Here is a 72,089-nt window from a genome sequence, read left to right on the forward strand (position 1 = left end):
ACCATAGCAACATACCCTGAAACCTTTCAAGCAGAACAGAACTGACAATCACACTAACAGCACAAATACCTGAGCTGAGAAAAGAGAGGGGTGGCCCAAGGAGGTAGCTGTTGAAATTAAAAGCTAATGACAAGAAAACAGCTGGAAACAAGCACCAGCTCACACTGCTGCCTCCTTCCAGCGTACGAATGGTATGTAGAGCCTGATTTGATTTGTGTTTTATTAGTGATGCTGCCATCGGTGAATACTTCATTAGGCATCATCTCAACAAACAAGCGGAGTGGAAACTTCAGAAAAATAAGTTGTTTGGAGGAAAATTCAAGGGCTGCATCTGTTCGCCAAGGATGTACGCGACGCGTGGTTCCTGCTCGTCCCTATAGCGAGAGACAGAAGAGTGAGCCTCTCCCACAGAACCCTTTCGAAATGTACACACGTGTCTGTAAACTGCAAAGAACTGTCTGCTATTGAGGAAAGACTCCCATTAGCCAATTAGAGTAATTACATGGATTAAGATTTCTTGTGTTTGGTAATTTCTTTTTTTTTCTTTTAATCCCTAATTCTCTCTTGCCCAGGAAGGAAAGGGATAAACAGCTGATTCAGGCAGCGAAGTAAATGGGGGCAAACTAGGGCATTCTCATTTTCAGATCCCAAAATGTAATTGAAATTTTATGCTTACTTCAACACAATAACATGTGATGATTTCTGTGCAAGAGAAGGCATAAAGGGTCACGTTTCCCCAAGACTTCAATTACAGTAGCTTCTGTCTTCCCTAAAACAGCATTTGGTCTCAGAAAATTGCCTTTAATGGTGCAGGTGTTTGTTGAAAGTATCCATCACATCGAGCCCCGAGCACTCCATATTAATTCACCAGTTTCATTAGCAGAAGCCTTCTCTTCTAGGTAACAATGTAAAGTAAATATAATTTCAAACAGATGTGCTGTTGTTCTGTGAATCAGAAAGAGGAAAAAGAAGCTGGCACTAGCTAGAGGTGGGGAACATGAGACTCCAGCATCTTCTGAACTGGACCCACATGCAAGCCCCCCCCCCCCGCAGCATTACAAGGAAGCCTGTCCCTGCCAAGCAGCCACTTCCAAGCACCGCCAATACCTTCCGTGCAGACAATGTCCCCAACCCCATGCAAATGACAGGCATTATTACTACTGAGAAAGGGGACCTGAAATGCCACCGAAACAACTTAGCCAGGTTCAATTCACACTATTTCAGCTGGCAATACTTCCCTAGACCTTCCAAAAATCACAATAACGAATCGCCAACCGTATTCGCGCATGTGTGCACATGCATGATACCACATCCGGAGGTCACCTCTCTGGTAGCCTTACTCACCCATGATATCACCAAAAAGTAGAGAGTTGGAAAATAAAGGCCTTTCTGCTCACAAGGATTCCTCATACAATTTCAACAAGCATTCAACAAATATCCAAGTTGGACTCTCGACCCATACTTATTGGGGCAGGGAAGGGTCTGGACCTCTTTTCCCACAGCTGCCAGTCTGCGCCCAGAGCAAGGAAAGACCTTTATGTAAGCTCTGGGCTGCAAGGTTTTTGTCTGCTAATTAGCAGGCCCTCCATTAGGGTTAGTTCCTCGGTGATATAGAAGCTGATTATTAGCGGTCATCCCCTCTAAAAATCCCTTCGAAGAGGGCGCCTGGGTGGCTCAGTGGGTTAAGCCGCTGCCTTCGGCTCAGGTCATGATCTCAGGGTCCTGGGATCGAGTCCCCCGTCGGGCTCTCTGCTCAGCAGGGGGCCTGCTTCCCTTCCCCTCTCTCTGCCTGCCTCTCTGCCTACTGTGATCTCTCTCTGTCAAATAAATAAAATCTTTAAAAAAAATCCCTTCGAAGAACCTGCCTTCTAGAAGAATTACTATGTTCTGCATAAGCCTGCACTGTGGGGAGACAGAGCCTGCGCTTAGGGGAGGCATTGGTCTGGGCACTTCTAGGTTAGGAATGATGATTCTGCCAATAATTTGCTGTTAGATGACAAAGGTCATTTAAGGTCTTTTACTCCACGGTGCCTGGGTGGCTCAGTCGGTTAAGCATCTGCCTTCAGCGTGGGTCACGATCCCAGGGTCCTGGGATTGAGTCCTGTGTTGGGCTCCTTGCCCCACAGGAAACCTGCTTCTCCCTCACCCTCTGCCTGCTGTTTCCCCTGATTGTGCTCTCTCTCTCTCATTCTCTCTCTGTCAAATAAATAAATAAAAATCTTTTAAAAAACGAAGTCGGGGCACCTGGGTGGCTCAGTGGGTTAAGCCTCTGCCTTCGGCTCAGGTCATGATCCCAGGGTCCTGGGATCGAGCTCTGCTTCGGGCTCTCTGCTCAGCGGGGAGCCTGCTTCCCCCACTCTCTCTCTGCCTGCCTCTCTGCCTCCTTGCGATCTCTCTCTCTCTGTCAAATAAATGCATAAAATCTTTAAAAATAAATAAATAAATAAATAAATAAAACAAAAAAGGAAGTCATTTACTCCACTCCATTTTATAGATAATTAAAAGAAAACCCAGAGAAATGAAAAAACCTGATTCCTTAAACAGCAAACTGGTCACATTACTTCCCAGTTAAAACCCCTTCTTGGCTCCCAGGGCCTCCAGGACAGGGGCCAAACTCCACGGCATGGATTATCAGCTGAGCCTTGCCAACATTTCCGGTCTCTCCTCCTTGCCACCACCCTTAGCCCTCACCCTCTGTGCTCTAGCCACGTTGAGCTTATGGAGCAGTGGTTCTCACCTCCGAGTACACATTACAGTGAGCTGGCGTACTTGGAAACATCCTGACTCCCAGGCTGTACCTCAGACCAAGATGTTTTGATTGAATTGATCTCATTTGGGACCTGGGCTTTGGCATTTTCTACCAACTTCCTTGAGCAATTCTAACATGTTGCCAAGGCTGAGAACCACTGAGTCAGGTGATCTCTGAGCTCCTTTGTGAAACTGAGATCCCTTCCCGTGGTGGTGGTGGGGAGGGGAGGCTGCTGATGACAACACATTTAAGTGTGACTTTAAAAGACGGAATTTCAGTAGGTAGAAATGAGTACGAAGAGGCATAAAGAGTCAGTCCCCATGGCCCAGCTGAGCAGGGAGTGACATGGGGATGCAAATGTTCTTCTGTACTCTCTTTCATGGGATGGTTTGGATCGATGGTAAGCATATGATTTGAAGTCTCTATTTTTATCCACTTCCATTAACATTTTGTCCAACAAATATCACACCAGCCCCCAATATGCACAAGCATAGATACAGCAAGTGGCAACTGAATGAACAGATATTCCTTTAGACGTGGAAACAAGTTCTAGGCATCTTCGTTCTAGAAAGCGAGGAAGACTCAGCTTCAAGGCAACAAAACCAGTAACAAATAAATCCTCGTCTTCAAATGGATACAAGACCTCTACATTCACCAGAGAGTATGTACAATGGTCAAGTGAAGAATTTAATAACGTTCGTATCCATTGTTTCCGCAGAGAAGGAGACGTTTATTCATGACAGCTGAGTAGCCAGTCCCCATGGTTTCCCTTGGCAAATTAGTTGGGAGTCTCGACTGTATGTACAACCATTTAGTATCACAGCAGTTTAACCCAGGGAAAGATTTTGGTTCTGAAGTAGAAAGGAACAGAAAGATCTAAATGTTTGTACTACACGTTCACTGGGAGGTAATTAGGGTATAACGTCCCCCCAAAAACCAGGATTCTAGAGGTGTGGTTTGAAAAGACCCAGGGGTGCCTGGGTGGCTCAGTGGGTTAAGGGTCTGTCCTTTGGTTTCCGCTCAGGTTGTGGTGTCAGGGTCACGAGCTGGAGCCCCGCAGCACACCCCAAGGTGGGCCGCATGCTGAGCTTCAGACTCTCTCTCCCTCTGCCCGTTCTCCTCTCTCTCAAATAAATCAATCTTTAATAAAAATAAAAATAAAACATAAATAAGACTGAGTTAAACACATTTGGGTGATACTGTAACAAAAACTATGATATTTGCTGAGGTTACATATGAAATGGCAGAATAAATATTTAAAAGTAAATTACCCAGCCTATCGATTCAACTGTGGCCCATTGTGCTAGGCACTGGTGGCCCTCTAGTTGGGTAGACAACACCCTGACTTTCAAAGTGCTTTCAAATCTAATGGAAGAGACGGCACAATGACAACAATATGGTAAATGCTAAGTTCAGGGAAAGGACAGGGTACCGTGGGGCACAGAGCAGAATCAGTTAACCAGGTTCATGGGAGAGAAAACTTCTGGGGTGACACTTAAGTTGAAACTTAAATACATTATCTGTGGGGGGGGGGTGTATGTGTGCCTTCACCTCAGGTTGTTTCGAGAACACAACTCATTCTAGAAATCAAAAGTTCAGTCCCGTGAGGGACTGTGCGGGCGTGGGACATGGCAACAGGGCAAGTTCAATGGGCAGAAGAAGGCAGCTGAGTCCTGACGCTGCGACAAGCAGCCCGTCACGGCACCCTACTTACTGACTGGAAGCAGCTTTAGGCAGAAACAAAAACCCAAACCTGAATTCAGTCTCCTACGGTGCACCTGGGAATGCACTGGTTTGGAACTAGTGTGTTCTGAGAGAGGTTCTCGCACAGCGACTATTATTTCATTGCCCTGTGGGAACCTGTGTGGATAACAACGTACGAAAGGGGTCTTCGTGGGCTGAGTTAGGAAGGTGGACCAGTGTATTTCCCTGGAGGGCACGCAAACCTTGCCCCACTTTTCTTTTCTTTTTTCTTTTTGGTCTGGGAAAAGCCAAATTAAGGGGCAACTCCTCTTGACCATGGCAGACAGAAGAGGTAAACAGAAATGCCATCAAATAGATTCCTAATGTACAAGACGCTTTGCCCGAGACCTCATGGAAATACAAATAACATCAAGGAGTGTGGGCAACAGAAAGATAAAGGTCCCCGGGACATGATCTTCTGGGGCTAGCAGAGTAAAGTGACTGAGGGCTGACATGGCGCTTTGCCTTCACTGCAGAGAAATACCTCAGAGATAGGACGAGAGTTCATAACGTCGCCAAGTACTTTGAGTTGCTTAGACTCAAGGTGTTATAACAATGCAGGGGAGTTCTGTAACAAGCACTCAAATGCTTCTGAGAATACCACAGGGTTAACAAGTTCAAAGAAATTTCAAGCAGTAATGGCAAAATGCTTGATCTTTCCCTTTTTTTTTTTTTCCCAATTTTCAGCGTCTTTGCTAGGGGGAAAAAAGCATAACTGAATAAACCCTAGAATTAAGATCTCTTTTGAGTGACAATCTCTTTAGTTCTACACAGTTAAGAGAACCCCTATGGGGTTAATAGAAGACTTTGCCTCCTCAGCAGTTACATATTCCATTTAAAACTCTGGGTAACAAATCATTACGAGGCCTTTTGGGACATCATTTTTGCCACCTTTGGAAACTCTTTCTGGAAGCAGAGCATTATCCTGATACGGCACAGGAAGTGAGTGGGGCACTCCCAGACCCTGCGGGACATCCAGGGTGACTGTCATACCCAGGAGCTCACATATCATGCCAAGAAATGAGCCAACTGCAGAGTGTCGACACTGAAAAGGAAAATGGAAGTCATCTAGTTCAACTGCCATTATTGTAGGTGCCGGCAGCTTATTTGAAACAGTGGGCTAGTCTTAAAGTGGGGATTAGAAGCACATATCATTTTTATTTGCATGTTTTCTTAAGCAGGCAGGGCCACAGAATGACGATTCAGAATGATATTTACTGAATACCAACTATGCCTTGGGCACAGTGACAAACCATTTACAGACATCAGCCCATTCAGGTCTCAAGATGTCCTTGAGAATCAGGGACAATTATGCCAATTTTACAGATTCAGGAACTAACAGACAAAGTAACTTGCTCAGGGTTACACAACTAGCAAGAATCAAGCCAGAATTCTAATTTGAACTTACGTGACTGAAAACCCCTTGCCATCCTGCTTCGAGAATAAGGTAAAGAAGAAAGCACTGAGTCAGAGTATGTTTTTAGGTATCCTATATTTTAAGCTTTGACTAACAGAGGGCCTTGCTGAACCTGGAGTCTGGTTAGGACCAAAAAACCTCCCCAAATGTAGTAAACAAAATCAGATTTTTGGTGGATAATACTGCATCAATAAGCAGGCTAGTGGCATGAACTTGATCACTTTGTTAATCCAGAAATTTCTGTTGCAAAGACACGTGCTGCAAAAAAAAAACAAAAAAACAAAATGCTTTGACCCACAACTGTCTAAAATTGGTAAGGGTCAAAGGAACTAAAGGAAAAGAGAAGAATTTGAGCCAAAACAGCCTTGGGTTATTTGTTAGTTATTCCTTGTGGCACTCAGTTTTTCAGTCTGTCCTTCTATTTGAGTCCCAGTGTAATTTTTTGGCTCATGAATCTTTCCTCTCACACAGAATACAGTCTCCCTAAAGAGTGAGGACCTTGTATTTTCTGGTTTCAAGCACAGAGTGGAAATTTATGAAAAGGTTCCCAGAACCGAGTATCTGTTTGCTGAATGAACGCACTGTAGCTAAATTGGTAGGATTCTGCGGTTCACCCTAGATACCAAACCAAGTGAGACTTTTGGTAGGACACAAAAGACTATGAAAGTTCTAGTCTCTGGGGCTGTTTGCTACTTTAAACAACTTATGGAAATGAATGGGGACATCCAGTTCAATTTCTGGAAGTCTCTTAGTCTACTCCAACTGAAGAGCCTGAAGGTGAACCTGGTTTGTTCAGTTTGGAATCCTAGGCTTGGCTGTTGGGAGTCAGGGGGAGCCCGTGGAGAGGGAAGGAGCACCATGTGATCAGAGGGTCTATTATGTACACTAGATGTACTTGAATCAGGGGCTGGGTGGCAGGTAGGGGGGAAAGCAGGGAGTTTTTTTTTTTTTTCTAAAACTGGGTATCACAGCAATGCAGAGTCATCAGTGAGTTCCAACAGTTAAAACAACAATACCTAGCTCAGATGAGACAGGGACACGGGAAGCCACCTATCAGGTCCAGCAAAGGAAATGAGGGCAACTTGCACTTTGCTTTGTCTCACGTTTGTTGATGGTTTCAAGGGCCACAGAGTCAAGGGACACATCAAGGGGTAGGTGAGTTGTTCTCTCTCCATCACCAATCGTCTCCTGTTTTTCATCTCTACCCTCCAAAAGCCCCCTCTAAAATAGAATCTGAAATCCAGTCTTCCCGTTTCAAAGGCTAGGGTGGAGTGTGGTCGGGTTGGGGGGACCAACACCACCACTGAGGCAGCGCGGAACTAGCTCAGTGTGTCACCTGCAGTCTCTCCCTGCAGCCTCAGAGAGCTCATTTGAGAGAGAGGAGAGCCGCGTATTATTTATGAGCACATAATGTCACAGCATATAAAGTCTCAGTCAAAAACATTCGCCAACACGGGAAGGAGAACATGCTATTCTTGAGAAGATGATTCTATGATTTAGAAAAAAAAAAAACAGTTCAAATAAATGGCTAGTTTTCCCATTACAAGATTTTTCAACTATATCCAGATGGAAGAAAGAAAGAAAGAAAGAGAGAGAGAGAAAGAAAGAAAGAAAATTAACTGGGATCACAGGGCTTCTTCCGTCTTGGGTGCTAATGTTCTATTGACAAGTTATAATGAGGGCTTCTCTGTCCCACAGGGAGGGATAGGCTCATTAAAACTCGAGGAACAGGAGAGCAAGCTTTCAACTCCCTTGTTTTTTAAACTTCACTGGTTTTTAGAAATACTAAATGAATTGCCTGACAAAACGATGTTATTGATTTCAAAGTGTGTCTGCATTCTTGTGCTTGCATTTGCATTTGAATCTGAGCTACTTAGAGTGTCAGTTGTTGGAGAAAGAATGGAAATGAGAGTTCTGTGGTGGGCTCGGCAAGACTGATGTGTTGACTCTTTCACTTAGTCACTGTGGAAATAAGCCTCATATGAACCTTGGTTTCTTCTTGATCAAAACACATCAATTAACATGGTTCGAACACTGCTTTCTTCTGGATTAGAGAAAGGAGGATCCCAAATTTTAAACCATTCAAGAAGATGGCTGTTCCACAATGTAACCCTATTAGGACGCCGGCCCGTAAATTCGAAAGGCACTGTTAACGCACGCTCTCAATGATCCAGTAAATAACCCAAAAATCACTCAGATTTGGTTTGAGAAGGCACTCTGTGATTTGTGTGTATGTGTGGCAGGTGTGGCCTCCTAATTACTTTTTCTTATGCTAATATTAGCGTGGATTTCTATGCCTCCAGCACATAATTGGTGGCGGAAAGAGGGAGAAGTCAAAGGCAACTCTGGAGTTCGGAGCCATTCTCAGAAAGAGAAGGAGCTTTAAGGGAGGGCAATGCTTCAGAGATGTTGACTTGGAGTTGATACCAGAGGATCGACTCGGTGAAGATGTCCAGTCTTGAGGACTGGGATTCTAGATCTTCTGCGGAAGTCAAGGCATCTTCTGCACCTTCATCAATCCCAGGGGATGACCAGTTGAGGGTAGCTGAGAACAGGGGGATGACAGCAAAGGAACTGCAGGGGGCGCTACCACTGAGACAGGGTGGAGAACCAGCCTTCTTCTAAGTCCCAGATGTGGAAGGAAGGAGGAATTTTGAAGAACGAGAGGGCAACCAGCGTTATGGGAGGCTGGTGAGAAGCTAGGTGGGGTAAGTAAGGACTGCAGCTGGGCCAGGAGACCGCGGTTTGGAGGCTATGGAAGCTCTAAAAGTATGAGTAGAGTAGAGTAGAAGGCTCAGGAATCGGGGTGCGAGGGGGCTGAGGGAGAGGGGCAGAGACACAGCATAGGCAGAGGGGGTTGAAAGAAAATGAGAAAAGTAAACCAAAATTAACCCGCAACTAAGCTGGGGAGTGGCATCAAGTAAAAATGTGGTTGCTTGTCTGTTTCAAGAGACAGGGGACGTACACGTTTTAGAATTTACTTTGTAGGAGCCACTGAAGAGAGCTGACAAAGGAGGTAAGAGGAGAAGCACAGTCTCGAAGGCTGCGAGAGGATGGCGTTAGGAACATCAGAGGCGCCGGGAGCCTCGGAAGAAGCACATTCTCCTCCGAGACTAGTGGGGACGTAAGGAGGTAACAGGGATGTGGAGAGACCCGCTGGGGGCATGGAAAGGGGAACTCCTAGCCTCAACCATAGTAGGAGGTGAGCAGTGGGACTGGGCTTGTGAAGTGAGCAGGGGCTGACCAGCAACAGGAGTGTTCTAGGAAATCCAGATTAACCAGATAAAAAGATGATCATGCCGCAGTGGGAGCCCTGGTGGAATACAGTGATCACATTTGTTTTTGACCGAGTCTGCCCAAGCCAGGCAAGGTTTTTAGGGCAAGAACAGAAGCAAGTCCAGGATCAGGGAGAAACATTCTAGAAAGGCAAGGAATTGGGCATGATCCAGCCAGAGAGGAGCTGCATGGAATAATCCCCACGTGCCTTTCTCTTTAGGGACCAGATGTGGCAGCAGGAGATTGGTCTCAGGAAAACCTCCGTTTACCTCTGCACGCACGGAGAAGCTTAGAGGACTGTCAAACGAAGTGGGGTTTTCTGAAAGAAAATATGGGGCTTTAACTAAAGACAGATACAAAATGTGAGGAGGCAATCCATGCAAAGAAAAGAAGACTGGGCGGGACTTGGTATAAAGCCACTGATGATTGGATTTGCTCATAATCTCCCTGCGAATAAAAAAAAAAATCTAAAACGTCCTATGGAAAATATACACAGAGTGTGAGTGCACGTTCTCACCCCGTTACTAGTATCTCATAACTGAAAGAAATCGTATACCGTAGGGGTACGAGGCAAGGGCTGTTGAGGCCAAGTGGATGGGTTTAAATCTAGGTCGTTGAGACCTTAGACAAATGACTTATACTTTCCGTGCCTTATCCTTTTCCATGTGACAGACAAGCTCAATTAAGTGGCTATGTCTCATAGGCCTGTTGTGAGGAGTAAATACATGAGACTTTATTCATTTAGTATATAAAACAGGGTGCACTGGTGGAAAGTTAGCCATTGGTATTATTCATTGCTTCTGCCCAGTATTTTTGTGGAATGTGGCTTATACAACTATTAACTTGCATATCTAATTCTTTTATTTTTGCACTTGTCTATTTTTCACATATTCCTCCTTGAAGGCAAAGACCATACCTTATACACTGTCATATTTAATCCTGTTCTGATTATCAATGGTTGTGTCGCAACAACCCCATGACTTAGTGGCATAAAACAGCCACTTACTTGTGCTCACGGATTTTATGGGTTAAGAATCTGGAAAGCAGACACCAGGCTTAGCGCTTCTTTATCTCACAATGGCTCGAGGCTGGGTTCCATGACTCAAATGATAGATGGAGCAACATGGACAGCGAAGGGCCGCAGTTGCCAGGGCTGGAGGACCCGCCTCCAAGATGGCGGCATCATTTACATGACAAGCGCCTGGACGGGAATGGCGGAAAGATGAGCTCGGCTGTGACTACCCATAGGAAAAGCCACCTTCAACATGCCAGTCTCAGGAAAGTTTGCCTTCTGACATGGCAGCTCAGAGTTCCGAAAGTAAGTGTTCTTGAGAACAAGACGGGGTGGTTTGGCCTTTTATGACTAAACCTCAGAAATTAAGTAGGATTCCTCTGTCCTGCTACACTGGTCAAACAGCCCCAAGCCCATCTAGATTTATTTAAGGGGCTAGAGACTTCACTTATTGATCAATGAGAGGAGTATCAAAGAATTGTGGCGATCTTGTGGGACTTCCACCACCCCGTTCCATGGCATCACCTCAACGTCTCACCACTGCCCCCTCTGCTATTTCTCTAGTTCAGGCCCTTGCTCTTTCTCACCAGGAGCACTGCAATTATTTTCTCAATGGTCTCTGCTTCCATTTCTGTGCCCTCTTATCCATTTTCCATAGAGAACCCAGAGGGAGTTTGTAAAATCATAAATCAGACCCCATCATTTCTTTCCTTAAAACCCACTAATCCCTTCCCACTGCCCTAAGGATAAAGTCTAAACTCCCTAGGGCTGCTGCCCACCTCTCCTCTCTCATCACCCTCAGCTTCCTGGTTACACGCTCGTCACTCTTTCTCTAGATTTTCCTCTCCAAGTGTGCCCCTATCTCAGCAAATGGAACTGAAGTGCTCACTTCTCTCCATCTCCAGCACCCTAGTCCAGATGCCCATCATCTCTCTCCTTGACCAGAGCAGTGACTCCCAGCTAGCCTCCTTCCTTCTGTCCTTGCCCTCTCACAAGTCCTGCTCACCCTGTCCCTAAAGAGCTCTGTCTAAAATGTGTACCTCTATCCCATAAGTACTTCACACTCAATGGTTCAAAACCGGTCACAAACCTGTCCCCAAACCTGCTCCTTTTCTAAATTCTCTCTTTCAGTGAATGGCCCTCAGTTCTCCAATCCAAAACTTTGGGCTTCGTCTTTGACCTCTGCCTTCACAACTCACAGTTAGGGCCCAGGACCTTGGAAGCATACAATGTGAAGTACAGAACTCAAAAAGAAGACAGCCCTGGGTCCACGTACAGGTTCTGCTATTTACTCGCCACGTAATTTGAGGAAAGCAACCTTTCTGAGTACTGATATTTATGTGTATAAAATTGAAAAACTAATAATATATATTTCTTTTAAAATAATATATATTTCTTAGACAAGATAAGGGTTTTCAAGGAAGTAACTCTTCAAAATTATTTGTATCATAATTCCTAATGAGATCAATAAAATCTCCTTAAAGGCAATTCTTATTCAATTAGATCCTTAGCCTGGTTTGAATAAACAAGACTAGAAAAAGCATTTGTGGAAACAACTGAAAATTTATAAACTGATGGGTTTTTAAGTATTAGGAAATTAACTTTGTTAGGTGTGTCAAGTACAGTACAGTTATTTGAGAAAATGTTCTTTTTTTAGAGATTCATACGGATATATTTATGGTTTAAATATCTAATTTATATCACTTCAGGGAAAAATAGCTCAGTGGGGAACCTGCTGCTCTCTCTCCCTCTGCCCCTGCTCGCTCTCACTCACTCTCTCCCTTTCTCTCTGTCAAATAAATAAAATCTTCTTTTAAAAAGATGGAAATCCTACCACTTGTGACAACGTGGATGTGCCTGGAGGACATTACGCTAAGTGAATTAAGCCAGACACAGGAAGACCAATACCACGTGATCTCAACTTACACGTGAAATCTAAAAATGTCAAAGTCATAGAAGCAGAGAATAGAAGGGTGGTTGCCAGGGGGCGGGGGTGTGGGGAAAACCGGGAGGTGTTAGCAAAGAGCACAAAATTTCAGTTATGCAGGATGAATAGGTTCTGGGGATCCCATGTACAGCGTGGTGATTTTATTTATTTGGTGATTATATTTAATAACACTGTATTGTACGCTTGAGATTTGCTGAGACTAGATCTTATGTGTCTTCACCACAAGAAAGAAAGGAAACTATGTGAGGAAACGAATGTCACCTAAGTTGATGCTGGTAATCATTTCACAACGTATACTCACTTAAATATATACAATTTTATTTGTCTATTATTACCAATAAAGCTGGGAGACATTCTTTTAAATAAAGTATCCAGAATTGCACCCCAAAAAGGCACTCAGGGTGAAGAAACGTATTGTCAGTGGGAGTGCGTGAACCGAGTCGGAGGGAGCGAGATTAAAGGGGCGAGAGGCCCAGACCCGAGAAATGTCCTGAGAGAAACTATGGTATGAAGCGCTATGATACCCTCAAGAAGTTTTTCTGAGTTCAGAAGAGGGAAAGACCACGTTTGGCTGGGATCTCGAGGGACAGCTGAGGCTGGACATGAGCCTTGAAGGATGGATACGGTTTTACCCATGGAGACTGCAACCCTTCTGAGTAGGAGGAACAGCGGAGGCGAAGGTGTAGAGCGGGGGAGGTGGGGGCACGGGTGCCCAGGGCCAGGCAGTGACCGTGCTGGGAGGCAAGGCTGTAGTGTGGCGCACAACAGGAGATGGTCAGGGGAGGGAAGTCGGCCTCACCCTTGACCTCCAGGTGATGATTTCCATCAGACACTGTTCTAGGCACTGCCACTGTCTCATTTCCATTTCAGGTGAGTTTCGCATCAGAAGGAAACATGTTTGCGGCACCAGACCCCACATATCTTTCAAGGTTTGTTCCACCTGACATGAAGTTCTATCGATGTTGATGTCAAAACAGAGAGATGCTGGGAAGGGGTGGTTTGGAGCAGACCCCAGGGCCAGACCATCTGGGTTTAACTTGTAGCTCAGCACTGACTGGCTGGTTGTGTCGGACCCGCTGCCCAGTGTTCTAGGTTGGACTGTCCCGCACTCCCCGCCCGCCCCCGTCCCATGCATGTTTAAATTGTAACCCTCAGAGCGTGACCTTATTTGGAGAGAGGATCTTCATAGAGATAAGTTCAAGTTACACTGGGCCCTGACCCAATGTAACCAGCGTGCTTACAAAAAAGGGGAAATTTGGACACAGAAAAGATATGCAGAGAAAATGTGGAGAGATGCAGGGGGAAGACGAGCAGGAGAGAAGCACGGAACAGGTTCCCCCTCCTGGCTTCAGAAGGAACCAACCCTGCCCGCATCCTGATCTCGGACTTCTAGAGGGCAGAAGCCAGCCGCTACAGTTCTGTCGCTGGAGCCAGCCACCCCCCCCCCCCCCGGGTGCACGGCAGTCTGTTTCAGCCGCCCCGGGAAGCTCCTACCCCACATCTCTCGGGCTTCAGCTTACCCCCTCGGAAAAGGAATCGTAACTGCCTTACAGGGGGTGGAGACGAATAAAAGACTTAAACACAGAAAGGGCTCTGAGTGATGCCAAAAATTGAAGTATGTGCCGTTTCTGTTCTGGGTGTCATTTGTTTTCTGTCAAACCATTTCTCGTCCACATCCAGGTAGCTTCCTTGTAGATCTCTGTGTCAAACAGGCTTAAGGGCACCTGGGGGGCTCTGCTGGTTGAGCATCCGACTTTTGATTTCAGATCAGGTCATGATCTCAGGATCTTGAGATCCAGCGCCACATGGGGCTCTGCGCTCAGCAGGGAGTTGGCTTCTCCCTCTGCCTCCCACTCTGTCCCTCCCCCCCCCCCCCGCACACGCACTCTCTCTCATAAATAAATAGAATCTTTTTTTAAAAGGAAGGCTTAAAATGTTTGCCCTTTACTTTCAACAAGCTGCTCTAAGCTTCTACACCCTGTCTCACTTTGAGCTTTCCTCCTATGTAAATTTTTATCTTTTGCCTTCCGCTCAAACTGCTTCTCAATGCAAACATATACTTTCATTACACATATCTTCTTTCACTGGTGCCTGAACTCCCGTGACCCTAATCAAATAGATTTCCCCACAAATTCTTTATCCCGGTGTCTCTTTTAAGGATGCGCTCTCAAGAACATACCTGCTTTCCATCTCTACCTGCAAACAGCAAAACAATATCAACTGGCAGAGATAATTACCCACTTGTGAAAAAGGTGCTATTTCTTTCGATTGCTGCGCAGTGCAATAGAAATGTCACTCTGAGTCAGGCTGTATTAAGTAGCTTTATGTCACATGACACGGTGTGAACTGGCACACGCTGGGCTTCTGGATTAGATCTGGGATCACAAATCGAAAAGAATCACATTTGTAACTGAGGCAAGTACTAGTGGCTGTTAAGTCACAAACCTGTGAATCACATTGTTTTCCTTACCTGCTTTTTTTTTTTCTTAAACTTTGTTGGGGCAGGAAGGGTGAAGTTCATTGTGCAATTTAACCACATTTCTAATGTTAATTTTAAGCCGTATTGAGTACCTTGGTTCCTGTCTTTGCCACTGACTAGCATATGACCTGAGGTGAGTTCCCGTCTCTCTCTGGGCCTCAGTTTCTCCATTTTCAAAATTAGAGTGCCGGGCTAAAACCCAGCTCTAAAATGCTAAGATATTCTTGAGCTCTGATATGGGACAATGGAAGACTCGGTAAGGTCTGAAGGCCTGCTAATCTGGCTTTCCCCAGTGGCGTTTTGGCTTTCTATCTGAACACTGTTGCTTGTGTTTTAAAATTCTGCCGTAGCTCCGTGAGGCTTTACTGACAGCATCAGAATTAGAGAGCTAAGTGTCTTCTACTGGTCCCAATGATTACATAATGAATACAAATATATTACCAGAAAGTTCTTTCACTAGGTAAGTGACATTCACATTCAGCGAAAGGCTTCAGCAAGGCACTGATGGGAGGACCAAAGACAAATTACAAATAATTGATTGAGGTTTTCATGTGCATGATGAACAACCCCATTTTCAATTATACGTGAAATGTAATCATCCTCCTTTTTTTGCAGTAGACAAAAGTTATCTTATGGATGGTATATGTAAATGTGGGCACTTGAAAATATTCATGCGTAATGAGACAGAATTTGACTGGCAGGAAAGAGAACAAAGGGGAAGAAGAGATCTGAGGGTCGGAAAGAGGGCTCTGGGATAGAAGCACGAACTCCTTCCTCTGCCCTGCTGCCCCCCCATGCTCACCCCAAGGGGGCTGCGCAGATACCGTGGCAAGAGACGCTGCAGGCACAAGAAGCATTGTTTAAGGTATCCGATTAGGAAGGAGTGTGTGGAAGGATTCGATTCAGCCTAGAAAGTCAGGAGAAAAACGGTGATGGAATCTGTCCTGGGCTGCACATTCGTCAGAGTCTGGGATTTAGGAGAGAAAGTGGCTGGCGTGGGAGGGTATGGTGGGCTGGGGCTGGGGAGCAGGCAGGGCAGGCAGATGATTATGGACAAGGACATTACAAAAGACCTGACTTTTTCTTTCTGTGAGTAGCTGAGCTAAAGCAGGAACTGAAACAACTAGGTTTGCTTGAACCCAGCCATTGCAGATGAACTCTGCTGTCGGGAGCGGTAAACTGCACTAAGCTGAGAATGTCATCCTGCCCTGAAGAACAGTGCGCTCTCTATAAACGCCTGGAGGGGGCGGCGATTACGGAAACAAAAGGGCAGCAGAGCCTCCAGGTTTTCTGACTAAAGAGGAAAACTATTATTCACATACGCGCGTCACAATTTCCCAGCACTTCTTGTTTTTCCGGTAATTGTTTATGCCCTTGTATTTCATAACACGGAGGTCCATCTTTACATAAAGACACTCAGGAGTCCTCTTGTATTTAGCTGTTTTGTACCTTATCAATCACCAAATCTTGTGGCATTATCTAATATTTTTAGAAAGGGATCTTCATCCTGGAAGAGTCTGGGACCTCTCCTTTAATGTCTCGGATGGCCGCAACTGGCGAATCTAGCAGAAAATGTCCTGACAAAGGACTGCCTTAGTGCACTGGCTACAGCATCCTTGACAGAATCAGAAAAGTTTAGGGATACTGGTGGAGAGAATGTCTTAAAGAATGTGGCGTTTCTGCTTCTGGGGTGATGGGACGTGGTGAGCTTTAGAGTACCTGGTATCCCCAGAACCAGGCAGAGAAGGCAAGAAGGAACCAGAGACTTGGAAGCTCTCTGCCTTGCCGTGGGCAACAGACTTGCAAGGAGAGAGGAGCGAGTGTCAGAAAGTTGTCCCTCCTCTTTAGAGGGCATCAAGTACACCGAAGAGTTAGGACCCACCAGCTTCTACCTTTTGGCATTCATGGGGATGAGTGTCAGTCTGTGAGGACTGCTCTAACAAAATACCATAGAGTGGGGGCCTGAAAAATAATAGAAATGTATTTGGGGCGCCTGGGTGGCTCAGTGGGTTAAAGCCTCTGCCTCCGGCTCAGGTCATGATCCCAGGGTCCTGGGATTGAGCCCTGCGTCGGGCTTTCTGCTCACAGGCAGCCTGCTTCCTTCTCTCGTTCTCTGCCTGCTTATGATCTCTGTCTGTCAAATAAATAAATAAAATCTTTAAAAAAATAGAAATGTATTTCTCATGGTTCTTGTAGCTGGAAGTCCAAGATCAGGATGCCTACCTAGTCAGGTTCTCATGAGAGCCTGCTTCCAGGTTCAGAAATGAGTGTCTTTTCACTGTGTCCTTACGTGGTGGAGGGAAGAGAGGGCTCTCTGGGGTCTCTTTTGTAAGGGCCTAATCCCATTCACCGGGACTTCGCCTTTATGAACTAAACACCTCCCAAAGGTCCTACCTCCTAATACCATCACGCTAGGGATTACATCTCAACATACGAATTTTGGAGGGACACAAACATTCAGTTCTTAACAGCGATCTCATCACAGAATCCTGGCCTTTCTCTCCTTCGGAAATTTTGCAAAGTGCCCGTGCTTTCTGGAGAAAAGTCATTATGCATAGACTTTTAAATACCGCCCCCCAAAGTGCACACACATAAAGGACTTGGGGTCTCAAACACGAGTGGGGTCACTTGCAATACTTTCTATAAATGCTCCCCTTTCTTTCACTCCCCCCACCTCCACTCTTCCTCTTCACAAGGGGATGAAGGGCTTCTTTGTGTAAGTTCTTTGTGTAAGTTCCTAACCGGGAAGTAGTGTACTGAATGATTACTGCTATGGTTAAATTTTGGAGTCTTCATGGAAATGTAGTCGTGGGTGAGCTGGGAACATAGACATCGGGGAAAATGCTGACCAGTTTACTAAAGGTAAAAGAGCCCAGCCACTTCCTAATAATGAAACATGAGTTTGTTACTGCTTCACATCAAAAGACTGGCGTGTTCTCAGAGTAATGCAAAGGAATAGTGATTTTCTTTTTGCAAAGATTGATTTTCAAGAATAAAGGGAAAGCTAGACTCTTTGGTAATATAACTCCACTGAGGTGCAGCGAAGAGAAATTCCAATGATCCAAGAATGACTTGGCTGGGTAGGCAACGGTATAGCTTGAAGAACATGCTCATTGAAAAGAAATATGGAAGGAAGGAAAAAATCTTGCCTCCCAGCCCACAGCAGATCAGACATTATATAAAGAACCACAGAAAGGGAAAAAAAAAACTAGGTTGCAAGAAATTCTCTTTGATACCTAAATCCTTCTGGAGGGTGCTGGACAGATCTTAACTATACGACCTGCTCAGCTTCTCCAACTGCCTGGTCACTTTCTGCCATTTCCATCAGTCTCTCTACAATTACTAAATATTATTACTGCATTTGCCACAGATGCCTTGCTTTTAAGGATTTCATTTTAAAAGCTGAAGTACCCAAGTGTTTATTTTTGTGTGTGATAATGCTGCAGCTACCTCATGCCCTATTTCCATTATGGATCATTATCTAAAGACGTGTAAGTTGGCTACAGAAAATGTCTCCACAAAGACATCTGAACAGCAAGTTCTCATCTGAGCAAGGAAATTTCAAGATGATGAAATGCTAAAAAAAAAAAAAAAGTACAATAAATAGTCTTTAATAGCTTAGACTGTATTTCCGAGCTCTTAAAAGTTGAAAATGAGTTGTTGAAGTTTTGCTGTTGGTTTTTCTCTTTCTTTTTTGCGTTTTGGAAATAAAAGTCAACCTATTAGGCCTCCATCTAGAGCAGACTCCTTTCTAACTTCTTTGCCCCTGTAAATCAGGCTATAAAGAGGTGAGAATCAGCTCCAGATTTGTGGCACCTTTCTTCCCTAGGGTCAAGAATATTGCTATTTTCATTGGCTTTAGAAAAAAAAAATACAGTGCTGTTTGTAGTCATTAACATAGCCATTGTTTCAGGAAGGTCTCATTAATGTTCACTTTAAAAAATTCTGCCCTTGGGCATTAAGTGGCCAAAAGAGCATGAGCTTTGGAGTGAAACAACACAAAACTTAAATCCGTTTTCTCAGGCCCAAAATAGAGTCTATAGATCGTAAGGATTACACGAGATAAGGCACACAATGTCAGCTAACACAGTGATCGGAGGTCTAACAGGCACACAAGAAACAGTAGCCGACGTGATGGTGATGAGGGTGACCACGACTTCTTTTCTTGGGAACAAAAGCAGGATCTCATCTGGGCCAAAGAGACTGGCAGGATGTGTAAATCCATGTAAGGCAACACTCTTATTAAGCTTATTAATCTCATTCCATGCACCTCAGTTAATTGTTGGGTAGCGCGCGCACGCGCGTGTGTGTGCACGCGCACACTCACACACTTAACCTTCCATCTTTCTGAGTCCCGGAGAATGTGCGGTCCCAGAGAATATCCCAGAGAATAAGGGTAGAAGGGAAGTGGTAAAAGGGAAGTGCTAATGCCAACTCAAAGTAAATGTATACATTGCCTAAAGAAAAGCTCCCAAGTAAGTATCAGGAAACTTCTAGCAGCTTTAAGATAGTATGAGAATTGAATTTCACAGGATAAAGCTATTGAGAATGCCCCACAGCCCTTAAAATATCATTCTAATCCCTATCACCAGAAACAAGAGGGATCTTCCAAGGTATTTGCCCCGGGCTTAAGCGATAGCGGGGATAAAGTTGCAGATACCCCTATTGTGCTCCGAGACCCTGGCACGAAAGAGCGCGCTAATGATATGTTCCTGAGCTGATCCGACCAAGTGTCTGGGAGTTAAGTCATATTTTTGTCATCTCAGGCATGTGTGTTGATACAGCTCACTATGTATTCCTCGTACGCACTTAACACAATCCATCTCATTTAGCCAGCAACACTAAAATAATGGATTCTTGACAGTGACTCGGATTGGGGTTTTGCATTTGCAAGCAAAACACACTCTCCTTCCTCAATATTGGCTGCTTTAGTGGAGGCTCTTACAGCTGACAACACAACAGAGAACTTCATAAAGAAAGTCTCATGATAGCTGTTATTTATTATGCAAATGCCGCCTGCCATGGCAACATTGCATCCAGGAGTTTGCTTTATTTGCACTAGGACATGGCCTGCATATTCAAATGAAGGCAGCGGTACATTATGCCTACACATTACAAAGATTTTGTTTTCCTTGACACTTACAGGAGAACAAACTGCAATTAATATAGCCTGTTTAAGCAGACAGCACCCAATTAGTTATCATCCATTTTCAGATTGGGATGCTAGACAAAAAACACGGAGCTGGGCTCCTTATTCAAAAGGAAAATACATCCAAACTACAGGTTTTCAAAGACACATTTAACTCACAATGGCAAGGATACTCACTTAGCCTTTAATGTGAAATGGAGTGTTAATTTTTCTCTGTCACCTCTTAATTGCTTCCTTATTATACTGTTCAAGCAGTTAATTGCTAGACTGAGTGAAAGAGTGTTTTCAGGGAAAAGGAAATGCCACAGCATGAAAGGAAAAAAAAAAAAGAAGCAGTTCACTAGCGTAATTGGGTCTGATATAACATTAGCTATGGTATTCCTTTTAGTGGTATCTACAAAAATTAATAGGCAAAGCCAAATTGTTTGTGATTGGGAAAGTAGAGAAAGATTAAGTCAATTGGTAGGACTACATGTGACCCGCATCACTGTCATTTACCAAGCAGGCAAGTGGACTCTTCCAGGCCATCCGCGCTTGGCCCAGATGTAGGCTGCTTTCCCCATGTGTGGTGCAGATGAGGACATCTCCAGAACCCAGATCTTCCTCATGCAGAAGCTGGTTCCAGGGAGCTGTGTGGACACGTTGCCTGCTGCCTTCCCTGTGTTAACTCTTCAAAATACAGTTGAGAAAGAAGAGAAGGCAAAAAAGCGGCCGTGTCCTATGCTTCTCAATGCTTTGGAGCTCCCCCTACAATTCCATTTGTCCCTTAGGGAAATGGACCCTTCCTTTCAGTACCATCAAAAATGGGAGTTGACACTGTCAGAGCTTGATTGCACTTCTTGCAGCAAAGAAATGGATAGTCAGAATAAAAGGCAAGAATTACAGACATTTATCTAAACAACAAAACAGAGATCACTGGCTTTAATAAGGATGTTTTGCATGCCAGTGTTAGTGAATTCATAATAAGTATTATTTTCCACATCCTCTAATTTTATTAGGGCACAGCAATTATTAATGAAGAAAGACGGTAAAGAAAACACTTGCTATTAACAGTGAGGTTAGAAGAGAGATTTTTATTTGTATTGCACTTTAATGATGGTCCAGAGAAATAACTTTGTTGTATCTTAAATTTAACTTCCCAATGAAATATCAGAAAAATGTCAACCATTTACTGAATTATGTTCATTAGTATTAACTCAATGATTAACTTATTAGCCTCACCCTATCGGCTGTTCCTGTTTGTTTATTGGTTATTGAAATCTGCTGATCTTCCCCCGATCTTGCATCTAGAAAAGCAGGGGTGGGAGACAGAGAAAGCGATTGGGAGTGGATTCCCTCAATAAGTGGACCAATCCATCGTGTGCAACTGTACCAATGGCCTACCTCCAAAGATGCAGAAGTAGAGAAAATTCAATCCTGAAGTTTAGTGGCAATATGTGGCACAGTAATTACAAGGTTCTGAGCTATTAAGTACATAGAATATTCAATATAAAACATCAGAAAGAAAATCTTCCAGGCTTTGCATTCTCCTGCAAACAAGCGAGAACAGTGATTCTTAACCTAGGAACCATGCATGGGAATCTGGGATCTATAAACAACCCAAAATATTGCATAAGAATTCTATGTGTATATGAGTCTCCCTCTGTTTTTCTCAAAGAGGATCCATAGCTTTTGTATTCATTTTCCATGCTGTGTAACAAATTGCCGTAAATTCAGTGACCTAAAACTATACATACCTCTATTTCACAGTTCCTGATGGTCAGGAGTGTGCATGACTTACCCAGGATCCGCGGCAAGGCTGCCATCAAGACTTCCAAGTTCACTCGGGTTCTTGGCAGAATTCATTTTCTTGTGGCTGTAGGACTCACGGCAGCTTGCTTTGAGAAAATCAACCAAAAGAGCAAGATTCTAGATCAGTCTGATGGCAAGAGGGAGTCTCCTATAGGGTCATCTAATTAGTGGAGGGACAGCTCATCGGTTTTGCCGTATTCTGTTGTTAACAAGCTAGCCGTACTTCCTGCCCACACATGAGATGGGGCTGTGAAGACCAGGAGGCAGGGAAAATGGAGGCCACCTTTGCTTTTCAGATTTTCAAACAGATCTAAGATTTCTGTAGAAGTTATAAACCACTGGTCTGGTCTCCAGAGTACGTGTGTATTATTCATTATCTATTACTGTGCCACATATTGCCACTAAACATAGTTTCCGTGGGCCGGGAACTCAGAGCGAGCACGGGGTGGATGGCCTGTATGTGCTCCAGCACGCCTCAGCTCGCAGGCAGTAGACTCAATGGCTGGGAGCTGGAATCACCTGGAATCTCATTCGCTCATGTGCCTACTGGTTCATGCTTGCCGTCCGTTAGGAGTCTCGGTTCCTCCCCAGTGTTTCTCTGTGTGGTCCCTTTATGGGCAACTTTGGGCTTCCTTATGGCATGGGGGCTGCGTTCCACAGGGGATCCCTCCAAGGACCCAGAACCAGGGCCAGAGAGAGAGGAAGAAGAGAAAAAGAAAGAGAGAGGGCAGAAACCGTATCCTTTCTTCTGACCTTGCCAGAATTCCCACAGCTTCGCTTCCAACGGATTCAGTTAGTGAGAGTGGTTCCGAAGACTCTCTCGGTCTCAAGACCGAGAACCCAGACTCCACCACTCATCAGTAAAGGAGACAGGGTGTCTGTGTGGGTAGGGCCATGCTGGAAAACACGATCTGCCACAACAAATGAATGTAGGCCTTTGATAAATATTTACTGGGCTCTCACACTTGGCATACATAACTGATCTCGTCCTCCAGCAAATATTTACTGGGCTGTAACCCTGAGACTTAGAGCATCCTGGAAAAATCCCAACACTAAACAGAAACTCTCAATGTGTGAGCTCCCAGCACCTCAGAGACCTCCCCTCTGGCAGGGCTTTTCTTCACCTGTTGCATACACAGACCCCCACTCCTCCCCTCCCCACCCCATCCCACCCCACCCCACCAATCTCACAAATGAATTCTCTGCCGCTTTCTAATGGCGCACAGGAGAAGCACAAGGCACGAACAAGTCAGCTTCAAGAGAACGGAAGCAGGGGCTGGTAGTAGAGAAGACTGCCCGCCCAGAACAACCCCCGGTCCCCGTATTTATTAGATACAAGGTAACAATCAACAAAGGAGTCGAAGGAGATTATAGATCAACAAGATATGTCTGATCAAGCAGTATAGGATTTGTGGTTGAGCAAACACACTTAAAGGAATCATCTAATGACAGGTGATCTCTGGAGAAGGGGAGATAACAGAAAAAACATTCGGCGTTCCACCCTGAGCGGGCCAGCGTTCCCAGCTGCTTGGCTTCAAGAATGTGTATCATCCTTTCCCCCAGAGGCCTGTCGCTAGTACATGTTCCAGCATGTATGGTCAGTACATTGGTCTGAGGGACGGTTACATTTCTCTCCGTCTTACAGGAGAAATGCTCCATAAATGGTTTCGCAGCCATTTGTGATATAGAGAGATATATAATCAAGATTGAAACCATTCTTTCCAATATCAGTTCATTTATTTGACACACATTGGACTTCTGCACTGGATGAATTATTGTGCTAAAAGCAGAGACATAGTTTCCTAAGACAAAGTTCAAAGACAAAGACAACTTCCTAAGACAAAGTTTCCTATTTTGTAGATATAGCAGACTAACAATCATGTGATTCATTTACTCATTTATTTTTTTGTTTATTCACCACACATGTTTATTGAATACCTACTACATGCCAAGGTTCAAGGCACTGGGATTATGATGATAAAGTAGACATCTTTCGTACCCTCACTGAGCTCAGTCCAGTGAAGGAAACCAAAAACGAAATAAGCGATTATAACACACAATGATGAATTCTGTAATGAGGGGAATATGGAGTGGCATGGACTTGGGTGAGGAAACACTTCCTCAAGGAAATGACAGTTGCTGGCAAATCCAAAGTGTGGGTTCTCTGAAGGCGAACACTCCCTATGGTACAATACAGGCACTTAATGAGAGCTTAGTAAGCCTTGTAGGTTGAATCCTATTACTCTCTTCTAAAACTTTCAATGGTGTACCTCTTAGCAGAACGTGTAGAGTCTTATTAACTTGGCCTTGCCCTTCCAACCCCTGGCACTTTTACACTGTTAAACCTTTGTCTGCGATGTTACCACAGCCTTAAATGATCTTCTTAATCTCTCTGTGTTTGTGTGTGTCTGTATGCGTGTGCATGCGTTGCCTCTTATCTTACTTAATCCAAGAGTATTAATCCAAATGTTGGGTTCTACCAAAGCCTTTCATGACCAACCTTACCCAAGCTGGAGTTAACCGTCTTTCTCTCGGTGCCCACAGCACTGAGCTTGTCCCATCTGTTCTACTCTGTCTGGCACGAGAATCACTTCTGTGTGCCTGTCACCTCCCTTATTCATTTATTTGTCCCCTTGTCAACAAGCACCTATTAAGGATATGCTTTATCTTCTATGTATTATGCTAGATGCTGGGGACACAGTGTAGGAAAAATAGGCAAGATTCTTGCCCTTAGGAAACTATGTCTCTGCTTTTAGCACAATAATTCATCCAGTGCAGAAGTCCAATGTGTGTCAAATAAATGAACCGAATTGGAAAGAATGGTTTCAATCTTGATTATATATCTCTCTATATCACAGAAAGCCCATGATTTGGAACTAAGAATATATGTTACTTCTAAGATGGCTCAGTTGACCCAGATACAAATGAACCCAAGACGGGTTGTTTCAAAGGTTCTGGTGATTACCATTTTAATGAAATATCTACATTGCCCCCATGTGAGCTGAAAGACTGTATCATTCATATGAATAGTTTCATTCTCTCTAGGCTAGACTACAATTTTGCTAAACAAGTATCACTGTTTGCATATATGTATTTTTTTCTAGTTTTACTGAGAAATAATTGACTTGTATCACTATGTAAGTTTAAGGTATACGGCATGATAGTCTGATTTACATATATTGTGAAATGATTACCGCAATAAGTTTAGTTAATATCCATCATCTCATACAGATACAAAATTTTTTTTTAAAAAAAAAAGGAAAAATTTCTCCTTGTGATAAAAAGGATCACACATCTTGAAAACATACCAATGCAGGATGAGATTCCTAGATGGACTTCCCATTGATTTTCTTCCCTTCAGATAATAAATCCAAGGACCATCTGTCTTATTATACATTTCATACTGCCTTCATTTTCACAACGAATTGTTCCTGAGTTCCTACTGTGTGACGTGCACTGTGTCAGGCACAACCTCAATTAAACTGCCTCCAGAGACTGACTAGGAAAACCAACAAAAGTTACTCCCATCAAACTACCGAGAGACAACAGAAACAGAGACCATGCTTTTCTCATTCCCTCTTGAAAATAACAAAAAATCGACCCTTCTATCTTGATGAATAGCAAAATGTGTCTCCCAGTCCTCCCTGCTTCTGTACTGGTTTTGGTGCATGCGTGTGGTGTTCCTGCCCAACGGGTCAAACAGGGTAGGAAAGTTAATAAGCAAGCATATGCAGGACAAGATCACTCAGTGGGGGGGTGGGCAGGAGGCTTCCTTCACTATGCTTCACTATAGGTGTGTCCTGCCACCCCCATTTGTCCCTACAAACCCCTGAATTTAACACCCTGGAAAGACTACCTGTGTTTCCACTGACAAATTGGATCCTTCCAGTTTTCATAGATTGAGGTCACTCTGTACTTCTGACACCAAAGGAAGCAGGACAATGGCTGCTAATGGATATCCCATTGTGTTAGGCAAGCACATTGCCCCAAAGTACACTGTCATTACAGATCTCTTCCAAGTCTCATCCTGACCCCTAATCAGGGATTTTTAAATTAACAATCCTTTTAACTACTTCATTTCTGATTATCATATCCAAACCAACTAGCTATTAGGGCCTGACACCCCACTCATTAGGAAAGGTGTTCTCTGAGCGGCTATGCAAAGCTTTGATAATGCAGCCCGTCGCCCATTCTGTCATTTGTCCTTTCAGTTAGTTGGTTGATTGAGCTGTTAATACTGCTCTTAAGAAAGAGAATAATCAGTGATATTTACAGTGTCATTAGTGGACAGGTTGAAATCCTACATTGCATTCTTTAAGTTTTCAAAGCTTGCAGGAGTTTCTGGGTCCTAGAAAATGTGTCCCTAAAGTCATATGGGTTTAATAAGCTAACAAAGACCACCTGAACCTCTTTGTGACTTACTTCTGGCTACAACATAAAGATGGTAAGACAAGGTGAACACAAAACCAAAGGAAAGATAAATGCTTGTAGAAGTTAGTATTTAGGAAGAAAATTCTGGCTATCGGCTATTAACCAGACACTTGGAATGGAGAAAGGAAAAGATAGGACTTCCCAATACATATCCGTTGTTTCAGAGAGGATCTTTATTATGATATACTCCCAACCAACCGCCAATTGTGTTTGTCTAGTTTGTCAAAGGGACTTGTCTATCAGTAGTACTGAGAAGCCTCTGACTATGTTATCTCTTCATAGTGTTGTACCAATTAATACGAAGGGGTTGGGGGTTCTAACAATAATGGTACCAATGCTTCAAGAACATCACACCATCAGTAGATCATTTTGGGTGTTGGAGAGCTAGAATTCCACAATAAACTGATATTCACAACCTTCCCCTTTCTTCTGTCCTCCTCCTCAAACTCAGTCCACTCTACCTGTAGTTGTAGACTCCTATGAAAGGAGATGCCTTATTCATCCTAGTATCCTCTCCCTGTGTAGCAGCATCTGGTATGGTGCTTTGAATATAATAACTGCTCAATAAATTGGCTTATTTGTTTTTAAAATTAACAAAAGGCAGAATGAACTAGCTGGGATAATAGAGGCATAAGCATAAGCCAAGACCCTGGGGACTGTGGAGGAGGGAATAATGCTCAATGACTCAATAATGAAAGATGGGAGAAAAAAATCCCTCTTAGGGAGTTGGGAACAATAAAGTAATACAGATTTGGTGATTTCTAAAGGATCAGTGAGATATTATGCCTTTAAGATGAATCAGTTGATTGGGTTGGAATCTCTGTGGGGCTCATGGTGGTACATCATAATCACTGCTCATGATGGAGCTATTCTTTCCATCAGGACATGAACTTGGGCCATGTTTTCTAATGTTGGTCATTGGTCTCTGCTGAGACAAATGAGTTCTTTATGAGGAACTCTCTCCATTTGGCAAATGGCAAGCTGAGAGGTTTGTGTTAGTTATAAAATCTGTCACCAGGAGCAACAGCTTATCTTCAGTCTTCAGTGCAAAAGATTACTCTCACATTCCAAAATGCTTCAACACTAGAACCCATTCTGGGGTTCTATTTGCAAATGAAAAGAGAGAATACAAAAAAATAATGCACCTCTCTCCAGAAAGCTGATGATAGAGAGAAGGAAGAAGGAGAACAATTTGAAAATAAGCAACCAGACTTTAGGTAAGCTGATATTCACTGTCTTTAGAAACCTTATTAGCAACTCCCTAAAACTAATCACCGTTCTTTTTAATCCATGTTGTCACTTCTCTTCAAATAAGACCTCTGACAAGTTTTTAAATGACCCTCCTCCGTCAGCATAGTCTTAATAATTCTAATAATACAGGCTTGATTTACATATGTAGGACTCTCAAATCAGTATATATATCCTGATTAACAATGAATTTGCTGTGAATTCTTTCCCATAGTATAGACTGTACGAGGCTCTCTCCCACTGTTCCACATCTGAAATAAAGAATGCTATTTTATACAGCTGGTGCAATTTGAAAGTAAAAAAATATATATGCTAAGGATGGTAGATAATTAAATTGAACAATCTGATATCTGGCTTCTATACAAATCCATTTTTACTAAGTAAGCTATGCATCTATTCCCAGGTCTCTGCATTAAGCTCTTTACATAAATCTTTCTCCTTTTTATGTTAACTTCCCATTCTCTTTTGTTTAAACATACAGACAATGTCCCCTATAGCTTGAAATCAATTTAGCAGAGAGTCCTTTAACACAATTTTATAATCTGCAACATTTACATTTCTATACATTCCTTTAATTCACAAAGAACCATACATCTCCTGGAGGAGACTGAAAAACGGAGCTCCAGAAATACTAAAGTCTTCTGTAACTTGGAAAAATGATTTAAAACATCCATTCCTAAAAATATAAATGATCCCTTTTTGTTCCTAGCTTCTAAAGGCTTCATTTAAAAAATATGTAGAAGGTCCTCATTATACCACAAAAGAGTCAAGGGAGACAATTTTCCTTGCCAGCCCAGGAATTTATGCACTTTCCCATAGAGTTGGAAATTGCTGTTAATATAATCTTTCTCTGAGATTCCATCTCTGTATATTTTATTTGACGTCTGCTGTTACCAACTCAACTCTAGGTTGTTGTAAGAAACAAATAAGAGCAAGGACAGGTCATCGAAAAGTGGGGCTCTTTAATCGTTTCCCTCCTACGAGCCCAAAGTTACTTTGTCCTGATAAATAACTGAAACAACATAACAGTAAGCATATTTCAAAAAGTTCCTTTTAATGGGTGATTTGTAATAATCCTTAGTAAGTTATTAGAGGAAAGGACATCTGCTGAGTAAATGCAAATTACCAATGATGATAAGAAATTTTTAGAAGGCCAAGGAGTAAGAAAAAATAGTGGAGAAGAATAAATGGTAGAAGTTCGGGATCGACACTAAGACTTTGTTGAACCTTTCTGTAAATAATTAGGTAAGCATGTGTAATCAAATGCCCACAAGTATTGATGATATGGATCTTTCATTTGTTTCCCAAAACATACCCAGTGCCTACCATATACGTTCTATAGATATATGGAAATCACAGACTCAGCCCCTGCCCTCAAGGAGGTCAAGTCAAGGAGGGGAGGGCAGAATCACAGATGATCAGTGCAATGACTAGCGTGATAAAGGGATGTGGGGGTGGTTGGCACGGGAGCACAGAGATGGAGCACCAGCTCCTGCCCTGGGAGTAAGGAAGGGCTCAAAGAAAGGTGACGTATGTGTGTGTCAAGAATGAGGAAAGAGTGTATGCAGAGACTCAGAAACATAAGAATATGCAATATGTATGGACCTTACAGCCATTCTTGAGCTAAATATTGCCCTCAACTCTACAGTGTTTCCAAGAATGACATGGGAAACTGTTTTTCAAATAGATTATAATATGGTTCCAGGACTTTGAATAAATTGAATAAAGCAAAGTTTGAGAAATTTAGATTGAACAGATGCATCCATAACACACTTCTAGGTTGATTTGCTTCCATATCCTTGAGTTCAACTGTCTGACCAATACAAGGGGTGGTATTTTTCAGGACTCAGAGTGAGATGTGCCAGAACGAAAGAATTTCATTGGGTTCACCAAATGAGTTGAATCAAATCAACCAAAAGGAGCAACAGATATTTATTGTATACTGTCAGGTACTATGTGAGACATAGTGGGCGGGGTGGGGGGGCAACGCTGGGAGTAATGAAAAGAAGATGAGTAAGATAGGTCTTGCCCTCAAGAAGCTCAAGGAGAATGGGGAGGTAACTCCTGTAACCAGCTCACTTGTAATGGTCAGTGTCCAATAAGAGACAGAAACCACACTAGTTATTTGAGCAGAATTTCATGTAAAGGATTGGTGACTAGGCCTAGTGTTATTGCCAAGATGACTGAAAAGAAAAAATGAGAACTTTAAGGTATCACAGAAGTAGGACCTCAAGACTGCAAGAACAGAGTTTTGGAAAAAGTTGGAACCGTTGAAACTTAGAAGTCTGGAAGAGGTACCCCACTGAGCTGAAACTGCAACATCTGGGGAGGGAGAGCCACTCAACCCTGTGCCACTGGGAACAAACAAAAGAGCAGGTCCCTTCTTCCTTCTCCAGCCTTGCAGTCTCCCCCTGGGAACCCTTAATGGCCAAGCCAAACCTCAACGGAGAGCTAGCTAGTGAAGCAGAAACACAGAACACAGAAGGCTCTATATTTAGAGCCTGTAACTTAAAGCAGAATGCAATAAATATTATTCTAGAATTCTGTGAAAGCCCAGAAGAAGGAGAGATGAACTCCAAGTGGAAAGATCAGGAAGATGACAAAGTTTGGAGGCAGTGGATCTCAGAAAGTTGAAGAAATAGGGAAAAGGGGGGAGGGTAGTGGTAGAAAATGTGCTAAGTCAGTGAGTGGGAATACCTGGGAAGGGGCATGACATTTACCTAGCGCTCACAGGCACTTACTAATACATAATCTCATTTAATCCCCACAACAACCCTTGAGAGTAGGTATAATTATCCCCCATTTACAGACAAGGAAAGACTCTCAGGGAGCCCTCCGTTCACTCATCAATAATTCATCAACTGCACACTTCAAGCCAGACAGCTGAGACTGCAGCACTGAACAAACACCATGGGTAACATGAACATGGGCTTGTTCGTCAAAACTACGAGTTGGAGTGTCCAAGAGCTATGGAGGACACTTTAAAAATTGGAGAAAGAAAAGGCAGCAAGTTTAGAATGCAAAGCCATGTGTTACTTTACAAAATAAGCAATATTCTAGAAACTACTACCTCAAGAACATGTTATGGGTATAAAATAAAAGTGGTTTTGTTGATAAATCTACATAAATGCAACTAAGAGAGGGTCCATCCCCAGGCCCCTACTTCACAGAGGTGAAAGCTAAGGCCTGGAGAGAAGTGACTTTCCCAAGGTCACACAACCAGTTAGTGTTGATTAGTCGGTCTACCATAGTCAGGATGACCAAATGTCCTGGTTTGCTTCCCAGGAGGCAGGACATTCAGTTCTAAATACAGGATGATCCAAGGCAAACCAGGATTAGTGATCAGCCTAATACTAGCACAGGAGAATTCCATTACACAATGTTTCCTTTTGGAATGCCTGTTGACACACCTTTTTGATTAATTTTTAAAAAATACATCACACTAGTTCTGCTCAGAGTTATTCAGGGAGAGTGATCAATTACAAATATTTGAGAACACAAAGCAACTGAAGATTTTTGTCTCTTGCCTCAGAATGAAGAAGTACCATGTAAAGAACAAGAATTACCTCTTCTGGTTGCTCATCCAGAGCTCTACTGGCAGAGCATACCGCAACTGTTGCTCAAGGAACCTTCCTTCTACTGGAGATAAATGGAGCCAAATCTCACTCAGCCTCCCAGACCCAGGTGGGTGTGGTGGTGAAGGACGTGTGCCTTTCTCACCAACTGGCCGTTGGCATCTGCAACCCATTCTCCGGTCATTTGTACTCATTGTCACAGAACAAGTGTCAACGAAACTAGAAAACTCAATCTAGTTGAAATTTACATGACAAAGCATTAAACCTTCTTTGTATTTCAACGAAAAATATCTCTCATGCACTTACATAGTCGTCACCTACAATAAGCTTGCAGTGAACGAATAGTTATTCTACAAGCGCCCAAGAGAGCTCTCATTATTTAAAAAAAAGTCAACAAATTTACCATTTACTTAAACATCACTGCTATATTTAAAGCTTATAGTATGTTCTAGTATTAGATGTATCTAGAAGGTACTGACCTCCATTGTTTGAGAAGGATTAATAGTGGGGTTCCCTCCACTTGACTCAGAACCACAGCTTCAGTAGATTTAAGGATTTTCTTTTTTTTTAGAGGATGTTTTTACATTTTACTGATTTTTTTCTTTAAAATCAGTTAATTAGGGATGCCCGGGTGACTCGGTTAGGCCACTGCCTTCGGCTCAGGTCATGATCCCAGGGTCCTGGGATCAAGTCTCACATCGGGCTCCTTGCTCAGCAGGGAGCCTGCTTCTCTTTCTGCCTCTGCCTGCCACTCTGCCTGTGCTCTCTTTCTCTCTCTGACAAATTCATAAATAAACAAAATCTTTAAAAAATAAATAAAATAAAATCAATTAATTAACATACAGGGTGTTATTAGTTTCAGAGGTAGAGTTTAGTGATTCATCAGTTGCATATAAGCACTCATTCCATCAAGTGCCCTCCCCTTAATGCTCATCACCCAGTTACCCCACCCCCCCACCCCCCACCCCTTTTTACAGAATTTCTAAGTTCACAGCAAAAGAGAGAGGAAGGTACAGAGATTTCCCATATACCCCTTGCACTCATGCATGCATAGCCTCCCCCATCTTCAACATTCTCACCAGAGTGGTACACTTGCTGCAACTGATAAAGGTACATTGACAAGTCATAATCACCCAAAACCCATAGATGACATTAGGGTTCATTCTTGATATTGTATATTCTATGGATTTGGATAAATACATAGTTAAATATATCCTTCATTATGGTATTGTAGCAGAGTGTTTTCACTGCCCTAAAACTCCTCTGTGCTCTATCTACCCATCCTTCCCCCTACTCCTAGCAATCACTAAATCTTTTCACTATCTCCATAGTTTTGTTATTTCCAGTAGGTCATGTAGTTGGAGTCACAAAGTACGTAGGCTTCTCAGACTGGCTTCTTTCACTTAGGAATCTGCATTTAAGGATCCTCCATGTCTTTCACGGCCCAGTAGCTCATTTAAGGCTAAATAGTACTCCACTGGCTGGGTGAACCACAGTTAATTTATCCGATCAGCTACCGGAGTACATCTTGGTTGTTTCCAAATCTTGGCAATGATGAAAAGAGCTGCTATACATATCTGTGTGCAGGATCTTGTGTGGACATATGTTTCAACTCCTTTGGGTAAGTATCAAGGACAGTAATTGCTGGATCATATGGTAAGAGTATGTTTAGTTTTGAAAGAAACTTCCGAAGTGTCTTCCAAAGTGGCTGAGCCACTTCTGCATTCTCACCACCAGTATATGAGGTTTCTAGTTGCCCCACATCCTCACCAGCATTTGCTGCTGTCACTGTTCCAGATGCTGGCCACTCTAATATGTATGTAGTAATATCTCACTTTTGTCTTAAAGATTTTATTTATCTATCTATTTATTTATTTAAGAGAGAGAGCAGAGCAGTGGGAGAAGCAGAGGGAGAGGGAGAGAATCTCAAGCAGACTCTGTGCCAAGTGCAGAGCCCGACATGGGGCTCAATCTCATGACCCTGAGATCATGACCTGAGTTCAAATCAAGAGTCAGATGCTTAACCAGCTGAGCCACCTGGTGCCCCACCGTTTTTCAATCTGCATTTCCCTGATTATATATGATATGGAGCATCTTTTCATATGCTTACTTACCATCTGTATGTCTCCTTTGGTGAGGAGTCTGATAAGGTTTCCATCAGATTGTTTGTGTTCTTACTGCCAAGTTTTAAAAATTCTTTGTGTATTTTGGGTGATAGTCTTTTACCAAATATGTCTTTTGCAAATATTCTCCCCCAGTCTGTGGTTTGTGTTCTAATTCTCTTAACACTGTCTTTCATAGAGCAGAAATTTTTAATTTTGATGAAGTCCGGCATATCACTTCTTTCTTTCATGGACTGTGACTTCGGCATTGCATCTAAAAGTCATCACCACACCCAGAGTATTCATCTAGGTAGTCTCCTATGTTGTCATATGGGAATTTTATAATTTTGTGTTTTACATTTAAGTCTATGATCCATTTTGAGCTAATTATCTGAAGGGTTCAAGGTCTGTGTCTCGACTAACACACTCTTGATTACTACAGCTTTACAGTAAGTCGTGAAGTCAGGTAATTGTGAATCCCTTGACTTTGTTCTTCTCCTACGATGTTGATTTGACTTTTCTAGGTCTTTTGGCTCTCCATATAAACTTTAGAATTAGTTTGTCAGTATCTGTAAAATAACTTGCCGGGACTTTGTTTGGGATTGCTTTGAATCTATAGAACAAGTTGGGAAGAACTACCATCTTGACAATATTGAGTCTTTCTATCCAGGAACATGAAAAATCTCTCCACTTATTTCAGTTCTTCTTTGATTTCTTCATCAGAGTTTTGTAGTGTTCTTCATACATACCTTAAGATATTTTTTTGAATTTATGCTTAAGTATTAAACTTTTGGGAGTGCTAATAAAATGGTATTTTTAAATTTCACATTCCACTTGTTCAATCCTGGCATATAAGAAATGTGATTGACTTTTATATATTAACCTTGTGTCCTGTAGCTTTATAATAATCACTTATTAGTTCCAGGAGTACTTTTGTTGATTCTTTCAGGTTTTCTACATAAATGACCATATCATCTGTGAACAGAGACAGTTTTATTTCTTCCTTCCCAATACGTAGGTTCATTTCCTTTTCTTGCCTTTTTCTTTCCTTTTCATGCCTTGCATGCTATTGTATTCGAAAGGACTTACACTAGGATGTTGAAAAGGACTGGTGAGCGGAGACATCCTTGCCTGGCACCTGGTCTTGGTGGAAAAGCACTTCAGTGCATAGTTCTCAAAGGTTAAACTGGATAGCCATTGGACTCTATGCTTCAGAGGTTAGTTAAGTAAATTCTTGCAATAGGTTTTCAGTAGAGTTCTAAGCACAGCATGAAGTATCAATGCTGAATCAGGGAAATCAATGCTAGTGTAATTGGTTTAATTGAAGAAATATTCTGAAATTTACAAGACAATAACTAGCATGTATCTGGCATCTAATATGTACCAGGTTATCATGCAAGGTGCTTTAGACACATTCAGACAGGTTAATGAAGGGGACTTATTAGCAAAACAAATAATTATCTTAAATCATATTAGCATGTCACCAATTAGAGACATCAATAATGCTGCCCTAGGTTTACATTTTCCCTTTCTTCTAACTAAGTGCTCTTTCAGAGATTCCTTCCCATGCCTTAGGCAACTCACAGCTTATAATTAATCATATTCTTCCTCACAGTATTCTTATATTAACTTGATTTTGACAGAGAGGAACCAGATTAAAAAAAAAAAACCAATTAGGTGACTTCCTCCTCCCATTCCTTCACACGACATATAGTCAGTCACTAGGTAGCTACCATGTGCCAGCCCAGTGTTAAGTACAAGGCACACCATTTAGCTCCAAATGTTTTCTTCCACTCTGGCTTATCCATGTGACATGTGACCCAACAAACTAGTTAAATCAAATTTGGAATATCCTGCCTGATAAACAGATCTGAACAGGGACAACTGACATGTTTTGATAAAACTTCATGAGCAACACAGAGAGGAAGTATTACAGGCAGGTGAGTGTGGAGACATCAACTGAAAGAAAGGCAAGTGAGAAATCAACACTGAGTCTTTCTTCAAATAAGTTTCGTCATTTCAACTCTTCTCAGATATTCTGTAGCAGGATTGCTTTTTATCCTTTCTGCCTTGATAGTCTCCCCAGCTTCTCTACTTCCATGTTTTAGATGGAGACCAACATGCTGAATGTCTGAGTGTATCTAATAAAGTCCCTATTAATGCACAAAATCGGGCAGAAGAATTGTGTCCTGGCTTTCGTACATCATAACTCTGTTCACAGAACCCAGGCCCGTATCAGCTCTTTAAGCAGCGACCCTGTCTTGTTTCCATTTATTCAAGGTGTGATTCGGAGTGATGGCTTCACCAGCCACTCCTCAGCAGGTACGCATGTGGTTTGGATTTAGGAAGCACATGGATTGCCCAGTACTGTCCCTGCTGAACATCAAATGGCAGCCTCTTTCTGACAGACCATTTTTCTAATTGGTCAAGGTCACCTCAGATTCTGCTCTTGCCCTGCAAGGAATTTTCAGCTTTTATTTCCCCTATCCTCTAGCCCCATTTCCCGATGTGGTGTCTTCTGCAAATTTAGTAGGAATTCTCTTATTTCTCTTACTCCAGACCTTGCCAGGGGAAAAAAAAAATTAAAGCTCTGGGACAAACCTATGTGGTTTCTGGGATATATTGTCCCAGGTTCCTCCCCAAGCATTGTTCAGTGCCCTTGGAATACGACTCATATAATAGTATAGCCCAGACCCGATATCCCTAACTCATTAATGGAAATGCTTTGCAGATCCACAAAGCTTTAGCGAAGTCCAGATGTGTCCTCCGCCGATTGCTTTCCTCTTTATGTGAGACCTGCAACTCTATTGCAGAAGGAAATTAAATTGGTTTAACATGAGTTGCTCATCATAAAGACAGTGCCTTGGAATCTTTTGTTAGCAAAAATGGCTCGCTTGGTTTGTTCCTAGCATCTTCATATGCAGTATATGGCTCAGTATCAGGAATACTTTTCTAACCATTAGAGCTCTCCAGAGATGGAGCGGCTGTCTTGAGGAGATGGTGAAGATGCCGCCGCTGGAAGGGCTCAGAACTCAAGAGGAGATTCCTCTACTGGTTAGGACACCGGGGTGGGGGACTTCCAGGTTCACTGTCAATGTTATATTGCTGCAGTTCTGCAATTGTTTTATATTTTCCAGTAACATGCTTCCCTTCCGTTTTATTTATTTTATTTTTTAAGGTTTTATTTATTTATGAGAGAGAGAGAGAGAGAGAATGAGAGAAAGAAAGAACGAGAGTGGGGAGGATCCGAGGGAGAAGCAGGCCCCCTATTGAGCCAGGAGTCGGATGAGAAACTTAGTCCCAGGGCCCTGGGATCATGAGCTGAGCCGAAGGCAGATGCTTAACGACTGAGCCACCTAGGCACCCTGTTTCCCTTCATTTTTAAAAGATCACTCTATTTGAAGGGGAATGTATAGGAGTGGACATTTTCTTTATTTTTTACTGAAGTACAGTTAACACATAGTGTTATACTACTTGCCGGTGTACAACCTACTGATTCAACAGTTCTGGAGGAGACTCAGTGCTCACCACTGTAAGCGTAGTCACCATCTGCCACCAAACAATGTTCTTATAATATCATTGACTATACGGACCCAGAGGGTATCTTTTTTAAAGATTTTATTTATTTGATGGAGAGAGATCGCAAGTAGGCAGAGGCAGGCAGAGAGAGAGGGGGAAGGAAGCTCCCTGCCGAGCAGAGAGCCCGATGCGGGGCTCGATCCCAGGACCCTGGGATCAAGACCTGAGCCAAAGGCAGAGGCTTAACCCACTGAGCCACCCAGGCGCCCCAACCCAGAGGGTTTTATACTAAATGAAAAAGTCACAGAAAGACAAAAGATCGCTTTTCCATTGTTTCTTTTCAGGGACATACTCAGGCTTCTACAAAACAGCAACTAACCTTTCTCTTTTCTTTTCCGACACTTCACACACCACAATAAGTATACTGTGATTGGAAATGAGCAGAGGTTACCAATTGACTAAACACTTACACATTTATCTTTTGCTTGGAAGGAAAAGAGATAATGGTTTTCCTTCCTTTGTCTAATCCTTAATTTATCCAGATTGGATAAGGTGATGGGAGTTGACCTGTACCTGTAGAGTTCTAGGGACTCACAAAGAAAAGGGCATAGGATACATACTCACCCAAAGCCCTTTCCAGCACTGAGAAATAGCAAGTCAGCAGCTCAAAGCCAAATCTGACCAAGTTATATTCTTCTCAGAGCTATGAGCTCAAGAAAAACCATATCGGTACTTTCTTTCTTTCCTACAACAGCCTCAGGAGAAACAGCACCCCACGACACACTGACAGCATCTTGTACTTTTCTGCATCTTTCGCAAGGAAGGAGAAGAAAGTCTACGCGATGAACCAGAGGACTACCTCTCAGGGAAGTCACCCAGCTGCCTGAAGTCAAACGGGGAGTCAGTGGACATACAACTGAACCTTGAACAATGCAGGGGGTAAGAGTGCTCACCTTCCAAACAGTCAAAAGTCTGCACATAACTTTTGACTACCTGAAACCTTAACTGTAATAGCCTACTGTTGACCAGAAGCCTTACTGATAGCATAAACAGTCGATAAACACATTTTTATACGTATGAAGTACTATATTCTTACAATAAAGTAAGCTAGAGAAAAGGAAACGTTAAGAAAATCGTAAGAGAAAATACATTTAGAGTACTGTACTGTACTTATTCAAGAAGAAATCCGCATATGAGTGGATTCACAGAGTTTAAAGCTGTGTCACTCAAGGGTCAACGGTATACTGCAGCTTATTTTCCCTCCGCTGAGATAGCTCTGGAGTATTCTTTACTGTCTCCCAGGGTTCCCCAGAAGGACTGAGTTCTGGTTGTCCACCGTGGCTAACTGGCTTGATTAGCACAAATTTTACTGACTTCTTTTCCTTCACTGTCGCACGGGACTGTTTCCCTCTCGGTGCTTACCGGGATCACTTCCCAACAGACTGCTTGCACTGGAATCCTTATTTCAGGGTCTGTGTTGGTGAGGGGAACTTGAACCAAGAGAGAAAATACTATGTGCTGGAAAATAACCAGAAACCATTTAACTGATCTGTGAAAACAAAATGCTCATTTTTCTTCCCAAATTTCTTTTTTCCCTCTAAACTAGAACTGGAAGGGTAGAGCTGTTGCTGTGCATGTTGTTTTCTATTGCTCCTTTTTCCTTTTTCTAGTTCTCCCACTCCTCTATAGCAAGTAACGCAAGACTTAAGACTCCAGGCAGCTGGGCAGACTTCCCTGAGAGGTAGGCCTCTGGTTCATCATGTAGACTTTCTTCTCCTTCCTTGCGAAAGATACGGAGAAGTGCAAGATGCTGTTTGGGTCCATTATAATACACAACCCCACCTTTATACTGAAGTGCATTTGAGGCTCTCCTAGACCAGAATGTCGAGATCCAAATATATTTTGGGGAGAGGACATTTCATCACGATTGTATTTACAGTTTTCCCTCAAAACCTCAGCTGATTCTGGAATAAGACTCGCCTTGGGATGTGGCCCCCAATCCCTAAGACTTGCTGTTTTCTCCAGTTGAGTGAAGGTTGTATTACATGGAAGGTTATTTAGGTAAAGAAATAGCGCAGTTTTCATGATGTAGGTATTAGTAAGGAATTACATGTTTGGCCCAAATAGTTCAGGGATGTTTCCAAGGGCTTTAACTCTGTAGCACTTTTGACTTCTAGCATCAATAATATGAGCCTGATCCCTTGGCAAGAAAGAAAAAAAAATGTTCAACTCACAAGAGATGAATACCAAGAAGATATTGGCAGGGAACTGACACTGATTCTGTCATAAAACTCATCTTGGGACTTAACCTAAAGTCTCTAAGCCTGTTGCTTTCTCAATTAGATGGTGGGCTACTTAAGTAAAGAGACTAAGTAACTTTCATGACACTGACATTAGTAAGGGACGAAATATATGCTCTAATTTACTAACTGGTGTGTTTAAATATATTGTATATACTACAGTCACTCATTCAACGTTTAATGTGAGTTAATCTGTGTCAGATCTTATCCTAGATCTCAGCTTTAACAGTCTTTAGTCAACAGCAAGATCAGAAACCCTGATGCACAGGGAAATACAAATCAAAACCACAATGAGCTACCACCTCATACCAGTCAGAATGGCTAAAATTAACAAGTGAGGAAACAACGGACACTGGCGAGGATGCGGAGAAAGGGGAAACCTCCTACACTGTTGGTAGGAATGCAAGCTGGTGCAACCCCTCTAGAAAACAGCATGGAGGTTCCTCAAAAAGTTGAAAATAGAGCTACCCTACAACCCAGCAATCGCACTACTGGGTATTTACCCTAAGGATACAAATGTAGTGATCCGAAGAGGCATATGCACCCAAATGTTTATAGCAGCAATGTCTACAATAGTTAAACTATGGAAAGAACCTAGATGTCCATCAACAGATGAATGGATAAAGAAGGTGTGGTATATATACACAATGGAATACTATGCAGCCATCAAAAGAAATGAAATCTTGCCATTTGTGATGACATGGATGGAACTAGAGGGTATTATGCTGAGCGAAATAAGTCAATCAGAGAAAGACAACTATCATATGATCTCCCTGATATGAGGAAGTTGAGAGGCAATATGGGGGGTTTGGGGGCTAGGAAAGGAATAAATGAAACAAGATGGGATCGGGAGGGGGAGAAACCATAAGAGACTCTTAATCTCACAAAACAAACTGAGGATTGCCGGGGGGAAGGGGGTAGGGAGAGGGTGGTTGGGTGATGGACATTGGGGAAAGTATGTGCTATGGTGAGTGCTGTGAAGTGTGTAAACCTGGCAATTCACAGACCTGTACCCCTGGGGCTAATAATACATTATATGTTAATGAAAAAATAAAAAATATAAAAACCCTGATGCAATTATGAAATTATTCTAGAACATGGCAGTCTTCCTTGTGACTACCACCTCAAAGCCATTCTCCCATCTAAGACATTGATCAATCTAGGCCAGTCCCAACATAAGCCACTTATCCCTTTTATTGCCCTAAAGATATAACCCACCCTCACCTGTCTTCCACCAAAGGAAAATATCATGGATACAGTCCCTCAGGGCCTCCTTAGTCGTTATTTTCTGTGGCCTCAACTAATAAAATAACAGCTAAGACATATTGAGAATTTACCACTGAAATGCTGTTTAAAGCACCTGTATGTATTTACTCATCCAATCCTAACAAGGCTACAAGGAAAGAATGCTATTGTTCTCATTCTACAGATGGGTAACTGAGGCAAAGAAAATTACACAGACAGCCCAAGGTCTCCCAGCTAGTTAGAGACCTGGGCTTTGAAGCCAGGCAGTTTGGTTCTACAACATATGTCTTAACTTCTAAACTGTTGGAAACACTGCTGTCATATTTCCAGCTTCCTTATTGATAGTGGTTTAATTCTACACCTAAACCTAAGCATATGTGAAAAACTAAAAATAAAACAAAATACAGAAAAATCTCAGTAACTGTGAAGGGGACTGGATGGAATTAACCAAAAGATTGACTTTGAGAGTATCAGTTGTTTTGTTCTGATTTATAAAGAAAAGATACAGTTTTCAATTGCATAAAATGAATGAAACCTAATGAGTAGAAATCCTTAGGAAACCTGCTTTAAGAAGCAGATAAGAATGACTTATGACCACTTTCACTTATGTACCTATATTTATGAACACTATCACTACCATATCCATTAATGAAAAATGGTTTTTAGATGCCAGGGGCGCTCAGAGATGAGCACAAGATGGCCCAATCTTTGGCAAGAGGAAGGTTACACTGAAGTAGCGACCACTACTTTATTGTTGGGATGTTAATTACAGAGAAAATCCAAGCCTCTACTTTTTTTTTTTTTAAAGATTTTATTTATTTGAAAGACAGAGATCACAAGTCAGCAGAGACACAGGCAGAGGGAGAGGAAGGAAAGCAGGCTCCCTGCTGAGCAGAGAGCCTGATGTCGGGCTCGATCCCAGGACCCCAGGATCATGACCTGAGCCGAAGGCAGAGGCTTTAACCCACTGAGCCACCCAGGTGCCCACCCCCTTTTTGAAAGATTTTATTTATTTAACAGAGAGAGACACAGCGAGTGAGGGAACACAGGAGGGGGGTAGTAGGAGAGGGATAAGCAGGCTTCCCGCTGAGCAGGGAGCCCAATGTGGGGCTCGATGGGGGGCTCAATGGGGGGCTGGATCTCAGGACCCCAGGATCATGACCTGAGCCAAAAGCAGACACTTAACGACTGAGCCACCCAGGTGCCCCCAAGCTTCTGCTTTTTAACAAGTTCCTTTTAAACCCCCAGAGTCAGCTAGGCAAATAGCCAGCAGTGTCCCTGGGCAATCAGAGGCTGAGCTCAGCTTTCCACCATCTCCCCTGTATTGGAAACAACCTTAGACATAAGCAAGAGTGGGTTCAAATCCTGGTTTCACCACTTACTGGATCTGTATCTTTTTTTCTTATCTTCAAAATAGGGATAATGATAATGCTGGCTTCATAGGGTTGGTGTGAAGATGAAGCAAGCTACTGTGGATAAAGTATTCAAAGTAATGCCTGGCATGTGGCATGTGCCCAGTAAGTGATAATGTTTAATGACTGTCATTATGTGACCCTGATAGTGTCAAGTGGTCAAGCTCTAAAATCAGACCGCCAATGGGGCACCTTGGTGGCTCAGTCAGTTAAGCCTTCGATTTCGGCTCAGGTCATGATCCATCGGGGTCATGAGATCAAGCCTCACATCAGGTTCCCCACGGTATGTGGAGCCTGCTTAAGATTCTCGCTTCCTCTCCCTCTGCCCCTGAACCCACACGTGTCTCTTTCTTCAAAAAAAAAAAAAAAAAAGAGTCAGGCTGCCTAAGATGTAATCAGGGATGTGCCACTTACTACTAGCTATGTTAGACAATTTACTTAAACTCATTGAGCCTCAGTTTCCTCGCTTAAAAAATAGGTCTTATAATATCATGAAGATGAAAGAAGACATACGTGAATTGACTAATGTAATACCTGGTACCATGCAGGTGCCAATTTTAGGGTATTTACCCCCTAATTTTAGTTTCATCTCTTCCTTCACTTCAACATGGCAACCCCTGGCCATCTACCCTGATGCCTCTCACTCCAATTCAATAGAAGCGATACATACTGGTGGGGCATTTATAGGATTGTTACGGATCAGTTTGGGACGTGTGTCTTAGATCTGTGGATGGATTTCCAAATTCTGCCAGAGAAGTGATTTTGCATAGTGCTAAAATGGTAGACTCAGGGACCACACTGCCTGGGTTTCTATCCTGGCTCTGGCACAATATAACCTTGGACAATTACTTAATCTCTCTGTGCCGCAGTTTCTTCCACTATAAAATGGAGACTAAAAAAAAACACCTACAAGGTTCATAAAAGACTACTGTGAATAATTATATGCCAACAAACTGGATAATCTAGAAGAAATGTTTGAATTCTTAGGAACATAAAACTTGCCAAGACTGAGCCAGCAAGAAAATAAAATATGAACAGACTAATAACAACTAAGGAGATTGAATCAGTATTCAACAACCTCCAAACAAAATCACAGCACCAGATATTTTCACTGGTGAATTCTACCAAACATTTAAAGAAGAATTAAGACCGATCCTTCTCAAACTCTTCCAAAAAACTGAAGAGGAGGGAATACTCCCAAACTCATATTATGAGACCAGCATTACCCTGATGCCAAAGCCAGATGAGGATACTGCAAGAAAACTACAGACTAATATCCCTGATGAACAGAGGTGCAAAAATTCCCAACAAACTAGCAAACTAAATTCAACAGCACGATAAAGGGATCACACACCACAATCAACTGGGTTTTATCCCTGGGATGCTAAGATGGTCCAACAAATGCAAATGAATACATGTGCTATAACACATTAATAGAATGAAAAACAAAAATAATATGCCCATCTCAATAGCTGTAGAAAAAGCACTAGGCAAAATATAGCATCTTTTCATGGTAAAATCTCTCAACAAACTGGGTGTAGAAGGAACATGTCGTAACACAATGAAGGCCATGTGACAAGCCCACCACTAACATCATACTCAATGGTAAAGGTCTGAAAGATTTTCCTCCAAGATCATGAACAAAATACGGATGTCCACTCTCACCCCTCTTATTAAATATAGCACTGGCAGTCCTAGCCACAGCAATCCAGCAAAAGAAAGGGAAAAAAAGGCATCCAAATCCGAAAAGGAAAAGTAAAACTGTCTTTATTTGCAGATGGTATATTATAACAGAAAGTCCTAAAGACCTAAGCAAAAGACTGAACTAATCAACGAGTTCAGGGAAATAGAAACCAAAACCACACACAACTGTCAGAATGGCTGTCATCAAAAAGAAAAGAGATGACAATGTCAGTGAGGATGTGGAGAAAAGGAAACCCTCGTGCACTGTTGCTGGGAATGTAATTTGGTGAAGCCACTATAGCAAACAGTATGGAGGCTCCTCAAAAAAACTACAAATAAAGCCCCATATGTTCTAGCAATCCCACTTCTGGGTATATATCCAAAGGAAATGAAAATAGGCATCAAAGAGATATCTGTATGCTCACATTTATTGCAGCAGGATTCACAATAGCCAAGATATGGAAACAACCTAAGTGTCTATCAATGGATGAAAAGAGAAGATTTTATATATATATATATATATATCCATACAAACATATATACATACATACACAGCCATGAGAAAAAATGAAATCCTGCCATTTGTGACAACTTGGATGGTCCTTGGGGTCATTATGCCAAGTGAAATAAGTCAGACAGAGAAAGATAAATACTATGCGATATGACTTCCATGTACAATCTTAAAAAACCAAACTCTTAGAAACAGAGAGTACAATGGTAGTTACCATGGGCTGGGGGGTTGGGGGAAATGGGGAAAGGTATATCAAAGGGTATCAACTTCCAGTAAAAAGATGTATAAGTTCTGGGAATCAAACACTACAGCATTTCCGTTATAGATAACAATACTGTACTATATATTTCAAAGTTTCTATCAAAAAGAAATGGTAATCATGTGTCATGATGGAGACGATAGCTAACACTATGGTGATAATCAGAGAGTAATACATAAATGTATCAAATCAAGAAGCTGTACACCTTAAGTTATACAATATTATATGTCACTTATATCTCAATGAAGTTGGAAAAAATAAAATTAAGGCAAGAGCTGGTTAAAAAAAAAACCCTACACAATAGAGTTAGTTGCAAGATAAGGTTTAAATAGGTAAATACATGTGAAATGCTTAATATAACACTTGGCACACACGAAGCGTTAACCATTTTTACTACTGCAGAGCAGGCTATGATGCTTGAGTATTAGGGAGTAAATGACAGTCACTGTGACTGGCTGAGTCACAGACCGGAAGCCTGTGTATGACTCACACATGGCTATCTCCCCCTCAAAGGTATTCTGGGGGCAAAAGCAGTCCTGCAGAACTGCGAGGAAGGACGGAACCAGGGCAAATTACTACGGTGAATAAAGACTGAATTTTGTGTCGAAAGATGCATATTTGAGTGCAGTTCTGTTGCCCACTAGTTGTACAGCCTTGTGAAACTCACTTACCCTCCCTGAGTCTTAATTTATCCAACTAAAAAATGGGCACTACCAGCCCCATGTTACAAGCTTATTGTGAAGGCCATAATAGACATTCCAGGAAAAGGGCTCAGCAAATTATTAAGTGCTATACACAGAAAATGCCTTTTTTCTCATCACAGTTGTTGCTATTGTAGCTGCTATTTTACAAATATGCATGTCCTCATCCTGCGCAATTATAAAATGGGCTTTTGCCTGGGGGCTTTGTAGGACCATCTGCTTAGATCTGGAAGGTGGGGGATCTGGACCTGGGGTGGTCAGAACTGATTGAGACTCCAAGGCCCCTGATTGAACTCGGTGCCAGTGTCCTAACAATTGCACTTGCACTTAAACTTGGGTGGTTGTGAATATAGGTAGGGTCACTAATCAACCAGGTGGCTACCCGCTGCCCAGAACCATGGGCAATTAAGTACAAGGGCCATTTTTATCCAGAGGGTTTGCTATTTCATAGCCAATTACCCGGGCAGCTTCACCCCACTTTGAACTTTGTGGGAAGTAAGGGCAGCATATGCATCTGCAGCCTCAATAGCTTCCCTGTAGCTCCTGCCATCAACCCTATTCAGCTCATTCTAAAGGAGCGGCAGCATCCACCTGCTTTTCAGTATTTAACTCCTTCATTTAGAAAGAAGCAGCAGGAAATTTGAACCAAGAGCTATTTTTATCTTTATAATGGCAAAAGCAATTTTAACACTATATACACGTTGTAATCTGCATTTCTGCAATCTGCTATATTTTAAAATATCAAAATCAAGGATGAAAGCGTTCTTCTCAGACATTCGCACGGCTCCCTAACGCAATTGTTTCCTAATTAGAATGGTGCTTGGTTAAGAGTAAGACATTTAATGTCCTGAAGCCCCTAGTGCAAGTGGAAATTGTACTGAAGACCAGTTGTACTCAGCTTTACGAAAGAAAATGCAGCTTTACGGTATGAGCTTATCTGGAAAGAGACTTTATTATTAAAATGCACCAATTAGGCCTAGCATTAAAGGAGTCCAGAGGTAGAGGCTTAAGCATGTACGCACACATCCAAAGACACAGTGATTCGCGTGTGCGCACACACACACACACACACGCACACACAAACACACACCCACCCACGAGACTGCCAGCTAGCGGTCTCTCAGCCCCTTCCCTGCCTCCTGAGGGGGTGATCATGCAAGGGAAGAGGGAAGAGAAGGATGCGGAGTGAGAGCGTAAATGAATCTTTGTGTTCTCCGTTCGTGTCGGCGGACTCGGAACCCCGCGGGCGCCCCTGCATGTCCACCACTCCTTGGTTCCTCCTACTGCTTCCCTGAATCCTTCCTTCATACTTTGAGCCAACAGAACTGTACCCACCTCTAACCTCCCATCACTTGTCTCAGACTGGCCTTCCAAGGCCTTCTGGAGACTAGAAATGGCTTTCACGAGAGATAAGCCAATTTGCAGAAAACAGGGAAGGTAACATTCATCCTTCCCCACTGCATAACCTGGCTCCAGCCATTTCCTCCTTGGCCCCTCCTGCCTTCTCCCTGAGCACTGATGAGCTCTACAAGAAAGTCTCCAGCTTTACTATGTATGCAAGTCACCAGAGGATTTTATTAAAATGCGGGGCTGGGCTGGTGGCCCAAGATTCTGTATTTCAGTTGGGCTCCCAGGTGAGGAAAATGTTGCTGAACCAAGGCCATACATTTAAAGTTATGAGTCTATGCCACATAATTTGCCAATTAATCCTAATCTTTTACCTCTCCATGTAAGTTATCAAGCCTCTGAGGCCAGGGATCCTAGCTTATACTTCTTGTATATACCTTTACAATGCTGAGCTCATAATTGGGGCCACTTAAATGCTTCTGCATTAATTGATTGATTAATTGTAACAAACACTTGAAAGTCAGACAACCTGGGCTGAAATCCCAGCACAGGTCCTTATAAGCTATGGAACTCCGGGCAAGTTATTTATCCCCTCTGAACCACAATTTTCTCATTTGTAAAATAACAGGGTAACCAAAGATTCAAAGAACTAATTCTGTAAACCATCTTGCACAGAGTTTGACACATAGTAGGCTCCCCATACATATTATTTCTTTGTTGCCTTGGATTTCTCAGAAAAAGAATTGGCGGTGATCAAATCATTTTACAAGTGTCAGCTAAAATTTTTAAGGGAGAAAAACAAATTAAAAAAAAAACATGCACGTATCTGAAAATGTCTGTTTGAATGCTTTTCCTTACTCCCTACTGCGTCTTTAATTCACTTATGTTTTCTCTTTCTTGCATTTCACAAGGCAAGTTTAGTGTAGTGAAAAGATTCCTAGACTTCCTAATCAGAAAACCTAGGTGCCCAGTTCTGTTACTACCCAGGAGACATTGAATAAGAATCTTAACCTCTCTAAACTTCAGCTCTGGTGGGTTTTCTGGTTTTCCGGTGTGTTCCCTTCCACTGGCATGACCATTCCTTCCTCCACCATCTTCCATGCAATTTCTAGCATTTTTATTTCATTTTATGTCGGATGGTCACTTTTCCCAAGCTTCTAAGAGTCGTCCCAGCAGCACGTTGGCACTATCTTGTAGGGTCCTTGACAGACTAAGTTCTCTGTCTTAGTAAAGCAATCTTACATTAATAAATTCTCATTGGTCCAACTTTATGTTTTGCTCCTTTTGACCCAGCACAGTTAGGACCCAGTACCGTATATATACCCCTGGCCTCTGTCAATCCATGGTGAACGGGTCCTGTGGCTCCTTTGGTATACAGTCACTTTTCTCCCTTAAGAGGCCTCGCACTTCCTCAACTGGGTCATGTCCATTTTAAGTCATGGGTCTGGCGACCAGGATGGGAACTGGGGGTAGATTCTGAGGACAGAGGGGGTACATGTTTTCTTGCAAGACAGAAATATCTATAACCTCTTCCAGCAAGGGGAGAGTTCTAGGTTTCAACAAGGAGAAGTAGCTCACTTCTAAGGCATAGCGAGTTGGGGGCAATATTGGAAGTCAAGAATTTAGAGCGCATTGATCTAGGTGCCTTATCCCAAGCCTCCGAGTACTACTTCTTTCCATCAGCGTCCTGACCTTGGTTGGCATAACTGACTTACCAGGATTGAGAATTCAGCCTTATCTGGAATCCTGAGATCCTTGTAGTTACGTCACAGCCTCCATCGCTAACTTTTTCTACCTTCCGGATGAAAGAGATGAGAATCTCTTTATATGCTGCCAAGGATATTTGGCATTCACACTCCACCTTAAATCAGCTACTAGTCCTCATTAGTCTTTCATTGTCTTTGTCAAAAGCATCGATAGCATCTAGAGAAAGCCATCCAGGGATGCCTGGGTGGCCCAGGCTGTTAAGTGTTTGAGTCTTGATTTCCGCTCAGGTCATGATCTCGGGGCTGTGAGATTGAGGCCCAGGTTGGGCTCATGTGCTGGGCATGGAGCCTGCTTAGGATTCTCTCTCCCTCTGCCCCTCCCCCACCTCCCTCTCTAAAACAAAAAGCCACCCAATTCCCCAGTCCTTATAATTATTAGTTCACCCAAACCCTCAAATGCACAAGATACTGCTCCTGCCAGTGTCTTCACTTCCTCTGGTATTAACATCCCAGTCCACCACTGATAAAAGCTGAAACAATTTCACAGCTACATGATGCCAAGAATGGATGTTAGAATTCCACCTACCACCAGTGAAATGGTTTTCATTTGAGCTTGCTGGTGGGTAATCCACTTCCCCAAATCCCATTTTAGAGTTTTCTTCCTAGAACCAAGTCTTAAGTCAGATTCCTTAGGAAAGACACTGGGACATGGAATCTGTATACAGGAGTTTTGGAGGGGGGGGTTTCTCACAGAGCAGCACCTCTAAGAGAACGGGGGAGGCAGGACTGGACACAGGAAGAACTTAAACCACCATGCAGTTGCAACAGGGGTTTCAGACAATCCAACAGTGGGTTATAGAGTTGGGATGGCCCTTCAAAGTTGTCCTGAACTGAGGCAAGGGGACCAGGTCCCATAGTCTTACATCAAGTCTCCAGACAGGAGCTGTTCTCCAGGGGAAAGGTGTAATGCTAGGTGAGGTGGTTCCTTGAGATGAAGCCAGCCAGAGCCTGGAGAGGGACTCAGCTGTGAGTCATCAGCGGCCAACGTTCCTAGCCGTCTAGGCGACAAGTGGCTCAGTATCGAATGGGGCATTTAGCTGGTACATCATAGCATCCACGACAATCCCCCTCCTCCTTGGGTTAACAGTGGTGGTGACGTGAAGTTATGGCAGAGGAGGAGGAAATGTGGTGCTTCGTTGGAGGGGCCTTTTCACAGTAAATGATTCCCCATTAGCTTCATGCCGGCCATGTTTCTCTTTAGAATGTGACAGATCGAGTGGGAAAAAAGGATATGCAGGGAAAGCTGCAAGGGGAGTCTCCTCGGGAAACTTACCAGTCCTTGGAGAGCACTTCATGCATGGTGGGCAGAATATTAACACCTTTCGGCACGCCACAGCAGTGAAATGTTTAAGACTTTTATCAGTTGTGAACCTCAACTGCAGTTTTTCCTCTGGCTACTCCTGGTGCACCTCACGACGACAGAAGGAAACGCTTACCTTGAAATAAAAGCATATCCAGCATATCCATGTGCATTATTCAGATCATGTATTCATCCAATTTCCTTTTTTTGCAGCAATTCTTTGTATGACTGTGCCTGCTACAGAGCATTCATTCATTCAATTGTTCATTCATTCCACAATACTGATTACATACCTCCTATATATCAGAAAATGTTCTAGGTGCTAGGGATACAGTGAGTAACAGAGTAGATGGTCCCTGTCTTCATGGAAGGCACGTTCTAGAAGAGGGATGGGCAGACAGTAAATAAGGAATAAGTAAGCAAGAAAATTTCAAATTATGTGATGTAATGATAACGAGTAATCTACTTTTAATATGTGTAGAGTGGAGAGAAAAATTACTATAGATAGGGCAAAGTAGGCTTTTCTGAGGAGAGGATTCTTGAGCTGAGACCCAAATGATGAGAAAGAGCTAATCAAGTGAAGCTCGAGAGGCAGGGTTCATTCGAGCTGAGATCAGAGCGAGGCGAGGAAGCAAGCCGTAAGGTCTGGGATAGTTCGGTTGAAACAGGCAGACAGAATCACCAATACGAAGGCTCTGAGTTACGAATGAGCTTGGCCACGTTTGAGCCAAAAAGAAGACCATTGTGGCTAGGGCTTAGTGAACAGAGGGGAAAGCTGTACAAAATGAGATCGGAGATGGTGTAGATTATGTAAGGCCCTGGAGGCCACAGTAAATAATTTGTTCTATAACTAAGGATAATGGGAAGACAATAGTGAGTTCCAAGCAGAGGAGTAATAAACTACCTTCTGTTTTAAAAGAATTTGGCAGCTGTGGATAAAATAGGCTGTACAAACAGGAATGCCAGTTAAAAAATTATCGCCATAATTTAGAAGTGATAGTGGCTTGGAACAGGATAGTGGCTGTGAAGATGGTAAGAAGTAGTCAGACTCTGGACATATTTCAAAAATAAAGCCAGAAAAAAAAAAGCCAAAGAATTTGCTCAAACGTTAGATGTCAGATGTGAGGGAAGGACAGGACTTGTATTAACAACACTATAGCTAGGGCCAAAGTGTCAAGTGAGCGATTTGAACAAAAGTGGGTTGGAGGAAGAGATTACTGAGAGCCAAATCAGGAAGGTTTTAGTCCTAAAAGGGGGGGGGGAGAGAGTGAGTGTTGAGTGGGAGGATACAAGGTTACAGAAATAAAGGGAATAATTTCTCTTACTGAAGATGATCTTGTTGACAATTCACTTCTAGCATTGGCCAAAGCCAATGTTTTCTGTTTTGACCGACCGAACTGAGGAGGTCTTCACTTTGTCGAGCTACCCCTGGAGCTGACAGTCCAACACACAGAGGCACACCTCTCTGGTGCCTTCCAAAGTGGCGGTGATTGCTATAGTGTCTCAAGCTGTTCTCAGGCAGGGGACGGCGGCTGGGGGATCTGCACACCCTGCAGATGTACGAGGAGAGTAAGAGCACAGCCAGTCGCAGCAGGGCTAGGAAGTCTGCCCATTAGAGGTCCTTTCGCACTTCACAGGCAGGACGGTATCTTCTGCAAGCAAAGTCAACACACAGGTGCTGGGCTAGAGCACAATTGATTTCCTTTGTGGAACTAGCCACAGAGAAATCCTTCATGTGTGCTCCCAGACTCGGTGGCGGTTTCAAGTTGATGTGAAATAAGTGCTGACACATAACACGGAAGTGTTAGTGTTAGAACATTCTGGAATTTCAAAGGGTCACCTGATGGGAGAGAGTGTGGGAAGCAGGCACTAACCATTTTGCCTGAGAAAAATAGGGGTTGAAGAAAGGAAGAATGTTTTTTGGTTTTGTTTTTAAGATTTTATTTACTTATTTGACAAAGAAAGACACAGCGAGGGATGGAACACAAGCGGGGAGGTGGGAGAGGGAGAAGCAGGCTCCCCGAGGAGCAGGGAGCCCGATGCGGGGCTTGATCCCACGGTCCTGGCATCTTGACCTGAGCCAAAGGCAGACGCTTAACGACTGAGCCACCCAAGTGCCCCGAAGAAGGTTTTTATGAAGTCAAAGAGAGTTACTCATTTTTAACACACTGTATTGTAATTTTCTTCCTTAATGCCTCTATGTCCTGGCAACAGATCTGTCCTGTTCTCCATCAGCAGAGTGACTGCCACATAGTAGATGCTCAAGAAATATTGTGGATGAGAAGAGAGCTCCCCTCGACTTGTTAGATGGGATGCCACCTGCTTCATGAATCACTTAATAAAGCCAATTAGTTCTTAAAAAAAAAAAAAGAAAAAAAATATTGTGGATGAATGAATGAACAATGGAACCTAAATCAACCTCAGCATCCCTGCCAACTGGGTCACACTGTCAACATTTGTTGTCAGCAAATGTACAACTCAAGTTCTAATTCTTATTCCTGCATCTGGTCCTAGCGACACGATCAGACTGAGCCTGTATACAGTTCTACTGAAGCAGTTCGCTTTGTGGAACTCTTCAGTAAATGGAGGGAGACCAGGCAAATGACTGGTTTAACTGGTATTTTTTCTACTCAACTGCCCAGGCTTTTGTCTGAATTGACAAAACAAAGAAAGAAATAAAAACAAAACAAAGCAAAATGCTTGCCCGTGTCCGGTAGATGTAATCACATCCCTAGCCTGCGCTGTGACCATCAGCACAAACCTGAGCCTGAACAGCGGCGTGAGCAGCTGTGTCTACAACCAGTTCTTTTGGTCCCCTCAGGAGTGGGGGTGGAGAAGAGCCAGATCAGTTGTTTGATGTCATGAATTCAAAATACCCAACTGATTGACTCAATTTTTCTCTACTTATATAATCACGGCTCTTGTATAATCAGCGTCCTCTCTCTCAGTAAGGTATCAGGCTCTTCTCACCTCTCAAATGCCCCTTTCTAAAGACTACAAATATTAGACACCTGAAGTCGTTCCTGTTGGGAGATTTTCTCATCTAAGCCTCTCCAACCATCTCCGCACCTCCCCCCTACCTTGGCGGCTGTGTGACCCCCAAAGATTTTCTTTCTAATCAGGGCTGAAATTTACTTGCAATTCTTGAGTAACCAAACATGGGGCTGTCTGTATTAGCCAGCGATAGTTTTCCCAGCCAGTTCTGATTGGATGAATTGAAGATTTCCACAGACTTTCCCAAGTGACAACCACTTAAGCTAAACAATGACACCAAATGAAACGGCATATCAAAGACACATCAGGAGGAGAAACAAGATGGCGCTGATGTCATGAAGCCTACTTCAACTGGGGGCCAAAGGTGAGGCACAGTGTTCAGACTGCACAAGCCACAGCTAACACAAAGAAAAACAGGAGAAAACGCACAAAGAGGACCTGAGATAATACCTAGAGAAAAAGAAATTTAAATTGCAGATAGATTCGTTATCAGTTCTGGTCCTTCCCTATAGAAGGAGGCTATTTTTGCCGCTTTCTGCTTTAGTGTGTAATCTTCTGTAACAAACATGTAGTTTTAAACACTATTTTAATAAACAAATAAAATGCATAGTAGTTTCAGGACTAGTAGAATATTTCCATTAGTTAAAAGTATAATAGCCGTGCCCCAGGGTAGCATAACCTTAAGTGTGCTACTCAGTGTTTCCTAATGAGTTAAAAAAAAAAAACAGTTTATACCAATAACTTCCACTGCCTATTATAATACAGTTCTGTCCATCACCAGTAGCCTGAAATTATAAAGGGTAAAATATTTAATGAACTTGCTCTTATTAAATGATGTGTATCATCTAATGCTGAGGGAAAGCGAAGACCCACAGTTTGAATGGCCCTAGAACAGCCTTAACAGCGGCTTGTTAAAATCAAACTGAGTATTATACTCTTTCAGCAGTTGGGAAGCAATTTATTTTATTTATTCTCACCACTGTGCTTTTTGGACCTAGAATATATTCCACCCATCAGAAAGCTTTAGCCCAGCTGGAAAACATAAATTCTTATTTTGGTTCCCCAAATTCCAACACTTTAATAAATTCTAAGTACCTTTAAAAAGTTGAAATACCCACGGTTGACACTAATTCTTACAGGTAAAATACATAGCTACGTTCATATTTGAAAAGAATGAACATTTAAAACTCACACTTTATCAAGAGCGTAACTGGAAATGAGAACTTTTCCCCATTAGTTTAGCCTCAACTTGCATATCAGGTTTCATGCTTATTGTCTCAAGAAAAAGGACTCTTGTGCCACATACCCAGAGAGAATGACATTACCATGATAAACCTGAATTGTTTTCTTTACCATTGGCCATTATTGTGTCAAAGTGCTGCGGAGGTTCCTGGGAGATGTAGTTCTCATTTCTAGGGAACTGACAAGGATAAAAATGCTTGAATCAGAATTTATAAGGAGGGGGCACATTCTGAAATTCTTACAAGAAATTGGATAAAAGAAAACAAAGGAAAAGTCACAAATGATCTATTTTCTACTGAGTGAATGAAGTATTTTTTATTCCTTTCATTTCTGATGATAGAATTACGTAGTTTCTCATTGAAGAAATATAAGTTTTGACTACATGCTCATATATAATCTGGTTCCTGAGTAATATGTGTTTGAGAGTGTCCTTTTATTTTAGATGGCTCTATAATTATTTGTTGTGGAAAGCTTGCATGGAAGCCCTTCAACTAAAATATAGGCCACAAAGTAGCAAAAATAATTTCAAGTTCTTTTCTTTTTTTTTAAAGATTATTTATTCATTTATTTGACAGACAGAGATCACAAGTAAGCAGAGAGGCAGGCAGGGAGGGGGGGGGGGAAGCAGGCTCCCTGCTGAGCAGAGAGCCTAATGCAGGGCTCAATCCTAAGATTCTGAGATCATGACCTGAGCCAAAGGTAGAGGCTTAACCCACTGAGCCACCCAAGTGCTCCTAATTTTAAGTTCTTACAAAACTATCCTGTGGTACCCAGGTAGCTCAATCAGTTAAGCAGTTAAGCATCTGCCTGCGGCTCAGGTCAGGATCTCAGGGTCCTGGTATGGAGCCCCATATCATGCTCTCTGCTCAGCAGCAAGTCTGCTTCTCCCTCTGCCCACCCCCACCCCAGCCCCGCTTGTGCACACTCTCTCTCTCTCTTTCTGAAATAAATAAATAAATAAATAAATAAATAACTTCTTTAAAAAACCTATCCTAAACCATTCAACAGTAGATATGTATTATTAATTTTTTTTAATTGGGGGCATCTGGGTGGCTTAGTCAGTTAAGCGTCTGCCTTTGGCTCAGGTCATGATCCCGGGGTCCTGGAATCGAGCCCCACATTGGGCTCCCTGCTCAGTGGGGAGTCTGCTTCTCCCTCACCCTCTGCTACTCCCCCTGCTTGTGTTCTCTTACACTCTCTCTCTCTGTCAAATAAATCAAAATCTTAAAAAAAAAAATTTTTAATTCAAGTAGAGTTGACACACAGTGGTACATACACTTCAGGTGTGCAGTGTAGTGATTCAACAAATCTATACACGGAGCTATGGACTCTGCAAGGGCAGCTGCTGTCCTTCCCCACAGCGCTATTACAGTACCGTTCGGGACATTCCCTATGTTGTACCTTTCATGCCTGTGACTTATTCGGTCCATAACCGGAAGCCTGCCCCTCCCACTCCTCTTCACCCATTCTGTCCAGCCACCCCTCCCCTCGGGCACCCATAAGTTTATTCTCTGAATTTATGAGTGTGTTTAGATATGCATTATAGTCTCCTTCCATATTTTGAAAAAGATTTTTACTTATTTACTTGACAGAGAGAGAGAGAGCGTGCACTAGTAGGCAGAGAGGCAGGCAGAGAGAGAGGGGGGGAAGCAGGCTCCCTACTGAGCAGAGAACCCAATGCGGGGCTCGATCCCAGGACCCTGAGATCATGACCTGAGCCGAAGGCAGATGCTTAACCCACTGAGCCATCCAGGCGCCCCTCCTCCCATATTCTTAAAATAAATTTTGATATCACTAAAATTAGTTCCTGCACTACTACAAGAAAGTCAGGAATACATACATGAACTTGAAAGCTAGAAGTCCATGTGATATTTAACGGCAATAGACAGACAGGCAGAGAGATGGACAGATAAAACATACTCCTAAGGACGAAGGACTGTGGCAGTGAGATGGGAGTGGATCTAGCTTGTCCATGTACCTCTGAAAAGGACGCTGACTGGGTCTATACAAGTTTACCAAATTGACCATTTTGACTAAATTGACCAGTCAATTTAACGAAACAGCCACTTAACTCCCTCCCACCTCAAATTGACCCAAACCACCTGTTAAGGAACTTGCGGACGGTCATTTTCCTGCTCTTCTAAACACCAATTCCCTCTACGGCTCCACTGGCCTGTCTCAAAGCGGCCCTTTACTGATTCAATTGTTTTCTCAATTGTGACTGGAGTTAGGGAATAACTATTTGTTCCCCAGGACACACATTTTCCTGGGATTGAGCGAGTTACAGTAATCAGCTGAGCCGATGGCTGCCTGAGCACAGCCATTTGAAGGCCCCTGAGGAGCAGGTTAAACTCCCGAACGCGCCACGGCTTCTGCTTCCGTAGAAAACGACAGGAGCGGCGGGCGGGACACTGGGTCGCCGCAGTGGCCGCAGTCGCCGCCGGCACTGCCTCCTCGGAGCCGGCGGCCGGAAACACTCACGCAGCTGCGGCTTCTCCCCGGGGGCCGGCCAAGAAGCCGAGCAGGTCAGGCCAACTCACGGTTCTTCGAGAAGCAGCCGCCCGATGCAAAGACACTGCCGGTTCACTGTGCGGGCTGAATGCCTCCGTTTCGAAATCCGTGATGAGCAAACAAATGCAACGGTGCAATTTTTAACTGAGATGTGATCATCTCCATTTTACTTCTTACTACACTTATCTACGGGAAACAATGCGTCCATGAAAACCCCGCAAGAGAACCTGCAAGAATCGAAGAGACTTAGCTTGCTTTTTGCGCGGGGCATGAGATACCCACCGTCTTCCACAAGATGGCAGGCAGTTTTCATTTTACCGTTGGTGATCAACAGGAAATCGCTCCACTCTCCAATGACAGCAACCCCAGGTAGCTAGGGTGACATTTGCTTTACATTATGATACACACTAATTAATCATTAGTGATCCCAGAAGTAAGTCTGCGAAAAATGCTTTGCTACGGCTTCTCACAGCGGGGGCTTCCAATATTGATACTATTACATGCACATATGTTCAGCCAGTATCCATTATACTCGTTTAAGTTTTAAGACTTGGGGTTTTTAGGGTACTTTAATTAATATTGCGTAGATTAATATTCACCTCTTATTTGGAAGGGGAAATGATGAAGCTAGTTAAAACGAATACAGAAAGAAAAAGCAGTAAAGTTTTGAAAGGCTAAAGGCAACTTTGAGGACTTTTTGGCTGGAGGCACCTTTGTCCTCTTTTGTTGACATCTTCAACTTTTTCCCAGACCCACCTCAGAATCTCTGGGGGGAAAGTTCTGTAAAGACCTTTGCGGACACCACCTTTGCACACGTAACTATTGTCTCAAAGCAGATCACCTCAGGAAGGATTTATCTCATCAACTAACAGGAAATGTTCACATTGCCTTCCAACAAGGATTGTGTTGCATAGCAAGAAAGCCTCGTTATTCCGGGGCGCCTGGGTGGCTCAGTGGGTTAAGCCGCTGCCTTCGGCTCAGGTCATGATCTCAGGGTCCTGGGATCGAGTCCCGCATCGGGCTCTCTGCTCGGCGGGGAGCCTGCTTCCTCTTCTCTCTCTGCCTGCCTCTCTGCCTACTTGTGATCTCTCTCTGTCAAATAAATAAATAAAATCTTTAAAAAAAAAAGAAAGCCTCGTTATTCCAAGCCACTCCACCAGGCCTCAGCCACAAACAACCCAAGCTACAGACAACAAGCACCGACGTTCTTCCGTAAGAAGAACCTTCAGGAAGATTCACCAACTGCCCTGCAGCCACAGTCAGGCAGACCCGAAGCTAAGTCAGAACAAAGGTCATCTCCCTGGGTTCACCCCACCAGTGGTGAGAAGTCTTAAGCAGTTCATACTTTAGTTCCAACTGTATCTGGTTACTTCTCCAACTTAGGTGAATTACACACTTTGCTAGGCCTTGGTAACCCATCTTTTGGAAAGCTTCTTTTACTCCTTCACTAAACCTTAGCTTTCCTCTGATAACGGCACTTCCTTCAGTCCTTCTTGAGCTGTCTTACATATCTAAATCACCCAGAGATCTGGATAAAATGCAGATTCTGATCCAGTAGGTCAGGGGTAGGATCGGAGATTCTGCATCTCCAGCAGCTCCCAGGTGATTACGGACGCTGCTGGTCCACCGGCCGCACATGAGTTAGCAAAACTATTGTTTCTTCATTCACTCACACTCCGTATAAACTGGGGTAAAGAAAGCTGGTAGAAGTTTCCAGACTCCGCACTTCCTTTCATCAATGCCTCCTCCTCTTTTGACGCTCTCATCCTCGGACAGATAAATCTCTTCACAGTCATCTCCAGATGCCCTTCACCGCCACTCCTTTGCATTCACTGGACGTCCTGGAACAAACATTGCCATATTCTTTCCGTCACATACCCTCCTCTTACCCTCCCGGACAATCTTCCTGTGGATGACTGATGACACTGACCCTGACCTCTTCTTTAGAGTTGGCGTTCCCAGACCCAATTCCCAAGGGGTGGGGATAGCTACCCCCACCCCCCAACACCAAGCAACTCTTGGACGCCAACAGGGTGTCTTGAGAATTCGACTCAGTGCTGACACTCTCTATCCAGAGCTAGTGTCAGATTCCACCGGTTAAGGGTTCAGCCCTACAAGACTGCCCCTCCAACCCCCCAAAGTCAGACACTAGTTGGGAGTCCCAGGTTATTATTACCTGTGCTTCTGATTCTCTAAAGGTTGGAGATTTCAACAACCTCCTTAGGTTTGATCTGTTTGCTAGAGCAGCTCACAGAATTCAGGGAAACACTTCTGTTTACCAGTAAAGGATATGAAATCAACAGCCAGATGAAGAGATACATAGTGTGAGGTCTGGGGAAAGGGCATGAAACTTCCATACCCTCTCCAGGCCAGCACTCTTCCCAGTCTCCATGTGCTCACCAACCTGGAAACGCTCTGAACCCAGTCCTTTTGAGTTTTTATGGAGGCATCATAACATGGGCACGATTGATTAAATCACTAGCCATCGGTGAATGAGTCAATCTCCAGCCCCTCCCCTCCCTCAAATCAGGCTGTAGGACTGAAATTTCCAACCCTCTAGTCAGAGTTGGTTCCCTTGGCAACCCACCCCCATCCTAAGGTGCTTTCTGAAAGTCACCTCATTAACATAAACCCAATCCTGGCAGAAAGGGGCTTGTTATGAATAACAAGACACCCATTTCACTTTTAGCAATTCAGAAACTCCTCAGTTCCTGAAGCAGGAGACCAAATATTAAGATGTTCCCGTCGCTCTTATTGTTCAGGAAATTCCAAGGGTTTGAGGAGCTGGGAGCGAGGAACTGTACACAAAAACCAAATATATATGAGAAATATATAATATGATACATAATTATATACAATACATCACAAGATATGATTATAATACCACATATATTTCAAATATATCCTAAGTAATATCAAATCTACATATAATAATATATAATATGTTGTATATTTCTCATCTATAGTTGGTCATCTGAATGACCACATATGTATTTCTTATCAATCACAGTATCACAACCTCCTTTATTCCGGTGACCTTCGTCTCCTTTGTACTTGAGCAATCAACTCAGTGATCACACCATGATATTGTTATTACCTGAAATGGTTCTAACCTTGAAATCTTAAACCTTATCAATGCCCTCTCTTACCTCTGTCTCCAACAGGAGCCTCTACTCGCACTAAACATATTCTTCCGCCCCACTGGACTTTCCACTCTTTATACCTCTTTCTTCTTGTCTCCTAACACCACTTGCTTTCACCTCCATTTCTACCCTTACCCATTCTGGAAACCAGAGGCAACCGTTTCTACGGTTAGATTATGCAATAATAATCTGCAAAAGATTATGCAATAGATTATGCGATGATAATCTAATTGCCCTAATTTCATCCTCCTCTGAGACTACTGGGTTAAACTCAATCCTTAGTGCACTCATTGTTTTAATCATTCCCGTCCACAGACATCCCAGTGAACACACAAGCAACTCGTCACATTGGGTGACCCCATCACACACTCACATGCACAACCTCAGTCAGACCAAGAACAATATGGCCCAATCCTATTTGTCTTATCATGATTGTTTTTCTGACCCTTTTCATGCTTCTCAAACTGTCAATTATAGAATGTAAATGTCTTCAGTTCCCACTACCTTCTACCACAATCCTGTATCTTGACTCAACTTTTGTCTTCCTTGTCTCCTGTTATAGTTTGCCTTTTTTTCCCACTGTTAACCCCAACAGTTTCTTTAGCTTTAAAATATAAATCCTTCTTATGCTCTGGGTTTTCCCGTCAGGTAGTGGTTTTCCATCCGCATCAGTGGCCACACTCTTCCTTCCCATTCAATCCTTCCTCTCAGCCAGCAGACACTCTTAAGTCTTCCTCACTAACCATCCCCAACCAAAAATGCTCTCCATCACGTATTTCTTGTCACCTCAAAGTGCAATCCCAATCCTACCTTTTATTTTCTACATTTTAAAAAGAGTTGCCTTCATTCCTTGTCTCTGCTGCTTTAGTGTTCATTTTCTGTTTAATCTCCTACTACTGTGTATCATACTGTAAAGGAAAGTCACACCTGTGATTTGGCTTCTGCTTCTGCCACTCCACTGATGGCCTCTTAAGTTTCCGATCTCAGTGGCCTCATCTCTGCCTTCGTTGTTTCTGATCCCTCTGGCGATATCTGACACTGATACCCCCCCCCCCCGACTGAAGCATTTTCCTCCCATCACCTTGGACTTCTCTCAGCCTTTCTACTTCACTTTTAATCTCTACTGATTAATCACTGTTATTTCTCCATCAAACTCTTAATGTCAATGTCCCAAACGGTCTGCTGTTAGCCCTCTTTGCTTCTCACTCTGCAGTCTCCCTTTGTATCTCTCTCTTCTGGGGCTATCATAGGTGTCCCTTGATCTCAATTTTTTCCCCAGAGCCTTTATGTTCTGCTTTATAAGACAATGTACACATTTATTATTTTATTAATGCCCCCACCTCATCCCTGCTAGAATGTCAGCCCCACAAAAGAAGGGGATTTTGTCTCTTTGTTCACTGTTGTACACCAAGCACCTGGAACACGGCAAGTGTTCAACAGATTTTTTTTTGAATCATCACGGACATACGTAGATCTCTAAACCTAACCCCTCTCTTAAATACGTACCCCCACTGCCTCTTGCTGCACCCGATTTGCTCTTCCCACAGTGGTTCCAGAATGCCTGAAGTCATTTGGACTCCTTTATCTTCTCTTACCACACAGAGCCAAACATTCACTCAGTCCAGCGGGTTTTACCCATAGCTTGCATTGCCCCTGTGCTTGTTCCATTCACGCTCATAACCACAGGCCATTTCCGCTCTTGCCTGAAATCTTAAAACTATTTCATACAATTATCCCACTGCCACCAGTTGCTTCCACCACCTATCCCTACACAAGCTTGCCCGACTTATTTTCTTGAGAAAACGAATCTGATAACATCACCTGTCCCTTGAAAAGTCTACAAAGGCTGCCCTTTCAACAGGTTTAAGTCTGAATTCCTTGGCCTGACCTTAAAACTTCTTTATCATTTGCCTTCAAGTCTCTATTACAGCTTAATATCCACTACAGTTTTTAACAGACTCTGTGCTCTAGATAGTGCTCATCTGGGCTAACGTGCCAACGAACGTAAGAGAAGATTCTAAGAGAACACAGGTGAGAATGGTTACCCATTTCAAGAAAATATGACAAGACTTGCTGGACAAATGGAGTGACTTCAAACTCTTCTTTAGTGAGGAACTGAGATCTGAAAATACTGAAAACAAAACTCTAATACAAATGTCTACTACTCTAGGATGCCTGGATGGCTCAGTCAGTTAAGTGTTTGCCTTTGACTGGGTGTTGTACATGAACAACAAATCTTGGAACACTGCATCAAAAACTAATGATGTATTTTATGGTGACTAACAGAACACAATAAAAAAAATAAAGCATCATTAGAAACAGGAAAAAAAGGTGGCTCAGGTCATGATCCCAGGGTCCTGGGATCAAGTTCCGCATCAGGCTCCTTGATCAGCAGGGAGCCTGCTTCTCCCCGCTGCTGCCCCTGCCTATTCTCTCTCTCTCTCTCTCTCTCTCTCTGATAAATAAATAGAGAGAGAGAGAGAGACAGAGAGAGAAATAAAATCTTCTTAAAAAATGTCTACTAGTCTGCCCAAGACCCTATATGGGGTTCTCAAAGAGGGATTCCGTGAACCATCTGCTTCAGAATCTTCTGGGGGTGGGCCCTGGTATCTACATTTGTAACAAGCTTCCTAGGATATTCATATACTCATTTAAGGTAATATCCACATGTCCTATTTTTCCGAGGGCGTAAGAGGAAATAACTACGTCTTCTTTCCCCTAGATAACATAGAAAGGACATGGAAAGTTCCAGATTTCTGAACTTAGCTCCTCACTTGCCTATGGACTTGGGCAAGTCACTTACCACCTTCATGCAGATTCAGGGGCTGGAGGAGATGACCTCTCAGGCCACTTGCCCGCAGAGGAGATGCTGTTTGCGCTGGAGTCATACCTCATCACCTCACATCCTGCAACTTCCCGCTACCACACTGAATAGCATTTGGCCTGACCAAGAACTGAGTTGGGGCAGAGTGGAGCAAGTAGCTTGGGTGTCAGCTTCTCAGTAAGGCTCCCTCGCTGACCTTATCTAAAAGAGCAAGTCCTTGGCACATGCTTGCTATCTTCTCGCCTCACTGATTTTTTTCACTGTACTTACCACTGACTTACTGTGTATTTCAGTTAGTTACCTCGTTTATGTTCTACCTTCCCCCATTGCGTGGTAAGCTCCACGAGAGCAAGGATTATGTCTGTTCTGTTTTGTTTACTGCTACATCATCTGCGCCTCTAACAACACCTGGCATATAACAAAATATAGCCTTATCGCTCTTCTCATTGCCTTGGTTCTTACACTTTCTCATCCCCTCCCTTAGTGCACTCTCTCCGCTGCCCTAGCCTCCAGCGTTGCTCTGTCCTAGCTTTCTCTAGTTTCTCTCTCCTTCCCATTGCCTTGCACCCTGACCTCTTTATATATTTAGAGCTATGGCGAGCAAGATGGGGTAACGTAGACATACGTGTAATGAAGGAGAATTCATGCTCATTTTCAACTTCTCAGTTTGTCCAGGTGCATTTCAGGAGAAGGAAAATTCTCTCCCTAGAACTTTGGAAGATAAGTTCCTCCAGATCTGAGAAGATTTTTTTGCTATGTTTTTATTGTGGACTAAGGACACCTTGACCTCTGAACTTAAGTTCAGGTGATAATGCTGATGACGTTTGTAAAGAAAGCACCACAAACGCACTTATGTCATAGAAAAACAAAGAGAGTAACAGTCAATTCATACAAGGTGGAGGCAATGGTCCCAAGATATGGGTTTCATTGAATTTGAACCTGACATTACTCGGACTGGATTTTGCCTTCCTGCAAGACAGGCTCATCCACAGGGTCACCTGGAAGCAAGATTATGAAATAGATCCTATTTGTCTCTGGCTCTGCCATACAGGAATCTTTTCCGTTCCCTCTTACCTCACGGCTGCTCACTCAAGCGTTCTATTCTCTAGCCCCTGACTCAGGTGGCATTAGCCATCTTGGACCCACAGAAACCCTTATACAGGCCAAGCTTCCACCCAGCTCAGTAGACCAAGGAACCTGGGCCACCAGGTTAACGGGAATGATAAAACATTTTTTGTCACCCAGGGCTTTCTACAAGAAAGATAATGCTCCCTCCTTTACTATTGACCTTTTTGGTAATGCTAAACATAGAGGTTTTGAGCCCTAATGAAGAAAGGGGCACCTTAGGGTAGACTTATTTTCCACCTCCCTCCACTACAGCCATGGAGGCAGCTGCCTCCTCTGACATAAGTAAGATGCAAGTATCTCTAAAAACCTTGGAGTGAAATTTAACATACAAAGATTGTAATGCCATTTAACCAGAGACTTTCCTGGGACCCAGCAGACTTGTGTGAGCCACTAAAAGAGTCCCAGGGCCTGGCAGGGTGCTCAGCAAATAGATGCTTGATGAAGACACAGGCCTAAGCCTTAGAGAAGGCTGAACCTTTCACACAAATGTTGACTGATACAGTGGAAAGCAACTGTTAAGGGTTTGACTTCCAACTGTAGAAGGATGAAAGGAAAAGAAATAGCAATTCCAAGGTAGAGATTTATATTTTCATCTAAAATGAATTACATACTATCCTTTCCTCTCTTTTGGATCCCAAGCAATTTTCAGGCAAGACCTGACCAAAGCTGTATTTCAAGCTCACAGTAAGCAATGAGCATCTTCCCTCTCAGCCTCCCAGAAGAAGCTCCTTTCAAGAGCTTAGCAGCATGCAATTACCTTAAAAAGGGAAACCCTTGTGGCTGGTTGATTTTTACTCTGTTGGTTGAGGAGTTAACCTTTGACCCTTTGTTTAACTTCCATCTTAGAGAGGCTGATAGACCAGGTCACTAAAAGGGGAGAAGGGAAACTTTTAACTCTCCATTCACAAAGACTGGTGAGGAAAAGAAAGAATGACTGATGTAAGTCTTGAGGATTCTTGAACTTTCTGGTCTGTCTCCCTGTCCCATACACAGTTGGGCTGGTTGCAAGTCAGTTTAACGAATAATTATTAAGTGTCAACTATATATGAGACACTTTGCTAGATGATGTTCTTGTCATCTATCTATTCAACCAACCAACTAACCAACCAACCAATATTTGAGTACCTACAAAAGCAACGCAATGTATTAGGTGCTGGACAAAACAAGCATGGTCCCTGCCCTTCATGTGGATTATAATCAAATGGGTGCATTTCTGCTGGAAGCAGAAAAATCTGACTAATCAGTATTATATATTGAGGGCCTACTGTATGCTATGTACTGAGCCAGTTACCATGTATATATTATCTGTTTTAAGCCACACAATAGCCTAGGAAGGAAGCTCTTATTATCCTCGTGTTACAGATGAATAAAATGAGGCTCAAAGAGGTAAAATAGCTTGTTCAAGATCATGCACCTACAAAGTTACAGAGCTGACATTTAAACACATGTTTGTCTGATTCCAAAACCTAGGCTCTTTCCAGGACACCCTCTTGTCTGTAGATAGGTAGTAACGAAAGCAACCAGAATTTCCCATCCATATGGACTGTCTCAGACAGTTTGTGCTGATAGAACAAAATGCCACTTATGGAGTGACTTTAGCAATAAACATTTCTCAGTTCTGGAGTTCAAGATTAAGGGGCTGGTAGATTCAAAGTCTGGTGAGATTCCACATCCTGGTTCATAGATGGCTGTATTCTTGCTGTGTCCTCACAGGGAGGAAGGGGGGAGAGATCTCTCTGGGGCCTCTTTTATAAAGGCAATCATCCCAGGGGCGCCTGGGTGGCTCAGTGGGTTAAGCCGCTGCCTTCGGCTCAGGTCATGATCTCAGGGTCCTGGGATCGAGTCCCGCATTGGGCTCTCTGCTCAGCAGGGAGCCTGCTTCCCTTCCTCTCTCTCTGCCTGCCTCTCTGCCTGCTTGTGATCTCTCTCTGTCAAATAAATAAATAAAATCTTAAAAAAAAAATAAAGGCACTCATCCCATTCACGAAGGCTCCTCACGCTCATGACCTAATCCCCTCCCAAAGGCCCCACCTCTTAAAACCATCACATGGGGAGTTAGGAATTCAACATGTGCAGTTTGCGGGGGACACAAACATTCAGTCCACGACATTCCGCCCCTTGCCTCCCAAAATGCATGTCCTTCTTACATACAAAATGCATTCATTCCATCCCAACAGCTCCACAAGTCTTAACTTGTGCCAGCATCAACTCTAAAGTCCAAAATCTCATCTAAATATCTAAATCAAATATGGATGGGACTTGAGTTGGGATTCATCCTGAGGCAAATTCTTCTTCAGCTGAACCTGTGAAATCAAGGAAGTTCTGCACTCCCGAAATAGGCATGTTGAAACAGGCACAGGACAGACAAGGAAAAAACAGGAAAGAAGAAAGGGAGAATGGATCTCAGGGAAGTCCACAGCCTAACAGGACAAATAACATTAAATCGTAACGCTGAAGAATGACCCCCTTTGGGGGCACCTGGATGGCTCAGTGGGTTAAAGCCTCTGCCTTTGGCTCAGGTCATGATCCCAGGGTCTTGGGATGGAGCCCCGCATTGGGTTTTCTGCTCAGCAGGAAGCCTGCCTCCCCCGCTCTCTCTGCCTGCCTCTCTGCCTACTTGTGATCTGTCAAAAAAATAAATAAAATCCTTAAAAAAAAAAGAATGGCCCCCCTTTGGCTTGATGCTTTACCTTCCAGACCCACTCGGGTAGCAACACTACCCCCACAACAAGGGAGTTTAGTGAGGCAGCAGCTCTCTGCCTGGGCTCCGCCCACGGACCACCTCCGCAAGAGCCTCCAACTCTGCATCTCATCCAGGTTGGAGTCCTGTGTCCTGGACTGAGGTCTTGCCCTTGTCCTTTGAAACCTAAGTAGAGGCAGCCACGTCTCTTGGGCTGTGCGCCCTGGGCCTGCCTTGTGAATAGCGGGCCTGATGATCTCTGAACCCCCTTCAGGGTCATTTTCGCGTTGTCTTAGAGAAATAGTGCCTGGCTTCTGTTGAGATGGCTGGTCCATACTGACCGCCTTATCAAATGCTTGCTTGACTATAGGATTAGTGTTCTCATTTTTGCAATACGGGTAAGCTGAGAATTTTCCAGATCTTTTAAGTTCTGCTTCATTTTTGCTTAACAATTCCATCTTTAAGTCATTTCTCTCACATTTTGGTATAGGCAGTCAGGAGAAGCCAAGCTGCTCCTTTAACATTTTGCTCAGAAATTTCCTCAGCCTTAACTATGCAATTTCATAGCTCACAAGGACCACCTTCCACAAAACACTAGAATGTGAACACAATTCAACCGAGTTCTTTGCTACTTTATAACAAGGATAGCCTTTTTCTTCATTTTCCAATAACCCGTTCCTCATTTCCATCTTAGACCTCAGCAGAATAACTTTTCCCATTCATGAAATCACGAGCCTGCAAGAAGCCATTGAGTCCAAAGAGGAGAGGTCCACAGGCCACTGCAATGGGCTCTTCACTGGGACAAGGAGTCTTACTTATTTGTAAGATAGACTATGGCCTAAGCATAATGCAAGAAACACACAAGATAGCAGCTCTCCAACCAGGATTTTGTGACCACAACACTGCTCAGCCAATGGCTCTGGGCTCCAGAACAAATACTTATCCATACATAAATCTAGGGCCTTTTGAACCTTAAGAGCTTTGCTCCAAATGTCCCCTACTCTGGAAGGTTCTTTTTCTATGTCTCTCTTTACTTAGAAAAAAAATCTGACCCTTCCATTGAAACTCAACTAAAACTACATTCCAAAATTAAACTAAAACTAAAATTCCAAGATTACTTCCTTGGCAATTTCAGTCAAAATTAATCCTTCTTGGGGCACCTGGGTGGCTCAGATGGTTAAGCGCCTGCCTTGGGCTAAGGTCATGATCTCTAGGTCCTGGGATCGAGCCCCACATCAGGCTCCCAGCTCAGCGGGGAGTCTGCTTCTCCCTCTGTCTCTGCTGTCCCCCCTCTTTGTGCTCTCTGGCTCTCGCTCTCTCTCAAATGAATAAATAAAATCTTTTTAAAAATTTAGAAAAGAAAAAAAAATCAATCCTTCTCTCATTTCCTCATAAATCTATAGCTCAGAGTCAGCTTTTTATCCGAATTTGGTTCAACAGTTATTTTTTTTTCCTCTGTGAGAGTGTGAGCTCCTTGAAGTCCTGCTCTTCTCTGTATCCCTTCTGGTATCCAATACAGGAGGTATCGAATGCTTTAGTAAATATCAAATGCTTATTGAATCACATTTAACTGAATAATCAAAAATTAGAATCTATTCTTTCTAGGCTACAGTCTTCTACCCCCCACTCCCCCACGCCCAACCTGGACCCTGGTACCCGAGAGTCAGGGAGGCAGAATAATGGTTAAAAAAAAAAATCTGACTTGGGCATCAGACTAACCTGGACTCAAATCCAGCACTGCAACTTCCTCATTGCGTAAACCCAGGCAAATCATTTCCCTCTCTGACCTTGGTTTTCCTTGTCTATACAATGGGAATAACAACCCTCACAAAGTTATTGAAAGGAATAAATGAGGTAGATATGTATATGTGGGAGCCACACACTGCACAGACACAAAGTTTCTCTTCCCCTTTTATGGTAGGCAAAGGCCAAATACAAGAAAAATAAACATTAAGCCATGTTATCAAGGGTTGTCGGTCTACGAGCAGTGAAATGAACTGATATTGACTGGGCCCCTACTGTTTTCCTAGCACTCTAGTAAATTCTGTAAGGGAGACAAGAACAAGCTCTGACCTCCGAGAGCTAGGAATGTTTTGGTAGAGGCAAGAAAATCACGAGAGACACATTAAGAACTGCGGAAGACATATGCCAAGTGCCCCAAAGGTAAAATGGCCTTTGAAGAATCGGCTGGATCACAGCGGCAGAAAGAAGGGAAGGCGGCCTGACAGTCAGAAGAAATGACGTGTCCTCAGATGGGGGGGGGCGGTTATGCTCAGCGGGGGTCGCAGGACAGCCGGGCACTAAGTCAGGACCCCTTGGAGGTCAGGCGAGAAGAGCAGGGGACAGTGAGCGCCGGACTGGAGGGTCCTGAGAGCCAGAGGAAGACGAGCATTGCTAGTCCCGGGCCAAGAGCAGCGGGGTGGGATTGCCTTACTGGTAACTTGATTTCTAATTTGGGAAACCTTCCTGCTGCGGCAAGATAATACATATACCTACATCGCCCTGCGCGGTCCAGAAAGAGGCCGCTCTCCAGAAGCAGCCAGGACCACAGGGCTCTGGGAGGGAGGCTGGGAGGTTAGTTACCCAGCGTCAGCCTCCAGAGTCAAGGAGTCTCCGGGGGCCCTTTGTGTCTGCGAGCCCTGATGGGCGGCCCCTCCCCCACTGCAGCTGCCCCTGCAGCGGCTGGGGACTGACTCCCCCAGAAGTACAACAAAGTACAACAAAGCTGCCCCAGAGGATCCAACGGGGATAGGCACCGGCAAGGCTCGCCTCTCTCCTCCCCCACCCAGCCCCAGGCTGCCCATCTCGCAGCGCACCCCCAGAACTGAAGCCCCAGAAAGGCTCGCTGGCCATCCCTCCCGGGCCAGGCTGCCTGCTCCCCTCATTTGCCTGGGGTGGGGGCGGGAGTCACGCTGATTGGCTTCCAGCTGGCTTTGTCGAGCTCTAACAATAATAAAGATGGGGCTCTTTACCAGTGAGGTCATGAATGGAAGAGTGGAAGCGGGGACAAGCTTTGCACAGCACTGTGGGCCCCCCCACCACCTGCTGGGCAGGAAAGTTTTCTGCGGCAGGAAAGAGGAGCGGTGAATGGGGCCGGGCCAGGTGGTGGGGTGGTTTGCTCTGGGAGGCTGGCTGGAATGAGTGCAGCATTGTGAGCCTCTGGCTCTGTGTGGGCAGCAACAAAGTAGCGGGGACCCCTTATCAGGTGAACTCAAGTGCCCATCAGCTCACTCCAGCAACTGCTGCCCCTCCTCCCCCAGGCGCCGCCAGGCTGTTTATTTTGTTAGAAAAGGGGAATCTGCATTTCAGCTCATTTGCATTCTTTGGTCCCAAACAAAACCATATTAAAGTGCCTTGAAGAGCAGGCTAACTGGGAAGGCTGCTTGCCTTGGTGTGTGTGGGGGGTGGGGGGGGAGTCCTTACATTGAAAAGGAATCAATGTAGTGTTCTATTTTCAGGCCAAGTACAATGCTTGCATTAGGAAAAAAAAAAAAAAATCTCCCATTCATTCTGATCAGAAGCCTGAATGGGATGGTTAGGAACTTAGCATCTCTTTCAGCGGCCTTCAGATACATTATTTTCTGTTTTCTTACTTTTTCCCAACTTGTTCTGAGACCTGTAAATGTAAGGAGAGGACGAAAGAAAGTAAAGGAGGGGGCCCGCCTGGTATCCTTCAGGAAGCATGGACGCAGTGCCTTTCTTACTTGGGAAACAGATGGTGTTTTATGCTTAGCACAATCAGCACCGCCTCTCTATCTGTGCCCCTAACCTTCCCCACCTGTGTGAAACCTAATCAGCACCTAATGAACATGCTTGGAGCTGTCTGGATGGAATTAGTCCCAGTAGGAGCCGGCCTTCAGGTACCAGGCACTCTCTTAAAGCGCTGTAGCCGCAAAAGACAAATCTTTACGTCAGAGCTAATTAAATCAAGGTCTGCCTCTGCTAAATTCGTGTATGGTCCCTTCCCGGCAACAAGCCGTCAAGACTCAGGGTATCACGTTGTTAAGCTCATACTGACCCTTCTTTTCACTGCAACATGGGCAAAGGCTTGTATTTTGAATTTCCTCTAAACACATGAGGCATCAGATGCCTTTTCAGTCATTCCTGCTCTTGGTGTGGACTGCTTTCCTTGGATTCTACTTTCCTCCGTGCAAAACTATGCACGCCAGTGACGGCAATGTTCAGGCCAAGGTTGCCAAAGGGCTTCCCACCGCCTCCTTGCTTTCCACAAAGCTATGATTTTATCCCAAGGGAATGAAGAGAGGAATTAGCCAAAGCGCTTGTTTAACCACACACAAACACACAACCTATGTGTGTTAGCAAAATGTCATTGACATGTTTAGAATATTACAAAGAACTGTAACATGTTAGAGGCTTCTGGGTAACGTGAGAATCACTTGGAAGGAATCCACCATTTTCTGGGCCAAAGCTTTTCCTTTTGATGACATAACAAGGTCAGTAGGTCATGGTAGCTCCATTACCTCCCCTTGAGCTGAACCCTTCTGATGACATACCGAAGTATAAATCACGATGCATTAGCTAGAATGCCCCTCCTCTCCCCGCAGCCCCATGCCTTTCGAGTTTCTAAGGAATGGGGACCCACAGACTCTGTTCTTACTATCCTGTCATCTCTCCGCAGATTTCAATAAAGGATCGTGCTAGTTAGTTCTCACTTATCACCTGTGGAATCAGAAAGAGGTTTCTGTTCTGTCCCCCAGGAGCATTTCCTGGTCTTAGCTGGGACTTCTATCAGTCTCTAAACTGGAGGCCTGCAAACTATAGCCCTCAGAACAAATCCTGTCTGCTGCCTGTTGTTGTGAATAAAGTTTTATTAGAGCGCAGTCTTGCCTATTTGTTCATGTATAGCTATGGCTGCTTTCCTGCTACAACAGTGAAATCAAGTAATTGCAACAGACATCTTACGGCCCACAAAACTTAAATACTTACCTAGCCCTTTACAGGAGAAGTTTGCTGACCTCTGTTCTAAGGTTCTGCATTCTAGAACGCTAGTTGGGCTATGATCTTCCTACTTTGGAGCTGGTTTATCTGCATTTTGAAGCTTTGGTGGTTACTGCTCTTTATCTAAACTTGCCTCAGCATCTTTTTATCTTCAGTTCACAATAGGGGGGCCACTTAAAGATGAAGTGGTGGCTATTTCCCATCTTCATTAACCAGATCCACAAGAAACCACAAATCACTTCTAGAAGAAAGTGCACGTGGGGAAGACACTAGAGGACACCGAATGAGTAATAACAAAGGTAGGAGCCCCCTGAGAGAACCTGACTCAAAACACACCACTTTGTTCTTGGCCCTGAAACAGCCCCAGAAACCTCAATACTCCTTTGGGCCACAGCTTCAGCTAGCACGGCCTTAAAAAGCATTCCCTGAAAACTGTTCCCCGTTTCTTCTTGTGTCTGTTTCCTCAATGGCAGAAAGAAAGTGACACATATGTTGTATTTCTAAACCCAATCAAGCTCTGGGAAAGGACCCGCCATAAGTGGACATCACTGGGAAACAGATTTCAATACATTTCAGCAACAGAGCAAGCTATATTCCTAAGCCAGGAAGAATCTGTACCCTACACAGAAATCTTTGGCTACTTGGTAACTTTAAAACACTACTAGTGGGGCTCCTGGGTGGCTCAGTGGGTTAAGCCTCTGCTTTCCACTCAGGTCATGATCTCAGGGTTCTGGGATCGAGTCCCACATCGGGCTCTCTGCTCGGCAGGGAGCCTGCTTCCTCCTCTCCCTCTCTCTCTCTCTGCTTGCCTCTCTGCCTACTTGTGATCTCTCTCTGTCAAATAAATAAAATCTTTAAAAAAAAACACTACTAGAAGCTTCTATAAATATGGAAATAATTGTTTTTTTTTAAAATCAGAGAAATAATCATGATAACAAAGCTACTTGTTCTCCATAATATCAGAGACAATAATCATAAAGACTTAAATTACTATATGTCAGCCACTATTCCAATTGCTTTATATACATCACCTCATGCAATCTTAACAACTCTGAGGCTTTTATAATTTTTATTTTTACTTTCTAAAAAACTGAATTTAAGTTTTCATTAATTTATTTTTATTCCCATAGTACAACTGAGAAAAAAAAAACCTGACTCAGACAGAGGTTAAGTAACTTGCCCAACATGGGATGAAAATATCACCTCCCCTGACCCTCCCACTGAGCCAGGACCTTGTGGGCCTCAAGTTCTCCTTCTCGTAATAGTAATGGATTTGCCTGAAACCCCCATGCTCTCAGACCTGCTTCTCCAGTGTCCGCCACCAAATGTGATGTCTCTCTGGGTCCCTGAAATAGAGAAAAGCTAAGCAATTCTGGCTGGGTTCCAGCCCACGGGCTTTTTCATGAACTGCCTTGAGCAGAGGCATGGGAGAAGGCTACCTGTGTGGTTGAGCATCTGCGGGCCGCCTCCTGCTGAAACAGGCCCCCACCTCCTCTCCTCTCTTTCACATCAGCCTCTGGCAAGGGAGGGAGAAGTTAGAAGGCTGCGGCCAGAGTCCTGGGGGATGCAGTGAGGACCTTAACGGTGGCAGAGGTGATGGAGAGGAGGGGCAGGATCATGACGTCATAGGAACCGACATGACATC

General features: G+C 43.4%; 1 long non-coding RNA gene across 1 annotated transcript; it reads right to left on the reverse strand.

The window, feature by feature from the left end:
- Positions 1-20,840: 20,840 nt before the first annotated feature.
- LOC122896769 lies at positions 20,841-22,849 on the reverse strand. The gene is made up of 4 exons (XR_006382432.1): positions 22,756-22,849; positions 22,318-22,475; positions 21,554-21,650; positions 20,841-21,302 (listed from the first exon to the last, which is right to left on the reverse strand). It is a non-coding gene; the product is annotated as an uncharacterized LOC122896769 (long non-coding RNA).
- Positions 22,850-72,089: the final 49,240 nt, after the last annotated feature.

The sequence above is a fragment of the Neovison vison genome, chromosome X, assembly GCF_020171115.1.
Source record: "Neovison vison isolate M4711 chromosome X, ASM_NN_V1, whole genome shotgun sequence".
NCBI classification, from domain to species: Eukaryota; Metazoa; Chordata; class Mammalia; order Carnivora; family Mustelidae; genus Neogale; species Neogale vison.